The sequence below is a fragment of the Dendrobates tinctorius genome, unplaced genomic scaffold (assembly GCF_039654945.1).
Source record: "Dendrobates tinctorius isolate UK_male_01 unplaced genomic scaffold, ASM3965494v1 ptg000032l, whole genome shotgun sequence".
NCBI lineage: Eukaryota > Metazoa > Chordata > Amphibia > Anura > Dendrobatidae > Dendrobates > Dendrobates tinctorius.
The window spans coordinates 26,541,509-26,613,597 of record NW_027361700.1 but is presented as its reverse complement, the minus strand read 5'-3'; positions in this window follow the sequence as shown (position 1 = coordinate 26,613,597).

Sequence of the window (72,089 nt, the reverse complement as noted above, 5' to 3'; positions counted from 1 at the left end):
ACAGCTGTGCCATCGAGCCTGTCACATAGCGCTCAGATACCAGTGGGCCTCACACAATCCAAAACTGTCCACAAGTGTCTGCAGAAATTCAAAATCTCCCTTATCCTATCGTCACTTTTGTCACAGCTGTGCCATCGAGCCTGTCACATAGCGCTCAGATATCAGTGGGCCTCACACAATCCAAAACTGTCCACAAGTGTCTGCAGAAATTCAAAATCTCCCTTATCCTATCGTCACTTTTGTCACAGCTGTGCCATCGAGCCTGTCACATAGCGCTCAGATATCAGTGGGCCTCACACAATCCAAAACTGTCCACAAGTGTCTGCAGAAATTCAAAATCTCCCCTGTCCTATAGACACCTTGTACCTTGTTTTACATTACTATATAGTTTGTTGGATTTTGTCTACATTTCTACCAAAATTGAGGAAGGCTGGTGGAAGAGGCCGTGGAATTGGGCGGGGGTTGGCAGCTGGTAATGATGGTGTTGGTGGTGGATCTGATGGTAGTGGCAAGAGCAAAATAGGTCCGAATGCAGGAGGTGTTGAGCCTGCGTCATCGTCTGGCTACATAAGGCCTCGAACGCTTAGTTTTCTAGGAGTTGGCAAACCGCTTTTAAAGCCAGAGCATCAGGAAAAAGTTTTGGCTTACATTGCTGACTCAGCCTCCAGCTCTATCGCCTCCTCTTCTTCAGTTGTAAAAAGTAAAAGCACTCGTCATTGGAGGCTCATGTTCATGAACCACACCTTTCCTTGTGTCCTTCACCCCAACCAAGACTGAAGGATGACGCAGGCCATACTACTGATTACTCCATGGAGCTGTTTTCACATACCATGCCTGGATTATCAAGTGAAATGGTGAATTACCCAGGCCAAGATGAATCTGACATGGAGTGCACTGATGCACAGCCGCTGATGGATGATTCTGCTGGTACATTCACTCAGAGCACTACATTGTCCTCGCAGTGTACAGAGCCAGATTCTGACCCTGATGAGACTCAGGTGCCCCTTCCCGCACACTATACCACCATACACGGTGACACAGAGGAAGGTGCACATGACATAGAAGAGGAGGTGATGGATGACCCAGTTGTTGACCCAGATTGGCATCCATTGGGGGAAGAGGGTGCTGCTTCCAATAGCTCAGATGAGGAGCATCCACAGCAGACATCGACATCGCAACAGCTGTTATCTGGCAGGCCCGGAGCACTCCAAAGACAGGTTCCAAACATCAAAAGAGTTGCTGGACAGCTTGTCCAGAGGGTCAAAAGATCACAGCGTGCTAGGCCGCAAAATGTCTGCCAAAGTAGGAAGAGTGCAGTGTGGCACTTTTTTGAACAAAATCCTCATGATCAGGCCAAGGTTATCTGTAAGAAGTGCGCAAAGACCTTTAGCCGAGGGAAAAATCTGAAAAATTTGAATACCAGTTGCATGCTTAGACATTTAACCAGCATGCACTTGCAAGCGTGGACACAACACCAAACCTCAAGTGCCACATGTGCAACTGATCACAACGAAGGTAGTCAGCAACGCTACATTGTTTCCCCCACTGTAAGCCCACCGGTTAGCACAGCAGCAAATGTTGAGGTGTCGTTGCAAGGCCACAGCAGTCAGGGAATCCCACTGTTATATCAACGAAAGACTGATTCTAGGCCATCAGAAAGAACACCAACTCCATCACCATCATCAATCCTCTCTCAGTCCGCCCTGTCCACCGCTACTTCCACCATATGCAGCTCTCAAGTCCAGCTCACCCTCCCAGACACTATGAGTAGGTCAAGAAAGTACTCAGTCTCTCATCCGCGTACACTGGGTTTGAACGCCCACATTGCCAAAATAATCTCGTTTGAGATGATGCCCTTTCGGTTGGTGGAAAGCACAGCTTTCCGCGAACTCATGGCCTATGCAGTACCACGCTATGACCTACCCAGTCGCCACTTCTTCTCTCGCAAAGCCATCCCAGCCCTCCACCATCATGTGAAAGACCGCATTGTCCATGCACTCAAGCAGTCAGTGAGCGGAAAGGTCCACCTCACAACTGATGCATGGTCCAGTCGGCATGGCCAGGGCCGTTACGTGTCCATCACTGCTCCCTGGGTTAATGTGGTGGATGCAGGGTCCACAGGGGACAGCGGTGGTGGGACTGTGCTGCCTAGCCCACGGTATAGGAAACAGTTGGCTGTAGGCGTTCGACCCTCCTCCTCCTACTCCTCCTCCTCCAGAAGCGAAAGCTCGTCCACAGAGCGCAGTCGTACGAGCACTCCATCTGCAGCTGCCACTGTTGCACACGATGTGTCCCTCTATCGAGCAGCTAGTGGAAAGCGTCAGCAGGCTGTGTTGCAGATGATGTGTTTGGGCGACAGACACACCGCCGAGGTGCTGGCCGAGTACTTGAAGCGACAAACTGAGTCATGGCTGGGCAGTGTACATCTTGAGGCAGGCAAGGTAGTTAGTGATAACGGCCGTAATTTTGTGGCAGCCATAGCCCTTTCAAAACTCAGCCACATACCTTGCTTGGCTCACACCTTGAACCTGGTGGTGCAGTGCTTCCTCAAAAATTATCCGGAGTTAACAGCCCTGCTCCAGAAGGTGCGAAGACTGTGCGCGCACATCCGCCGGTCGCCTGTACACTCCGTTCGTATGCAGAAGCTGCAGCGATTGCTCCACCTTCCCAACCACCGCCTCATTATCGACATTGCAACAAGGTGGAACTCCACCCTGCTCATGGTGGAGCGGCTGTGCGAGCAGAGGCAGGCCATAATGCATTTGTGGGAGGATACACGGCCAGGCACTTTGAGAGCAGGCATGGAGTTGACAGGTGTGCAGTGGTCGAAGCTGAAAGACCTCTGTAAAGTCCTTCAGTGTTTTGAGGAATGCACACGGCTGGTAAGCGCAGACGACGCCATCCTAAGCATGAGCATCCCACTTATGCGTCTGCTCATGCAAACTTTGACGCACCTTAAGGAGCAGGCGTCTGCAGCCAATGTTGATGAGGAGGAAGAGGAGGAGGGAATCCTTGATGACATTCAGCCATTGTCTGCTCAGGGACCTCTCCTTGACGAGGTGGAGGAAGAAGAGGAGGAGGATGATGATGGGGATGATTACTTAGGGGAGGAGGATGCATCTCGTGGGGCAAGTGAAAATGTTGGCGTGGCAAGGTCTGGTACAGGGTTTGTGCGTGACTGGAGGGATGTGGATTTGCCAGAAAGTGCTCCTCCACCCAGCACTCGCAGTGCATCATTGACACCGGGAACATTGGCCCACATGTCAGATTATGCCTTGCGGATCCTAAAAAGGGACCCCCGCATTGCCAAAATGATGAACGATGACGACTACTGGTTGGCCAGTATCCTGGATCCACGCTATAAAGGCAAATTACAAAACATCATGCCACAGGAGAACCTTGACCTAATATAGGCTAATAAACAAGCAACTCTGGTAAATCGGTTGCTTGAGGCATTCCCAGCACACAGCAGCGGTGATGGTTCTCACACGAGCCGTACGGGCCGGGGGCAGCTTGGCAGAGGTGTTCGTGGTGCACACAGCAGAAGTGGCGTTGGAGACAGGGGTTTCATGACAATGTTGTGGACTGATTTTTCAAATACCGCTCACACAACTGGTAATACTGCATCGATGGAAAGTGACAGGAGACAGCAGTTGTCAACTATGGTTACAAACTACTTTTCCTCCCATATCGATGTTCTCCCATACAGGTCATTCCCCTTTGACTATTGGGCCGCTAAACTGGACACCTGGCCTGAATTGGCCCAATATGCCTTACAGGAGCTCGCTTGCCCAGCTGCAAGTGTGCTATCGGAAAGAGTCTTCAGTGCAGCTGGATCAATCCTGACAGAAAAAAGGACCCGTCTGTCAACCCAAAATGTGGATGATCTAACCTTCATTAAAATGAACCACGCATGGGTTTCCAAGGATTTTGTCCCACCTTCCCCTGATGACACATAGGGTGACAGAAAAATGGCTTGCTTTGGTCCACCTCTTCCTGGGACTTCACCTATTTCGCCTTTTGCATCAGCTGAATGTCCAACATCAACATATGCCACTTTCTATAACTCCCTAACTGTGCTGCCTCCCCCCCCATGGCCGGGGTCACCACCTAGCGCACGACACCTTGCGAGTGCCGTTGCCCTGGACAGGTGGGTAGGCCGACTCTTGGGCGCGGGCACTGGCACAGGGTCCCTCATAGTGCAATCAAGTGTCTCTGACGGTGGTGGTGCACACCCGCCGTCAGACACACCGCTGTACTATGAGTGGCCCAGTGCCAGTACCGACGCCCACGAGTGGGCCCCCCTTGCTTGGGTAGGGCCCCAGCATTTGCAATCTTTACCTCTCCCTGCTCCTCCGCTGTGTAATCTGGGCCGTCAAATCCATACTGTGCCTGACACCGTCTGAGCCTGCCTCCTGAGACATATATTTTGAATGTGTACGCTATCCATACATGTTATCTGAGGTTACGGTACCCTTTCTAACCTTTGTGCAATCACGTGCAATCCATACTGGGCCTAACACCGTCTGAGCCTGCCTCCTGAGACATATATTTTGAATGTGTACGCTATCCATACATGTTATCTGGGGAAACGGTACCCTTTCTAACCTTTGTGCAGTCACGTGCAATCCATACTGGGCCTGACACCGTCTGAGCCTGCCTCCTGAGACATATTTTTTGAATGTGTACGCTATCCATACATGTTATCTGGGGAAACGGTACCCTTTCTAACCTTTGTGCAATCACGTGCAATCCATACTGGGCCTGACACCGTCTGAGCCTGCCTCCTGAGACATATATTTTGAATGTGTACGCTATCCATACATGTTATCTGGGGATACGGTACCCTTTCTAACCTTTGTGCAATCACGTGCAATCCATACTGGGCCTAACACCGTCTGAGCCTGCCTCCTGAGACATATATTTTGAATGTGTACGCTATCCATACATGTTATCTGGGGATACGGTACCCTTTCTAACCTTTGTGCAATCACGTGCAATCCATACTGGGCCTAACACCGTCTGAGCCTGCCTCCTGAGACATATATTTTGAATGTGTACGCTATCCATACATGTTATCTGGGGAAACGGTACCCTTTCTAACCTTTGTGCAATCACGTGCAATCCATACTGGGCCTAACACCGTCTGAGCCTGCCTCCTGAGACATATATTTTGAATGTGTACGCTATCCATACATGTTATCTGGGGAAACAGTACCCTTTCTAACCTTTGTGCAATCACGTGCAATCCATACTGGGCCTGACACCGTCTGAGCCTGCCTCCGGAGACTTATATTTTGAATGTGTACGCTATCCATACATGTTATCTGGGGATACGGTACCCTTTCTAACCTTTGTGCAATCACGTGCAATCCATACTGAGCCTGACACCGTCTGAGCCTGCCTCCTGAGACATATATTTTGAATGTGTACGCTATCCATACATGTTATCCGGGGAAACGGTACCCTTTCTAACCTTTGTGCAATCACGTGCAATCCATACTGGGCCTAACACCGTCTGAGCCTGCCTCCTGAGACATATATTTTGAATGTGTACGCTATCCATACATGTTATCTGGGGATACGGTACCCTTTCTAACCTTTGTGCAATCACGTGCAATCCATACTGGGCCTAACACCGTCTGAGCCTGCCTCCTGAGACATATATTTTGAATGTGTACGCTATCCATACATGTTATCCGGGGATACGGTACCCTTTCTAACCTTTGTGCAATCACGTGCAATCCATACTGGGCCTAACACCGTCTGAGCCTGCCTCCTGAGACATATATTTTGAATGTGTACGCTATCCATACATGTTATCTGGGGATACGGTACCCTTTCTAACCTTTGTGCAATCACGTGCAATCCATACTGGGCCTAACACCGTCTGAGAATGATAGATGGGGCCCACCATACACTGGAACATTCCAAAGGTGGACATCAGACACTGGAGCAGCATTTACAGGGCCCATTATACACTAGAGCATTAGAAATGGGGCCCATTATGTTTGGAGCATTATTTGGGCCCATAAGACAGTAGAGCTTCATCCATGGGGACCAACATATACTGTAGCATTATGTGGAGCTCATCATATACTGTTTCAAACATTATATGCGACCAATGATTCTGTATGGAGAAATAGATGGGCCTCGTCATGAGATGTAAAAAGTGAGATATTTTTCATTGTACTATACCGCTATTTCTCTGCCGTATCGGAGCATGATGAGTTGTGGTATGTGTTAAAGGGGCGCTCTTTCGCCCAGGGCACATGAAAACCTGGAGCCAGCCCTCCCCCCCCACAGTCTGTAGCCAAATAACCCCCATTTTTCAGTGCGTAACTTGTATTATGAAGTTAATTAAGGTTGACAAGCTTAAGTAAGAAGAATTGATGCTTTTGGCATTCAAACGGGCACTGTTGATGTGTTTCCTGTCCTCCTCTCACTGCCGACTTTTATTCCCCATTGACTTACATTGGGTTTCGTGTTTCGGGACGACCCCGACTTTTCCCTGTAATCGGACGATCTTGCTCGACCCGAGTTTTGGAAAAGTCGGGTTTCACGAAACGAAACGCGACCCTAAAAAACCAAAAGTCGCTCAACTCTAGTCCTGTCCATTGAAAAGTATCCCAGAGGATTTTTTTGAGGATACACGATCTAAAGCCCTATTAGTCTTACATTAGGTGAGTGCATGAAGTTGTGAACCCATCAAAGACTATTATATATTGTGTTTACGCACTTAGGGCGTCGTGTTTTGTCTGTGCTCTCGCAAACAAGATTCTTTTTGTTTTTTTCTGAGTCAATTAGTAATATCTTTAACCAATATGAGTCCAGCGGTCTTCAAGGCATAATTGAGGTGGATTGAAGATATGTGCTATACATTTGGGGAAATATTTCAAAACTGGTCAAATAAGTGGTTCATGACTCATAGCATACGTTTTTGTCATTCACTAAATTAGGACACGTCTCTTGATGAATATTCGAGACGCAATAGCAGATTCCTTTTATCTTTTAAATGACCTTCTCTTGCATATTGTAAAAATTATGTTATGGTGGGGAAAAACCCTGTTACTACTTTTTTCAGGAAATGCAAAACCACTACAATCAGTGAAAAGCATGATCTAGACAGAGGTGACACTGAGGGCTCTTTTAGAAAATTCCAAATTTGTTTTAGGACACCAAATGACCTACATATTTTTTGACGTCCTAAAACTCACTAACATAGTGAGTTATATAGCACCTTTATTTTCACAGCACTTTACAGACATCACCATCACTGTCTGTTGGGGCTCTATATCTAAATTCCCTATCAGAATGGATTGTGGGAGAAAGACCTCTGATACACGAGGAGAACATAGAACAACTTTGCAGATGTTGTACTTGTTTTTCCAAACCAGGATCCAAATGTTGCAAGAACATAGTTGCTAATCACTGAGACACCATTGTTATACTAGGGCTAGATATTACATACATACTGCTCTGAACAAAGCACCCTGTACAAAGACCATTATTACCAATAATACCACTATACTAGGCAGGGGTGGAAACTGACAGCTTGGGGTCCCTGGCAAAAAATGTGTCTGGGCCCCCCTCCTTTTATAGCGACAAAGCTACGTATATACACACATGGTCAAAATTATTGGTTCCCCTCGCTTAATGACAGAAAAACCCACAATGGTCACAGAAATAACTTGAATCTGACAAAAGTAATAATCAGAAATCTATGAAAATGAACAAATGAAAGCCAGACATTGCTTTTCTTTTCAAATAATTTTATTGGTTTTCAGTCATTAAACAGGGTACGGGTAGGAAGGGAGGAAAGGGAATGGGAAGTAAAGAACCTTGTACAGGTACGGAAAAAATGTAAAACTAGAGAACCCACAAATAGGCATTAAATAGCATATAGAAAATAACAACAAAAAAGGAAAAGAAAATCGACAATCCTTATTATGGGGTAACATTCTTGGAAGGAGATGCGACATCCCGGTACTACAACGGCCATGTTTAGGCCTCAAAATATAATACCTCTTAATAGGTGTATTTGATATGGAATTTGTTGTTCCAAGTCTTCCATTTTTTTGTATATTTGTCGATGTGATTGTTGTTAATCGCAAATCTGAGTTCTAAATCACTATGTTAGCCTATTTTATCAAGTATGTCCGAAAACTTAGGAACCTCGACTTTCTTCCACCATTGTGCTAACATGGTCTTAGTCACTAAGAGGATGTGGATGATAATATGTCTTACCGAATCATCAAATTGTTCCATGTCTAATGAAAGAAGTGCTCTTTCAGGCATAATTGTGAAGTCCTTAGCAATGAGGTTAATGTCCTGGGTGACCTGGAACCAGAGGTTTTTGATCTTTGAACAACCCCAAAATATATGGTAGAGGTTCCCTTGATGTCCACAGCCTCTCCAGCACAAGGAAGATAATTCTGTGTTAAAATGTGATAACCTTGTCGGGGTATAGTACCACCTATTTAACAGTTTAAAATAACCCTCGTGAAGACCCATTGATATGTTGGAATTGTAAGTGAATTTGATGGCATTGTTCCAATTCTCGAGACGGATATCAGCACCTAAATCGGACTCCCATCTCTTCATGTATATGTTTTTGTGGCTCGTTAGGTCCTTGACGACAGATCTATACAAATTACGCAGACTCCAGAGGTTTTTATTTTTAAGGTTGCACAACAGTGAAGTTAGCATTTCATAATTTAAAGTCTTCCCTTTTATGATTTTCAAAATTCTGTCTTTCAACATGGTGTAAAAGACCAGCTCAGATGATGGTAGATTATATTTAGCCTTGATCTCACTGAATTTCAAGAACTCCACTCCATTAAAAACATCCCCCACCTTTTAGATTCCAGATTTCCCCCATACCTCCGGCATCGGGAGATCATCCATCAGTGCAAATGAAGATAGGGGTAGTTTTAAGATTTGCTCTGCTTTTTTTATATTTTTAGTCGGCTTAATGAGTTCCCGCCAGGCTGAGATTATCGACCGAAATATAGGATGCGATGAGTTTGCAAGACATTGCTTTTCAACCATGCATTCACAGAATTTAAAAAAATAAAACTCATGAGATATGCCTGGACAGAAATGATGGTACCCCTGAAAATAAAGTGACAAAAGGGCCATGTTAAATCAAGGTGTGTCCACTAATTAGCATCACAGGTGTCTACAATCTTGAAGTCAGTGAGTGGGCCTGTATAGAGGGCTACAGATACTCACTGTGCTGTTTGGTGACATGGTGTGTATGACACTCAACATGGACCAGAGGAAGATAAGGAAAGAGTTGTCTCAGGAGATTGGAAAGAAAATTATAGACAAACATGTTAAAGGTAAGAGTTATAAGTAGAGTTGAGCGATACCATCCGATACTTCAAAGTATCGTATCGGATGGTATCGGCCGATCTTTAAAAAAAGTATCGGTATCGCCGATTCCGATACCGGAAGTCCCATTCAAGTCTATGGGACTTCCGGTATCGGAATAAGAAAAACCCTTACCTGCCCTTGTACAGCCTCTCTGGGGTCTGTACGGGCCTTTCGGGGGGCTGTGCCGGCCTGCCAGGGGGTCTGTGCAGGCTCCGGTGGTCTGTGCCGGCCTGCCGGTGGTCTGTGCAGGCTCCGGGGGGCTGTGCCGGCCTGCCGGGGGGCTGTGCCGGCCTGCCGGGGGGCTGTGCCGGCCTGCCAGGGGGTCTGTGCAGGCTCCGGTGGTCTGTGCCGGCCTGCCGGTGGTCTGTGCAGGCTCCGGGGGGCTGTGCCGGCCTGCCGGGGGGCTGTGCCGGCCTGCCGGGGGGCTGTGCCGGCCTGCCGGTGGTCTGTGCAGGCTCCGGGGGTCTGTGCAGGCATCGTCCGATGGGACTACAAGTCCCATCTGGCGATGCCTGCTACCATGACAGTGATTGACACATTAGCCAATGATGGGACAGTAGTAGTCCCATCATCCGGCTAATGTGTTAAATGTAAAAAAAAAAAAAAAAAAAAAAAATTACATGCTACATTCATACTACATACTACATACATGCTACATTCATACTACATACTACATACATGCTACATTCATACTACATGCAACATACATACTACATATATACTACATACATACAATACATTCATACAATACATACATAGACATACAGTACATATAACATAGAGTAACATACTTACCAATACTTGTCACATTGTTCCCCGAAGCCATTGTCGTCTACGGAATAAATATTAACATAACAAACCACAAAAATACTCACCCACGATCCGAAGCAGTCCACGAGTGTGTCCCACGACGATCTTGGGTAGAGAACTGCAGCATCAGCTGATGCTGCCGTTCTCTACGGGCTGCAGGAATCCAATGACGGAAGGTAGGTATCCTTCCGCACTGTATTCCTCCGCCACTTAAAAAAAAAAAAAGTCCCTAGTCTCACTTTATGCCATTGCTGTGTGGGAATTTCCCACACAGCAATGGCATAAAGTGAGACTAGGGACTTTTTTTTTTTTAAGTGGCGGAGGAATACAGTGCGGAAGGATACCTACCTTCCGTCATTGGATTCCTGCAGCCCGTAGAGAACGGCAGCATCATCTGATGCTGCAGTTCTCTACCCAAGATCGTCGTGGGACACACTCGTGGACTGCTTCGGATCGTGGGTGAGTATTTTTGTGGTTTGTTATGTTAATATTTATTCCGGAAAGACAATGGCTTCGGGGAACAATGTGACAAGTATTGGTAAGTATGTTACTCTATGTTATATGTACTGTATGTCTATGTATGTATTGTATGAATGTATTGTATGTATGTAGTATATATGTGGTATGTATGTAGCATGTAGTATGTATGTAGTATGTATGTAGCATGCATGTAGCATGTAGTATGTATGTAGCATGCATGTAGTATATATGTAGTATGTATGTAGCATGCATGTAGTATATATGTAGTATGTATGTAGTATGTATGTAGCATGTATGTAGTATATATGTAGTATGTATGTAGTATATATGTAGCATGTATGTAGTATATATGTAGTATGTATGTAGTATATATGTAGCATGCATGTAGTATATATGTAGTATGTATGTAGTATATATGTAGCATGCATGTAGTATATATGTAGTATGTATGTAGTATATATGTAGCATGTATGTAGTATGTATGTAGCATGCATGTAGCATGTAGTATGTATGTAGCATGCATGTAGTATATATGTAGTATGTATGTAGCATGCATGTAGTATATATGTAGCATGCATGTAGTATGTATGTGGTATGTATGTAGCATGTAGTATATATGTAGCATGCATGTAGTATGTATGTAGTATGTATGTAGTATGTATGTAGCATGCAGTATGTATGTAGTATGTATGTAGTATATATGTAGTATGTATGTAGCATGCATGTAGTATGTATGTAGTATGTATGTAGTATGTATGTAGTATATATGTAGTATGTATGTAGCATGTAGTATGTATGTAGTATTTTTTTTTTTTTTTTTTTTTTTTTTAACATTTAACACATTAGCCGGATGATGGGACTACTACTGTCCCATCATTGGCTAATGTGTCAATCACTGTCATGGTAGCAGGCATCGCCCGATGGGACTTGTAGTCCCATCGGACGATGCTTGCACAGACCCCCGGACATCAGCACAGCCCCCCGGCAGGCCGGCACAGCCCCCCGGCAGGCCGGTACAGACCCCCACAGGGTGCACAGCCCCCCGGCAGGCCGGCACAGCCCCCCGGCAGGCCGGCAGAGACCCCGGGCAGTCCACACAGCCCCCCGGCAGGCCGGCACAGCCCCCCGGCAGGCCGGCAGAGACCCCCGGAAGGCCCGAAATGACGGCGCATCATGATGCGCACACACCGCGCATCATGATGACGTCAGGCCGTCAATCAACTGAACTTCCGATTCCGATGCCGAATTCCGATATTGAAAAAATATCGGAAGTCGGTATCGGAATTCCGATACAGCAAGTATCGGCCGATACCCGATACTTGCGGTATCGGAATGCTCAACACTAGTTATAAGACCATCGCCAAGCAGCTTGATGTTCCTGTGACTACAGTTGCACATATTATTCAGAAATTTAAAGCTCAATGGGACTGTAGCCAACCTCCGTGGACGTGGTCGCAGAAGGAAAATTGATGACATATCAAAGAGACAGATAATACGAATGGTAACAAATGAGCCCAGAAAACCTTCTAAACAGATTACCTCTGCTGTTATGTTCGGTCAAAAACGACCGATTTTGAACTTTAACCCCTTTCTGACATCCGACGTACTATCCCGTCCATGGGACCTGGGCCCCTATGCCCATGGATGGGATAGTACGTCTACCGCGATCAGCGGCGCCCACGTGGTGAGCGCCGCTGATCGCGGCCGGGTGTCAGCTGATTATCACAGCTGACACCCGGCACAATATGTCAGGGGCGGTCACGGACCTCCCCCGACACGTTAACCCCTTGCACACCGGGAGTTAAAGGGAAGCATCGGCAGGGAGGGGGCTCCCTCCGTGCTTCCCTGAGCCCCCCACGGCAGCGCAATGTGCAGCGCTGCTGCGGTGGGCTCCTTTCCTCCAGGCCTCCGAATCCAAGATGGTGACGGGGGCCTTCGGGGGCCTGCAGGAAGCTGGCTTCCTCAGTGCCTGCAAAGCGCAGGCATGAGGAAGCCTTCTGCACTGCCTGTGACAGATTGCTGATCTGTCACAGTGATCTGTGATGTGACAGATCAGCGATCTGTCACAGGACAGTGATGTCCCACCTGGGACTATTTAATAAAGTTAAAAAAAAAAAAAAAAATGTTAAAATAATTTAAAAAAAATCGCCAAATAAATTAGAAAAAAAAAAAAAAAATTCCCCCAATAAATCCATTTTTTGGAAATAAAAAAACCCCAAAACAATAAAAGTACACATATTAGGTATCGCCGCGTCCGTAACGACCCGCCCTATAAAACTGTCCCATTAGTTAACCCCTTTAGCGAACCCCTTAAAAAATAAAAATAAAAAACGAAGCAAAAAATAATGATTTATTATCATACCGCCAAACAAAAAGTGTAATAACGCGCGATCAAAAAGACGCATATAAATATCCATGGTACCGCTGAAAATGTTATCTTGTCCCACAAAAAACGAGCTACCATACAGCATCATCAGCAAAAAAATAAAAAAGTTATAGCTCGCAGAATAAAGTGATGCAAAAATAATTATTTTTTATATAAAATAGTTTTCATTGCATAAACCCGACAAAACATAAAAAAACGACCTAAATGAGGTATCGCTGTAACCGTACTGACCCTAAGAATAAAACCGCTTTATCAATTTTACCGCACGCGGAACGGTGTAAACGCACCCCCCCAAAAGAAATTCATGAAATGCTGGTTTTTGTTCATTCTGCGTCCCAAAAATCGGAATAAAAAGCGATCAAAAAATGTCATGTGCCCGAAAATGGTACCAATAAAAACGTCAACTCGTCCCACAAAAAATAAGACCTCACATGACTCGGTGTGTCAAAATACGGAAAAATTATAGCTCTCAATATGTGGTGATGCAAAAACTATTTTTACAATAAAAAGCGTCTTTTAGCGTGCGACAGCTGCCAAATATAAAAACCGCCATAAATAGTAAATCAAACCCCCCATTATCACCCCCTTAGTTAGGGAAAAATAATAAAATAAAAAATATGTATTTATTTCCATTTTTCCATTAGGGTTAGGGTTAGGGCTAGGGTTAGGGCTAGGGTTAGGGTTAGGGTAGGGTTAGGGCTAGGGTTAGGGTTAGGGCTAGGGTTAGGGTTAGGGCTAGGGTTAGGGCTAGGGTTAGGGTTAGGGCTGAGATTAGGGTTAGGGGTGTGTTGGGGTTCAGGTTGGAGTTAGAATTGGGGGTTTCCACTGTTTGGGCACATCAGGGGCTCTCCAAATGCAACATGGCATCTGATCTCAATTCCAGCCAATTCTGAGTTGAAAAAGTCAAATGGTGCTCCTTCCCTTCCAAGATCTGCCATGCGCCCAAACAGTGTTTTACCCCCACATATAGGGTATCAGCCTACTCAGGACAAATTGCAAAACAATTTTTGGGGTCCAATTTCTCCTATTACCCTTAGGAAAATAAAAAATTGGGGGCAAAAATATCATTTTTGTGGAAAAAAATGATTTTTTTATTTTCACGTCCGAGTGTTATAAACTTCTGTGAAGCACTTGGGGGTTCAAAGTGCTCACCACACATCTAGATAAGTTCCGTGGGGGGTCTAGTGTCCAAAATGGGGTCACTTGTGGGGAGTTTCAATAGTTTAGGTACATCAGGGGCTTTCCAAACGCACATGACACCCGCAGACCATTCCATCAAAGTCTGCATTCCAAAACGTCACTGCTTCCCTTCCGAGCCCCGACGTGTGTCCATACAGTTGTTTTCTCCCACATATGGGGTGTCAGCGTACTCAGGCCAAATTGGACAACAACTTTTGGGGGTCCAATTTCTCCTGTTACCCTTGGGAAAATGAAAAAATTGGGGACTAATTGATCATGTTTGTGGAAAAAATACGATTTTTTTATTTTCATGCCCGGGCATTATAAACTTCTGTGAAGCCCTTGGGGGTTCAAAGCGCTCACCACACATCTAGAAAAGTTCCTTAGGGGGTCTCGTTTCCAAAATGGGGTCATTTGTGGGGGTTTCCACTGTTTAGGTACATTAGGGGCTCTCCAAAGGCAACATGACACCCGCAGACCATTCCATCAAAGTCTGCATTCCAAAACATCACTACTTCCCTTCCGAGCCCTGACGTGTGTCCATACAGTAGTTTTATCCCACATATGGGGTGTCAGCGTACTCAGGACAAATTGGACAACAACTTTTGGGGTTCAATTTCTCCTGTTACCCTTGGGAAAATAAAAAAATTGGGAACTAATTGATCATGTTTGTGGAAAAAATACAATTTTTTTATTTTCATGCCCTGGCATTATAAACTTCTGTGAAGCCCTTGGGGGTTCAAAGTGCTCACCTCACATCTAGATAAGTTCCTTAGGGGGTCTAGTTTTCAAAATGGGGTCATTTGTGGGGGGTTTCCACTGTTTAGGTACATTAGGGGCTCTCCAAAGGCAACATGACACCCGCAGACCATTCCATCAAAGTCTGCATTCCAAAACGTCACTACTTCCCTTCCGAGCCCCGACGTGTGCCCATACAGTAGTTTTCTCCCACATATGGGGTATCAGCATACTCAGGACAAATTGGACAACAACTTTTGGGGTCCAATTTCTCCTGGTACACTTGGGAAAATAAAAAAATGGTGACTAAAAGATCATGTTTGTGGAAAAAATACAAATTTTTTATTATCACGCCCGGGCGTTATAAACTTCTGTGAAGCACTGGGGGGTTCAAAGTGCTCACCACACATCTAGATAAGTTCCTTGGGTGGTCTAGTTTACAAAATGGTGTCATTTGTGGGGGGTTCCACTGTTTAGGTACATCAGGGGTTTTCCAATCGCGACATGGTGTCCGATCTCAATTCCAGCCAAAAACGTCAAATGGCGCTGCTTCCCTTCCGAGCTCTGCCATGCGCCCAAATAGTGGTTTACCCCCACATGTGGGGTATCAGCGTACTCAGGACAAATTGCACAATAACTTTTAGGGTCCTGTTACCCTTGGAAAAATAAGAATTGAGGGTGAAAAGATCATTTTTGTGGAAAAAATATGATTTTTTAATTGTACGGCTTTATGTTATAAACTTCTGTGAAGCCCATGGGGGTTCAAAGTTCTCACCACACATCTAGATAAGTTCCTTAGGGGGTCTAGTTTCCAAAATGGTGTCATTTGTGGGGGGTTTCCACTGTTTTGGTAAATCAGGAGTTTTCCAAACGCGACATGGTGTCCGATCTCAATTCCAGCCAAAAACGTCTAATGGCACTGCTTCCCTTCCGAGCTCTGCCATGCGCCCAAATAGTGGTTTACCCCCACATGTGGGGTATCAGCGTACTCAGGACAAATTGCACAATAACTTTTAGGGTCCTGTTACCCATGGAAAAATAAGAATTGAGGGTGAAAAGATCATTTTTGTGGAAAAAATATGATTTTTTAATTGTATGGCTTTATGTTATAAACTTCTGTGAAGCCCATGGGGGTTCAAAGTGCTCACCACACATCTAGATAAGTTCCTTAGGGGGTCTAGTTTCCAAAATGGTGTCATTTGTGGGGGGTTTCCACTGTTTTGGTACATCAGGGGTTTTCCAATCGTGACATGATGTCCGATCTCAATTCCAGCCAAAAACGTCAAATGGCGCTGCTTCCCTTCCGAGCTCTGCCATGCACCCAAATAGTAGTTTACCCCCACATGTGGGGTATCAGCGTACTCAGGACAAATTGCACAATAACATATAGGGTCCTGTTACCCTTGGGAAAATAAAAATTGGGGTGAAAAGATCATTTTTGTGGAAAAAATATGATTTTTTAATTGTACCGCTGTACGTTATAAACTTCTGTAAAGCCCTTGTGGGTTCAAAGTCCTCACCACATATCTAGATAAGTTCCTTGGGGGGTCTAGTTTCCAAAATGGGGTCACTTGTAGGGGGTTTCCACTGTTTAGGTACATCAGGGACTCTCCAAACGTGACATGGCGTCCAATCAGAATTCCAGCCAATTTTGCATTGAAAAAGTCAAACGGCGCTCCTTCCATTCTGAGCTCTGCCATGCGCCGAAACAGTCATTCCCCCCCACATATCAGGTATCAGCATACTCAGGACAAATTGCACAATAACTTTTACAGTCCAATTTCTCCTGTTACCCTTGGTAAAATAAAAAAAAATACTTCAGGTTCAATTTTTTATGAAAAAAAGTTAGATGTTCATTTTTTTTAAATATTCAAAAAAATTCCTGTGATGCACCTAAAGGGTTAATAAACTTCTTGAATGTGGTTTTGAGCACCTTAAGGGGTGCAGTTTTTAGAATGGTGTCACTTTTGGGTATTTTCTATCATATAGACCCCTCAAAGTGGCTTCAAATGTGATGTGGTCCTAAAAATAAAATGGTGTTGTAAAAATGAGAAATCGCTGGTCAACTTTTAACCCTTATAACTTCCTAACAAAAAAAAATTTTGGTTCCAAAATTGTGCTGATGTAAAGTAAACATGTGGGAAATGTTAGTTATCAAGTTTTTTGTGTGCCGTATCTCTGTGATTTAAGGGCATAAAAATTCAAAGTTGGAAAATTGCAAAATTTTCAAAATTTTCACCAAATTTCCGTTTTTCTCACAAATAAACGCAAGTTATTTGAATGAAATTTTACCACTAACATGAAGTACAATATGTCACGAGAAAACAATGTCAGAATCACCGGGATCCATGGAAGCGTTCCAGAGTTATGACCTCATAAAGGTTCAGTGGTCAGAAATGTAAATATTGGCCCGGTCATGAACGTGCAAACCATCCTTGGGGGTGAAGGGGCTAATATTTTTTAAAATATTCAAGATGCGGTTCTGAAACTTGTGGTTGATTGACCTTTCCTCATTTGAGGGGTTCTTACTATGGGTACTTTTTTTTTTGTTTACTTTTTGCTCCACAATTTTTTATACACTTGTACTGTTCGATCAAAAATGACCGATAGCCTTTTATAGTGATCTCCAGCCATTTTATGAGTAAAATAAAGGAGCTATAATCTCATTTTGGACTATATATTACATCTACTACTATTTATCAATTTATTTAGGTCCTTTTGATCCATGCATATTTACACATACATACATTTTCTCATTACAATACTGCTGATGGCTTACCTTCCAGTATATTTATGTGCCAAATATTTTTACCCTGCTGTTCATGTAAAATAGTTCAATTCAGTTCTCAACATTTCATATTGTAAATAAACATATTCTCTTTTTTTACTTGTGTTCCCTGATCTAATTTCTGTGAAATGCTGACCTGAAAGAGTACTAATAAATTCTGTCTGAAAAGTGGGTTTGCTTTACTCTGAGCTCTTATCCTAAAGGGTGGGGGGTGTTTTATTTTATCTTATCAGTAGACAATTGCCATAGTTGGCTATCCAGTTTCATTTTCAGTCCAGCTGGAGAGAGCAGAGAGGACATATACAGACAACAGAGTTCTGAAGGATCATCGTTAAATATGCAATATGCATAAATATTCCAATAAAGCCATGTTAAATGTTTTGACAAAAAAAAATAAAAAGTAAGTTTTCTTTCCATGTTTCATTTGTTTATAAACAACCAGGTTCACATACAATACAATACTGCAAAAATTATTCAATTAAAACACTTAAGTTGGCTAAAAATCAAGACTTTATTAGATCCGGTCAAAAATGACCAGAACATAACAAGTGTATAGTGGTAACGAACAGAATAGCAGGGTTAAAGGTGAACTTCAAGCTCAAAGAACATCGGTGTCAGATTGCATCATCCGTTGTTGTATGAGCCAAAGTGGACTTCATGGGAGACAACCAAGGAAGACACCATTGTTGAAAAACAAATCATAAAAAAGCCAGACTGGAATTTGCCAAACTACATGTTGACAAACCACAAATCTTCTGGGAGAATGTACTATGGACAGATGAGACAAAAATGGAACTTTTTGGCAAGGCACTTCAGTGCTATGTTCACAGATGGAAAAATGAAGCATATCAATAAAAGAACACTGTCCCTACTGTGAAACATGGAGGAGGCTCTGTTATGTTCTGGGGCTGGTTTGCTGCATCTGGTATAGGGTGTCTATCAAGAGATTCTAGAGAGAAATGTGCTGCCCAGGGTCAGAAAGCTTGGCCTCAGTTGCAGGTCATGGGTCTTGCAACAGAATAATAACCCAAAACACACAGCTAAATACACCAAAGAATAGCTAAGAGGAAAACATTGGACTATTCTGAAGTGGCCTTCTATGAGCCCTGACCTTAATCCTATTGAGCATCTTTGGAAAGAGCTGAAACATGCCGTATGGAAAAGGCAACCTTCTAACACGAGACAAGTGGAGCAGTTTGCTCTTGAGGAGTGGGCCAAAATACCTGTCGAGAGGTGCAGAAGTCTCATTGACAGTTACAGGAATTGTTTGATTGCAGTGATTGCCTCAAAAGGTTGTGCAACAAAATATTAAGTCAATGGTTCTATGGAAGCATGGTGGAAAAGCAATGTCTGACTTTCACTTGTTCATTTTCATAGATTTTTTTTATTTATTATTACTCTTGTCTAGAGTTGAGCGAAACGGGTCGAAAAAATTCAAAAGTCGCCGACTTTTGGCAAAGTCGGGTTTCATGAAACGAAACCCGACCCTAGGATGAGGTCGGCCACGAGGTCGGCGACTTACGCGCCAAAGTCGCGTTTCAAAAGTTTGTTTTGTGCTCTTTTTCAGCCAATCAGGATCCACGGACACTGTGGGCAACGTGATGACATAGGCACGGGTCACCACCATCTTTCAGAAGGGCATGCAAGTGATTGGCTTGCTTTGGTGGGCGTCACAAGGGGTATAAAAGGGCGTGCACGCCGACCGCCATCTTACTTCTGCCGATCTCAGTATAGGGAGAGGTTGCTGCTGATTCTGTAGGGAGAGCGTTAGGCAGGGAAGAAGACAAAAAAACTGCTTCTGCTGCTAGCGATTTGGCCTGCACAACACACCAGTCACTGTGTGTGCAGTGCAAGGGGAGGCTATATAGTGGTGTATCAGTGGTGTTGGTTGTTGGGCTGCCTTCTAAGGCTTCCTGACATTCCTGCATTGCTGTTTACCCACTGCTCCGCAAACTGCTTTTTTAAAAGCAATCCCAATTTTTTTTTTTGTCCTGCTGAGAAGACAAAAAAACTGCTTCTGCTGCTAGCAATTTGGCCTGCACAACACACCAGTCACTGTGTGTGTTCAGTGCAAGGGGAGGCTATATAGTGGTGTATCAGTGGTGTTGGTTGTTGGGCTGCCTTCTAAGGCTTCCTGACATTCCTGCATTGCTGTTTACCCACTGCTCCGCAAACTGCTTTTTTAAAAGCAATCCAATCTCCCTTATCCTCTAGTCCCTTTTGTCACAGCTGTGCCATCGAGCCTGTCACATAGCGCTCAGATATTCATTGGGCCTCACACAATCCAAAAGTGTCCAGTGTCCAAAAGTGTGTGCAGAGATTCAAAATCTCCCTTATCCTCTAGTCACTTTGGTCACAGCTGTGCCATCGAGCCTGTCACATAGCGCTCAGATATCAGTGGGCCTCACACAATCCAAAAGTGTCCATCCAGTGTCCAAAAGTGTGTGCAGAGATTCAAAATCTCCCTTATCCTCTAGTCACTTTGGTCACAGCTGTGCCATCGAGCCTGTCACATAGCGCTCAGATATCAGTGGGCCTCACACAATCCAAAAGTGTCCAGTGTCCAAAAGTGTGTGCAGAGATTCAAAATCTCCCTTATCCTCTAGTCACTTTGGTCACAGCTGTGCCATCGAGCCTGTCACATAGCGCTCAGATATCAGTGGGCCTCACACAATCCAAAAGTGTCCAGTGTCCAAAAGTGTGTGCAGAGATTCAAAATCTCCCTTATCCTCTAGTCACTTTGGTCACAGCTGTGCCATCGAGCCTGTCACATAGCGCTCAGATATCAGTGGGCCTCACACAATCCAAAAGTGTCCATCCAGTGTCCAAAAGTGTGTGCAGAGATTCAAAATCTCCCTTATCCTCTAGTCACTTTGGTCACAGCTGTGCCATCGAGCCTGTCACATAGCGCTCAGATATCAGTGGGCCTCACACAATCCAAAAGTGTCCAGTGTCCAAAAGTGTGTGCAGAGATTCAAAATCTCCCTTATCCTCTAGTCACTTTGGTCACAGCTGTGCCATCGAGCCTGTCACATAGCGCTCAGATATCAGTGGGCCTCACACAATCCAAAAGTGTCCATCCAGTGTCCAAAAGTGTGTGCAGAGATTCAAAATCTCCCTTATCCTCTAGTCACTTTGGTCACAGCTGTGCCATCGAGCCTGTCACATAGCGCTCAGATATCAGTGGGCCTCACACAATCCAAAAGTGTCCAGTGTCCAAAAGTGTGTGCAGAGATTCAAAATCTCCCTTATCCTCTAGTCACTTTGGTCACAGCTGTGCAATCGAGCCTGTCACATAGCGCTCAGATATCAGTGGGCCTCACACAATCCAAAAGTGTCCATCCAGTGTCCAAAAGTGTGTGCAGAGATTCAAAATCTCCCTTATCCTCTAGTCACTTTGGTCACAGCTGTGCCATCGAGCCTGTCACATAGCGCTCAGATATCAGTGGGCCTCACACAATCCAAAAGTGTCCAGTGTCCAAAAGTGTGTGCAGAGATTCAAAATCTCCCTTATCCTCTAGTCACTTTGGTCACAGCTGTGCCATCGAGCCTGTCACATAGCGCTCAGATATCAGTGGGCCTCACACAATCCAAAAGTGTCCATCCAGTGTCCAAAAGTGTGTGCAGAGATTCAAAATCTCCCTTATCCTCTAGTCACTTTGGTCACAGCTGTGCCATCGAGCCTGTCACATAGCGCTCAGATATCAGTGGGCCTCACACAATCCAAAAGTGTCCAGTGTCCAAAAGTGTGTGCAGAGATTCAAAATCTCTCTTATCCTCTAGTCACTTTGGTCACAGCTGTGCCATCGAGCCTGTCACATAGCGCTCAGATATCAGTGGGCCTCACACAATCCAAAAGTGTCCAGTGTCCAAAAGTGTGTGCAGAGATTCAAAATCTCCCTTATCCTCTAGTCACTTTGGTCACAGCTGTGCCATCGAGCCTGTCACATAGCGCTCAGATATCAGTGGGCCTCACACAATCCAAAAGTGTCCAGTGTCCAAAAGTGTGTGCAGAGATTCAAAATCTCCCTTATCCTCTAGTCACTTTGGTCACAGCTGTGCCATCGAGCCTGTCACATAGCGCTCAGATATCAGTGGGCCTCACACAATCCAAAAGTGTCCAGTGTCCAAAAGTGTGTGCAGAGATTCAAAATCTCCCTTATCCTCTAGTCACTTTGGTCACAGCTGTGCCATCGAGCCTGTCACATAGCGCTCAGATATCAGTGGGCCTCACACAATCCAAAAGTGTCCATCCAGTGTCCAAAAGTGTGTGCAGAGATTCAAAATCTCCCTTATCCTCTAGTCACTTTGGTCACAGCTGTGCCATCGAGCCTGTCACATAGCGCTCAGATATCAGTGGGCCTCACACAATCCAAAAGTGTCCAGTGTCCAAAAGTGTGTGCAGAGATTCAAAATCTCCCTTATCCTCTAGTCACTTTGGTCACAGCTGTGCCATCGAGCCTGTCACATAGCGCTCAGATATCAGTGGGCCTCACACAATCCAAAAGTGTCCAGTGTCCACAAGTGTCTGCAGAAATTCAAAATCTCCCCTGTCCTATAGACACCTTGTACCTTGTTTTACATTACTATATAGATTGTTGGATTTTGTCTACATTTCTACCAAAAATGAGGAAGGCTGGTGGAAGAGGCCGTGGAATTGGGCGGGGGTTGGCAGCTGGTAATGATGGTGTTGGTGGTGGATCTGATGGTAGTGGCAAGAGCAAAATAGGACCGAATGCAGGAGGTGCTGACCCTGCGTCATCGTCTGGCTACATAAGGCCTCGAACGCTTAGTTTTCTAGGAGTTGGCAAACCGCTTTTAAAGCCAGAGCATCAGGAAAAAGTTTTGTCTTACATTGCTGACTCAGCCTCCAGCTCTATCGCCTCCTCTTCTTCAGTTGTAAAAAGTAAAAGCACTGAGTCGTCATTGGAGGCTCATGTTCATGAACCACACCTTTCCTTGTGTCCTTCACCCCAACCAAGATTGAAGGATGACGCAGGCCATACTACTGATTACTCCATGGAGCTGTTTTCACATACCATGCCTGGATTATCAAGTGAAATGGTGAATTACCCAGGCCAAGATGAATCTGACATGGAGTGCACTGATGCACAGCCGCTGATGGATGATTCTGCTGGTACATTCACTCAGAGCACTACATTGTCCTCGCAGTGTACAGAGCCAGATTCTGACCCTGATGAGACTCAGGTGCCCCTTCCCGCACACTATACCACCATACACGGTGACACAGAGGAAGGTGCACATGACATAGAAGAGGAGGTGATGGATGACCCAGTTGTTGACCCAGATTGGCATCCATTGGGGGAAGAGGGTGCTGCTTCCAATAGCTCAGATGAGGAGCATCCACAGCAGACATCGACATCGCAACAGCTGTTATCTGGCAGGCCCGGAGCACTCCAAAGACAGGTTCCAAACATCAAAAGAGTTGCTGGACAGCTTGTCCAGAGGGTCAAAAGATCACAGCGTGCTAGGCCGCAAAATGTCTGCCAAAGTAGGAAGAGTGCAGTGTGGCACTTTTTTGACCAAAATCCTCATGATCAGGCCAAGGTTATCTGTAAGAAGTGCGCAAAGACCTTTAGCCGAGGGAAAAATCTGAAAAATTTGAATACCAGTTGCATGCTTAGACATTTAACCACCATGCACTTGCAAGCGTGGACACAACACCAAACCTCAAGTGCCACATGTGCAACTGATCACAACGAAGGTAGTCAGCAACGCTACATTGTTTCCCCCACTGTAAGCCCACCGGTTAGCACAGCAGCAAATGTTGAGGTGTCGTTGCAAGACCACAGCAGTCAGGGAATCCCACTGTTATATCAACGAAATACTGATTCTAGGCCATCAGAAAGAACACCAACTCCATCACCATCATCAACCCTCTCTCAGTCCGCCCTGTCCACCGCTACTTCCACCATATGCAGCTCTCAAGTCCAGCTCACCCTCCCAGACACTATGAGTAGGTCAAGAAAGTACTCAGTCTCTCATCCGCGTACACTGGGTTTGAACGCCCACATTGCCAAACTAATCTCGTTTGAGATGATGCCCTTTCGGTTGGTGGAAAGCACAGCTTTCCGCGAACTCATGGCCTATGCAGTACCACGCTATGACCTACCCAGTCGCCACTTCTTCTCTCGCAAAGCCATCCCAGCCCTCCACCATCATGTGAAAGACCGCATTGTCCATGCACTCAAGCAGTCAGTGAGCGGAAAGGTCCACCTCACAACTGATGCATGGTCCAGTCGGCATGGCCAGGGCCGTTATGTGTCCATCACTGCGCACTGGGTTAATGTGGTGGATGCAGGGTCCACAGGGGACAGCGGTGGTGGGACAGTGCTGCCTAGCCCACGGTATAGGAAACAGTTGGCTGTATGCGTTCGACCCTCCTCCTCCTCCAGAAGCGAAAGCTCGTCCACAGAGCGTAGTCGTACAAGCACTCCATCTGCAGCTGCCACTGTTGCACACGATGTGTCCCCCTATCGAGCAGCTAGTGGAAAGCGTCAGCAGGCTGTGTTGCAGATGATGTGTTTGGGCGACAGATACACCGCCGAGGTGCTGGCCGAGTACTTGAAGCGACAAACTGAGTCATGGCTGGGCAGTGTACATCTTGAGGCAGGCAAGGTAGTTAGTGATAACGGCCGTAATTTTGTGGCAGCCATAGCCCTTTCAAAACTCAGCCACATACCTTGCTTGGCTCACACCTTGAACCTGGTGGTGCAGTGCTTCCTCAAAAATTATCCGGAGTTAACAGCCCTGCTCCAGAAGGTGCGAAGACTGTGCGCGCACATCCGCCGGTCGCCTGTGCACTCCGTTCGTATGCAGAAGCTGCAGCGATTGCTCCACCTTCCCAACCACTGCCTCATTATCGACATTGCAACAAGGTGGAACTCCACCCTGCACATGGTGGAGCGGCTGTGCGAGCAGAGGCAGGCCATAATGCATTTGTGGGAGGATACACGGCCAGGCACTTTGAGAGCAGACATGGAGTTGACAGGTGTGCAGTGGTCGAAGCTGAAAGACCTTTGTAAAGTCCTTTACAAAGGATGATTACTTAGGGGATGATTACTTAGGGGAGGAGGATGCATCTCGTGGGGCAAGTGAAAGTGTTGGCGTGGCAAGGTCTGGTACAGGGTTTGTGCGTGACTGGAGGGATGTGGATTTGCCAGAAAGTGCTCCTCCACCCAGCACTCGCAGTGCATCATTGACACCGGGAACATTGGCCCACATGTCAGATTATGCCTTACGGATCCTAAAAAGGGACCCCCGCATTGCCAAAATGATGAACGATGACGACTACTGGTTGGCCAGCATCCTGGATCCACGCTATAAAGGCAAATTACAAAACATCATGCCACAGGAGAACCTTGACCTAATATTGGCTAATAAACAAGCAACTCTGGTAAATCGGTTGCTTGAGGCATTCCCAGCACACAGCAGCGGTGATGGTTCTCACACGAGCCGTACGGGCCGGGGGCAGCTTGGCAGAGGTGTTCGTGGTGCACACAGCAGAAGTGGCGTTGGAGACAGGGGTTTCATGACAATGTTGTGGACTGATTTTTCAAATACCGCTCACACAACTGGTAATACTGCATCGATGGAAAGTGACAGGAGACAGCAGTTGTCAACTATGGTTACAAACTACTTTTCCTCCCATATCGATGTTCTCCCACACAGGTCATTCCCCTTTGACTATTGGGCCGCTAAACTGGACACCTGGCCTGAATTGGCCCAATATGCCTTACAGGAGCTCGCTTGCCCAGCTGCAAGTGTGCTATCGGAAAGAGTCTTCAGTGCAGCTGGATCAATCCTGACAGAAAAAAGGACCCGTCTGTCAACCCAAAATGTGGATGATCTAACCTTCATTAAAATGAACCACGCATGGGTTTCCAAGGATTTTGTCCCACCTTCCCCTGATGACACATAGGGTGACAGAAAAATGGCTTGCTTTGGTCCACCTCTTCCTGGTACTTCACCTATTTCGCCTTTTGCATCAGCTGAATGTCCAACATCAACATATGCCACTTTCTAAATCTCCCTAACTGTGCTGCCTCCCCCCCATGGCCGGGGTCACCACCTAGCGCACGACACCGTGCGAGTGCCGTTGCCCTGGACAGGTGGGTAGGCCGACTCTTGGGCGCGGGCACTGGCACAGGGTCCCTCATAGTGCAATCAAGTGTCTCTGACGGTGGTGGTGCACACCCGCCGTCAGACACACCGCTGTACTATGAGGGGCCCAGTGCCAGTACCGACGCCCACGAGTGGGCCCCCCTTGCTTGGGCAGGGCCCCAGCATTTGCAATCTTTACCTCTCCCTGCTCCTCCGCTGTGTAATCTGGGCCGTCAAATCCATACTGTGCCTGACACCGTCTGAGCCTGCCTCCTGATGTATAGACATATATTTTGAATGTGTACGCTATCCATACATGTTATCCGGGGAAACGGTACCCTTTCTAACCTTTGTGCAATCACGTGCAATCCATCCTGGGCCTAACACCGTCTGAGCCTGCCTCCTGAGACATATATTTTGAATATGTACGCTATCCATACATGTTATCTGGGGATACGGTACCCTTTCTAACCTTTATGCAATCACGTGCAATCCATACTGGGCCTAACACCGTCTGAGCCTGCCTCCTGAGACATATATTTTGAATGTGTACGCTATCCATACATGTTATCTGGGGATACGGTACCCTTTCTAACCTTTGTGCAATCACGTGCAATCCATACTGGGCCTAACACCGTCTGAGCCTGCCTCCTGAGACCTATATTTTGAATGTGTACGCTATCCATACATGTTATCCGGGGATACGGTACCCTTTCTAACCTTTGTGCAATCACGTGCAATCCATACTGGGCCTAACACCGTCTGAGCCTGCCTCCTGAGACATATATTTTGAATGTGTGCGCTATCCATACATGTTATCCGGGGATACGGTACCCTTTCTAACCTTTGTGCAATCACGTGTAATCCATACTGGGCGTGAGAACGGCTGGCGAGCTGTTAAGCAAGCTACAGCACCTGTGGTTTGCACACGTAAGTTTTTCATTTTTTCAGGAATGATGGTTAGGCCTAATTCCGGAACTGCGGTTGACCTGCACTTACTGGGAAATCATTGTTCGCGGGTAATAATTGTAATCAGTGATCCCCATCACTAACGTTGTTCAGCGAGTTATCTGCACCTGTAAGCGACAAACGCTGGCCTTTTCAGTGTAGCGCACATGCAGCCACGGACATGTAAGGGCATGACACACCAGTTATTGGCCAATCTCATGTGCCAGAGCCTCACGTGTCCCTCTAGTAAGCCGGACTCGGACCGCGGGGCATGACGGAGTCTCGTTCGTTAACGGAATTAAGCTTGCAATGTGTGCATCTGTTCTGTAGCTGGCATGGTTGAGGTTTCCCAGGTGGAGTCGAATTTAACCGTAGGCTCCACTCCTGGTGGTGCCCTTCTGGACATTCCTTTAAGGTTCAGCTTTGCAACCATACTGCCCAAGTAAAACAAACACTTTGCCTTCATGAACGCTGTTTGGAGGGTCATGACTCGTGGGAATAACACCGCCCAATCAGACTTTTGGTTTTTTAGGGTCGAGTTTCGTTTCGTGAAACCCGACTTTTCCAAAAGTCGAGTCGAGCAAGATCGTCCGATTATAGGGAAAAGTCTGGGTCGTCCCAAAACACGAAACCCAATGTAAGTCAATGGGGAATAAAAGTCGGCAGTGAGAGGAGGACAGGAAACACACCTACAGTGCCCATTTGAATGCCAAAAGCATCAATTCTTCTTACTTAAGCTTGTCAACCTTAATTAACTTCATAATACAAGTTACGCACTGAAAAATGGGGGTTATTTGGCTACAGTTGTGGGGGGGAGGGCTGGCTCCAGGTTTTCATGTGCCCTGGGCGAAAGAGCGCCCCTTTAACATATACCACAACTCATCATGCTCCGAAACGGCAGAGAAATAGCGGTATAGTACAATGAAAAATACTTCACTTTTTACATCTCATGACGAGGCCCATCTATTTCTCCATACAGAATCATTGGTCCCATATAATGTTTGAAACAGTATATGAGGAGCTCCACATAATGCTACAGTATATGTTGGTCCCCATGGATGAAGCTCCACTGTCTTATGGGCCCAAATAATACTCCAAACATAATGGGCCCCATTTCTAATGCTCTAGAGTATAATGGGCCCTGTAAATGCTGCTCCAGTGTCTGATGTCCACCTTTGGAATGTTCCAGTGTATGGTGGGCCCCATCTATCATTCTCCAGAGTATAGTGCTCCCCAAAAATTGCTGTCCCAACATTGAAAACAATCAAATAAGTCTCCTCGCTAGGGAATCCCTGTACTTGTCTGGACTCCTCGTCGTCCCCATCTTCCATCTCACTGCACAGTATTTCAACCTTGCAAGTGCTGTGATCCTGAGCAAGCAGGGGGGCCCACTCGTTGGCGACGGCACTGGCACAGGGCCCCTGATAGTACGGTGGTGTGTCTGATGGCGGGTGGGCCAAACCTGCACTTTCATCTGCAGCTTCCTCTTTGTCACCATGTAAGATGGAACTGTATATGGGAAGGGTAACCTGAGTTTCATCAGAGTCAGATTCAGGCCGTGTAGCGTGCGAGTGGAATGTAGTGGTCTGGGTCAATGTACCAGCAGATTCTTCGAGCAGTGGCTGGGCATCAGTGCACTTGTGTCGCCCCCAGGAGTACGGTCGCCACAGTGGCATTACCTTCCTCCTAGGGAGTGTGATGTCATGCTTGGGAGCAACGAAGGATCTCTCTAGCAGGTTAACTGATTGGGCGGCGTTATTCCCACGAGTCATGACCCTCCAAACAGCGTTCATGAAGGCAAAGTGTTTGTTTTACGTGGGCAGTATGGTTGCAAAGCTGAACCTTAAAGGAATGTCCAGAAGGGCACCACCAGGAGTGGAGCCTACGGTTAAATTCGACTCCACCTGGGAAACCTCAACCATGCCACCTACAGAAAAGATGCACACATTGCAAGCTTAATTCCGTTAACGAACGAGACTCCGTCATGCCCCGCGGTCCGAGTCCGGCTTACTAGAGGGACACGTGAGGCTCTGGCACATGAGATTGGCCAATAACTGGTGTGTCATGCCCTTACATGTCCGTGGCTTCATGTGCGCTACACCGAAAAGGCCAGCGTTTGTCGCTCGCTTACAGGTGCAGATAACCCGCTGAACAACGTTAGTGATGGGGATCACTGATTACAATTATTACCCGCGAACAATGATTTCCCAGTAAGTGCAGGTCAACCGCAGTTCCGGAATTAGGCCTAACCGTCATTCCTGAAAAAATGAAAAACTTACGTGTGCAAACCACAGGTGCTGTAGCTTGCTTAACAGCTCGCCAGCCGTTCTCACGCCCAGTATGGATTACACGTGATTGCACAAAGGTGAGAAAGATTACCGTATCCCCAGATAACATGTATGGATAGCGTACACATTCAAAATATATGTCTATACATCAGGAGGCAGGATCAGACGGTGTTAGGCCCAGTATAGCTTGCACGTGATTGCACAAAGGTGAGAAAGGGTACCGTATCCCCAGATAACATGTATGGATAGCGTACACATTCAAAATATATGTCTATACATCAGGAGGCAGGCTCAGACGGTGTTAGGCCCAGTATAGCTTGCACGTGATTGCACAAAGGTGAGAAAGGGTACCGTATCCCCAGATAACATGTATGTATAGCGTACACATTCAAAATATATGTCTATACATCAGGAGGCAGGCTCAGACGGTGTTAGGCCCAGTATGGCTTGCACGTGATTTCACAACGGTGAGAAAGGGTACCGTATCCCCAGATAACATGTATGGATAGCGTACACATTCAAAATATATGTCTATACATCAGGAGGCAGGATCAGACGGTGTTAGGCCCAGTATAGCTTGCACGTGATTGCACAAAGGTGAGAAAGGGTACCGTATCCCCAGATAACATGTATGGATAGCGTACACATTCAAAATATATGTCTATACATCAGGAGGCAGGCTCAGACGGTGTTAGGCCCAGTATAGCTTGCACGTGATTGCACAAAGGTGAGAAAGGGTACCGTATCCCCAGATAACATGTATGTATAGCGTACACATTCAAAATATATGTCTATACATCAGGAGGCAGGCTCAGACGGTGTCAGGCACAGTATGGATTTGACTACACAGCGGAGGAGCAGGGAGAGGTAAAGATTGCAAATGCTGGGGCCCTGCCCAAGCAAGGGGGGCCCACTCGTGGGCGTCGGTACTGGCACTGGGCCCCTCATAGTACGGCGGTGTGTCTGACGGCGGGTGTGCACCACCACCGTCAGAGACACTTGATTGCACTATGAGGGACCCTGTCCCAGTGCCCGCGCCCAAGAGTCGGCCTACCCACCTGTCCAGGGCAACGGCACTCGCACGGTGTCGTGCACTAGGTGCTGACCACGGCCATGGGGGGGGGAGGCAGCACAGTTGGGGAGTTTTTGAAAGTGGCATATGTTGAGGTTGGACATTCAGCTGATGCAAAAGGCGAAATAGGTCAAGTCCCAGGAAGAGGTGGACCAAAGCAAGCAATTTTCTTTGTCACCCTATGTGTCATCAGGGGAAGGTGGGACAAAATCCTTGGAAACCCATGCATGGTTCATTTTAATGAAGGTTAGATCATCCACATTTTGGGTTGACAGACGGGTCCTTTTTTCTGTCAGGATTGATCCAGCTGCACTGAAGACTCTTTCCGATAGCACACTTGCAGCTGGGCAAGCGAGCTCCTGTAAGGCATATTGTGCCAATTCAGGCCAGGTGTCCAGTTTAGCGGCCCAATAGTCAAAGGGGAATGACCTGTGTGGGAGAACATCGATATGGGAGGAAAAGTAGTTTGTAACCATAGTTGACAACTGCTGTCTCCTATCACTTTCCATCGATGTAGTATTACCAGTTGTGTGAGCGGTACTTGAAAAATCAGTCCACAACATTGTCATGAAACCCCTGTCTCCAACGCGACTTCTGCTGTGTGCACCACGAACACCTCTGCCAAGCTGCCCCCGGCCCGTACGGCTCGTGTGAGAACCATCAACGCTGCTGTGTGCTGGGAATGCCTCAAGCAACCGATTTACCAGAGTTGCTTGTTTATTACCAATATTAGGTCAAGGTTCTCCTGTGGCATGATGTTTTGTAATTTGCCTTTATAGCGTGGATCCAGGATGCTGGCCAACCAGTAGTCGTCATCGTTCATCATTTTGGCAATGAGGGGGTCCCTTTTTAGGATCTGCAAGGCATAATCTGACATGTGGGCCAATGTTCCCGGTGTCAATGATGCACTGCGAGTGCTGGTTGGAGGAGCACTTTCTGGCAAATCCACATCCCTCCAGTCACGCACAAACCGAGTACCAGACCTTGCCACGCCAACATTTTCACTTGCCCCACGAGATGCATCCTCCTCCCCTAAGTAATCATCCCCATCATCCTCCTCCTCCTCCTCCTCTTCTTCCTCCACCTCGTCCAGGAGAGGTCCCTGAGCAGACAATGGCTGAATGTCATCAAGGAATCCCTCCTCCTCTTCCTCCTCATCAACATTGGCTGCAGAAGCCTGCTCCTTAAGGTGCGTCAAAGTTTGCATGAGCAGACGCATAAGTGGGATGCTCATGCTTAGGATGGCGTCGTCTGCGCTTACCAGCCTTGTGCATTCCTCAAAACACTGAAGGACTTTACAGAGGTCTTTCAGCTTCGACCACTGCACACCTGTCAACTCCATGTCTGCTCTCAAAGTGCCTGGCCGTGTATCCTCCCACAAATGCATTATGGCCAGCCTCTGCTCGCACAGCCGCTCCACCATGTGCAGGGTGGAGTTCCACCTTGTTGCAATGTCGATAATGAGGCGGTGGTTGGGAAGGTGGAGCAATCGCTGCAGCTTCTGCATACGAACAGAGTGTACAGGCGACCGGCGGATGTGCGCGCACAGTCTTTGCACCTTCTGGAGCAGGGCTGTTAACTCCGGATAATTTTTGAGGAAGCACTGCACCACCAGGTTCAAGGTGTGAGCCAAGCAAGGTATGTGGCTGAGTTTTGAAAGGGCTATGGCTGCCACAAAATTACGGCCGTTATCACTAACTACCTTGCCTGCCTCAAGATGTACACTGCCCAGCCATGACTCAGTTTTTCGCTTCAAGTACTCGGCCAGCACCTCGGCGGTGTGTCTGTCGCCCAAACACATCATCTGCAACACAGCCTGCTGACGCTTTCCACTAGCTGCTCGATAGGGGGACACCTCGTGTGCAACAGTTGCAGCTGCAGATGGAGTGCTCGTACGACTGCGCTCTGTGGACGAGCTTTCGCTTCTGGAGGAGGAGGAGGAGGAGGGTCGAACGCCTACAGCCAACTGTTTCCTATACCGTGGGATAGGCAGCACTGTCCCACCACCGCTGTCCCCTGTGGACCCTGCATCCACCACATTAACCCAGTGCGCAGTGATGGACACGTGACGGCCCTGGCCATGCCGACTGGACCATGCATCAGTTGTGAGGTGCACCTTTCCGCTCACTGACTGCTTGAGTGCATGGACAATGCGGTCTTTCACATGATGGTGGAGGGCTGGGATGGCTTTGCGAGAGAAGAAGTGGTGACTGGGTAGGTCATAGCGTGGTACTGCATAGGCCATGAGTTCGCGGAAAGCTGCGCTTTCCACCAACCGAAAGGGCATCATCTCAAACGAGATTAGTTTGGCAATGTGGGCGTTCAAACCCAGTGTACGCGGATGAGAGACTGAGTACTTTCTTGACCTACTCATAGTGTCTGGGAGGGTGAGCTGGACTTGAGAGCTGCATATGATGGAAGTAGCGGTGGACAGGGCGGACTGAGAGAGGGTTGATGATGGTGATGGAGTTGTTGTTCTTTCTGATGGCCTAGAATCAGTCTTTCGTTGATATAACAGTGGGATTCCCTGACTGCTGTGGCCTTGCAACGACACCTCAACATTTGCTGCAGTGCTAACCGGTGGGCTTACAGTGGGGGAAACAATGTAGCGTTGCTGACTACCTTCGTTGTGATCAGTTGCACATGTGGCACTTGAGGTTTGGTGTTGTGTCCACGCTTGCAAGTGCATGGTGGTTAAATGTCTAAGCATGCAACTGGTATTCAAATTTTTCAGATTTTTCCCTCGGCTAAAGGTCTTTGCGCACTTCTTACAGATAACCTTGGCCTGATCATGAGGATTTTGTTCAAAAAAGTGCCACACTGCACTCTTCCTACTTTGGCAGACATTTTGCAGCCTAGCACGCTGTGATGTTTTGACCCTCTGGACAAGCTGTCCAGCAACTCTTTTGATTTTTGGAACCTGTCTTTGGAGTGCTCCGGGCCTGCCAGATAACAGCTGTTGCGATGTCGATGTCTGCTGTGGATGCTCCTCATCTGAGCTATTGGAAGCAGCACCCTCTACCCCCAATGGATGCCAATCTGGGTCAACAACTGGGTCATCCATCACCTCCTCTTCAATGTCATGTGCACCTTCCTCTGTGTCACCGTGTATGATGGTATAGTGTGCGGGAAGGGGCACCTGAGTCTCATCAGGGTCAGAATCTGGCTCTGTACACTGCGAGGACAATGTGGTGCTCTGAGTGAATGTACCAGCAGAATCATCTATCAGCGGCTGTGCATCAGTGCACTCCATGTCAGATTCATCTTGGCCTGGGTAATTCACCATTTCACTTGATAATCCAGGCATGGTATGTGAAAACAGCTCCATGGAGTAATCAGTAGTATGGCCTGCGTCATCCTTCAATCTTGGTTGGGGTGAAGGACACAAGGAAAGGTGTGGTTCATGAACATGAGCCTCCAATGACGACTCAGTGCTTTTACTTTTTACAACTGAAGAAGAGGAGGCGATAGAGCTGGAGGCTGAGTCAGCAATGTAAGACAAAACTTTTTCCTGATGTTCTGGCTTTAAAAGCGGTTTGCCAACTCCTAGAAAACTAAGCCTTCGAAGCCTTATGGAGCCAGACGATGACGCAGACTCAACACCTCCTGCATTCGGTCCTATTTTGCTCTTGCCACTACCATCAGATCCACCACCAACACCATCATTACCAGCTGCCAACCCCCGCCCAATTCCACGGCCTCTTCCACCAGCCTTCCTCATTTTTTGTAGAAATGTAGACAAAATCCAACAAACTATATAGTAATGTAAAACAAGGTACAAGGTGTCTATAGGACAGGGGAGATTTTGAATTTCTGCACACACTAGTGGACACTGGACACTTTTGGATTGTGTGAGGCCCACTGAATATCAGAGCGCTATGTCACAGGCTCGATGGCACAGGTGTGAAAAAAGTGACTACAGGATAAGGGAGATTTTGAATTTCTGCAGACACTTGTGGACACTGGACACTTTTGGATTGTGTGAGGCCCACTGAATATTAGAGCGCTATGTCACAGGCTCGATGGCACAGGTGTGAAAAAAGTGACTAGAGGATAAGGGAGATTTTGAATTTCTGCAGACACTTGTGGACACTGGACACTTTTGGATTGTGTGAGGCCCACTTAATATCTGAGCGCTATGTCACAGGCTCGATGGCACAGGTGTGAAAAAAGTGACTAGAGGATAAGGGAGATTTTGAATTTCTGCACACACTTGTGGACACTGGACACTTTTGGATTGTGTGAGGCCCACTTAATATTAGAGCGCTATGTCACAGGCTCGATGGCACAGGTGTGAAAAAAGTGACTAGAGGATAAGGGAGATTTTGAATTTCTGCACACACTTGTGGACACTGGACACTTTGGATTGTGTGAGGCCCACTTAATATCTGAGCGCTATGTCACAGGCTTGATGGCACAGGTGTGAAAAAAGTGACTAGAGGATAAGGGAGATTTTGAATTTCTGCACACACTTGTGGACAATGGACACTTTTGGATTGTGTGAGGCCCACTGAATATCACAGCGCTATGTCACAGGCAGAAATTGGCTAGTGTATCACAAACTACAAGGTGTATGTAGAATTGGGCAGAATAGGAATCTCCCTAGAGTGTAGGTCTGTAAGAACGGAACAAGTCCTCCACTTATCCTTCCACAGTGACACACAGATAGCTTCACTGTGGCCGTAATAACAGCCGTTACACGGTACTGAGAGGAGTGTGCACGTACACGGCTGTCCGGTGTACGTTAAATTGTCAAGCTCCGTGTTTTTTAAGTATACGGACTGACACACGCTGTCTCTCTATAGTTTTGAATGCGATCAAGCAGCAAATATATTTAACTGTTTGGAAGCTAGACAAAACTAGTAGGTGCAGGTCTGTAAGAACGGAACATGTCCTCGACTTGTTCTCACAGAGTGACACACAGATAGCTTCACTGTGGCTGTGATAACAGCCGTTACACGGTACTGTGTGAGGAGCGTACACCGCTGTATGGTGTGAAAAAATGCACGCTCAGTACCTCAGCAGGACAAAAAAAAAAAATTGGGATTGCTTTTAAAAAAGCAGTTTGCAGAGCAGTGGGTAAACAGCAATGCAGCTGTCAGGAAGCCTTAGAAGGCAGCCTAACAACCAACACCACTGATACACCACAATATAGCCTCCCCTTGCACTGCACACACAGTGACTGGTAGAGTTGAGCGAAACGGGTCGAAACATTTCAAAAGTCGCCGACTTTTGGCAAAGTTGGGTTTCATGAAACGAAACCCGACCCTAGAATGAGGTCGGCCACGAGGTCGGCGACTTACGCGCCAAAGTCACGTTTCAAAAGTTTGTTTTGCGCTCTTTTTCAGCCAATCAGGATCCACGGACACTGTGGGCAACGTGATGACATAGGCACGGGTCACCACCATCTTTCAGAAGGGCATGCAAGTGATTGGCTTGCTTTGGTGGGCGTCACAGGGGGTATAAAAGGGCGTGCACGCCGACCGCCATCTTACTTCTGCCGATCTTAGCATAGGGAGAGGTTGCTGCTGATTCTGTAGGGAGAGCGTTAGGCAGGGAAGAAGAAAAAAAAACTGCTTCTGCTGCTAGCGATTTTGCCTGTACAACACACCAGTCACTGTGTGTGCAGTGCAAGGGGAGGCTATATTGTGGTGTATCAGTGGTGTTGGTTGTTGGGCTGCCTTCTAAGGCTTCCTGACAGCTGAATTGCTGTTTACCCACTGCTCTGCAAACTGCTTTTTTAAAAGCAATCCCAAATTTTTTTTTTGTCCTGCTGAGATACTGAGCGTGCATTTTTTCACACCATACAGCAGTGTACGCTCCTCACACAGTACCGTGTAACGGCTGTTATCACAGCCACAGTGAAGCTATCTGTGTGTCACTCTGTGAGAATAAGTCGAGGACATGTTCCGTTCTTACAGACCTGCACTCTAGGGAGATTCCTATTCTGCCCAATTCTACATATACCTTGTAGTTTGAGATACACTAGTCAATTTCTGCCTGTGACATAGTGCTGTGATTTTCAGTGGGCCTCACACAATCCAAAAGTGTCCAGTGTCCACAAGTTTCTGCAGAAATTCAAAATCTCCCTTATCCTCTAGTCACTTTTGTCACAGCTGTGCCATCGAGCCTGTGACATAGCGCTCAGATATTCAGTGGGCCTCACACAATCCAAAAGTGTCCAGTGTCCACAAGTGTCTGCAGAAATTCAAATTCTCCCTTATCCTCTAGTCACTTTTGTCACAGCTGTGCCATCGAGCCTGTGACATAGCTCTCAGATATTCAGTGGGCCTCACACAATCCAAAAGTGTCCAGTGTCCACAAGTGTCTGCAGAAATTCAAAATCTCCCTTATCCTCTAGTCACTTTTGTCACAGCTGTGCCATCGAGCCTGTGACATAGCGCTCAGATATTCAGTGGGCCTCACACAATCCAAAAGTGTCCAGTGTCCGCAAGTGTCTGCAGAAATTCAAAATCTCCCTTATCCTCTAGTCACTTTTGTCACAGCTGTGCCATCGAGCCTGTGACATAGCGCTCAGATATTCAGTGGGCCTCACACAATCCAAAAGTGTCCAGTGTCCACAAGTGTCTGCAGAATTTCAAAATCTCCCTTATCCTCTAGTCACTTTTGCCACAGCTGTGCCATCGAGCCTGTGACATAGCGCTCAGATATTCAGTGGGCCTCACACAATCCAAAAGTGTCCAGTGTCCACAAGTGTCTGCAGAAATTCAAAATCTCCCTTATCCTCTAGTCACTTTTGTCACAGCTGTGCCATCGAGCCTGTGACATAGAGCTCAGATATTAAGTGGGCCTCACACAATCCAAAAGTGTCCAGTGTCCACAAGTGTCTGCAGAAATTCAAAATCTCCCCTGTCCTATAGACACCTTGTACCTTGTTTTACATTACTATATAGTTTGTTGGATTTTGTCTACATTTCTACAAAAAATGAGGAAGGCTGGTGGAAGAGGCCGTGGAATTGGGCGGGGGTTGGCAGCTGGTAATGATGGTGTTGGTGGTGGATCTGATGGTAGTGCCAAGAGCAAAATAGTACCGAATGCAGGAGGTGTTGAGCCTGCGTCATCGTCTGGCTCCATAAGGCTTCGAAGGCTTAGTTTTCTAGGAGTTGGCAAACCGCTTTTAAAGCCAGAGCATCAGGAAAAAGTTTTGTCTTACATTGCTGACTCAGCCTCCAGCTCTATCGCCTCCTCTTCTTCAGTTGTAAAAAGTAAAAGCACTGAGTCGTCATTGGAGGCTCATGTTCATGAACCACACCTTTCCTTGTGTCCTTCACCCCAACCAAGATTGAAGGATGATGCAGGCCATACTACTGATTACTCCATGGAGCTGTTTTCACATACCATGCCTGGATTATCAAGTGAAATGGTGAATTACCCAGGCCAAGATGAATCTGACATGGAGTGCACTGATGCACAGCCGCTGATAGATGATTCTGCTGGTACATTCACTCAGAGCACCACATTGTCCTCGCAGTGTACAGAGCCAGATTCTGACCCTGATGAGACTCAGGTGCCCCTTCCCGCACACTATACCACCATACACGGTGACACAGAGGAAGGTGCACATGACATTGAAGAGGAGGTGATGGATGACCCAGTTGTTGACCCAGATTGGCATCCATTGGGGGAAGAGGGTGCTGCTTCCAATAGCTCAGATGAGGAGCATCCACAGCAGACATCGACATCGCAACAGCTGTTATCTGGCAGGCCCGGAGCACTCCAAAGACAGGTTCCAAAAATCAAAAGAGTTGCTGGACAGCTTGTCCAGAGGCTCAAAAGATCACAGCGTGCTAGGCCGCAAAATGTCTGCCAAAGTAGGAAGAGTGCAGTGTGGCACTTTTTTGACCAAAATCCTCATGATCAGGCCAAGTTTATCTGTAAGAAGTGCGCAAAGACCTTTAGCCGAGGGAAAAATCTGAAAAATTTGAATACCAGTTGCATGCTTAGACATTTAACCACCATGCACTTGCAAGCGTGGACACAACACCAAACCTCAAGTGCCACATGTGCAACTGATCATAACGAAGGTAGTCAGCAATGCTACATTGTTTCCCCCACTGTAACCCCACCGGTTAGCACAGCAGCAAATGTTGAGGTGTCGTTGCAAGACCACAGCAGTCAGGGAATCCCACTGTTATATCAACGAAAGACTGATTCTAGGCCATCAGAAAGAACACCAACTCCATCACCATCATCAACCCTCTCTCAGTCCGCCGTGTCCACCGCTACTTCCACCATATGCAGCTCTCAAGTCCAGCTCAACCTCCCAGACACTATGAGTAGGTCAAGAAAGTACTCAGTCTCTCATCCGCGTACACTGGGTTTGAACGCCCACATTGCCAAACTAATCTCGTTTGAGATGATGCCCTTTCGGTTGGTGGAAAGCACAGCTTTCCGCGAACTCATGGCCTATGCAGTACCACGCTATGACCTACCCAGTCGCCACTTCTTCTCTCGCAAAGCCATCCCAGCCCTCCACCATCATGTGAAAGACCGCATTGTCCATGCACTCAAGCAGTCAGTGAGCGGAAAGGTGCACCTCACAACTGATGCATGGTCCAGTCGGCATGGCCAGGGCCATTACGTTTCCATCACTGCGCACTGGGTTAATGTGGTGGATGCAGGGTCCACAGGGGACAGCGGTGGTGGGACAGTTCTTCCTATCCCACGGTATAGGAAACAGTTGGCTGTAGGCATTCGACCCTCCTCCTCCTCCTCCTCCAGAAGCGAAAGCTCGTCCACAGAGCGCAGTCGTACGAGCACTCCATCTGCAGCTGCCACTGTTGCACACGAGGTGTCCCCCTATCGAGCAGCTAGTGGAAAGCGTCAGCAGGCTGTGTTGCAGATGATGTGTTTGGGCGACAGACACACCGCCGAGGTGCTGGCCGAGTTCTTGAAGTGACAAACTGAGTCATGGCTGGGCAGTGTACATCTTGAGGCAGGCAAGGTAGTTAGTGATAACGGCCGTAATTTTGTGGCAGCCATAGCCCTTTCAAAACTCAGCCACATACCTTGCTTGGCTCACACCTTGAACCTGGTGGTGCAGTGCTTCCTCAAAAATTATCCGGAGTTAACAGCCCTGCTCCAGAAGGTGCGAAGACTGTGCGCGCACATCCGCCGGTCGCCTGTACACTCCATTCGTATGCAGAAGCTGCAGCGATTGCTCCACCTTCCCAACCACCGCCTCATTATCGACATTGCAACAAGGTGGAACTCCACCCTGCACATGGTGCAGAGGCAGGCCATAATGCATTTGTGGGAGGATACACGGTCAGGCACTTTGAGAGCAGACATGGAGTTGACAGGTGTGCAGTGGTCGAAGCTGAAAGACCTCTGTAAAGTCCTTCAGTGTTTTGAGGAATGCACACGGCTGGTAAGCGCAGACGACGCCATCCTAATCATGAGCTTCCCACTTATGCGTCTGCTCATGCAAACTTTGACGCACCTTAAGGAGCAGGCTTCTGCAGCCAATGTTGATGAGGAGGAAGAGGAGGAGGGAATCCTTGATGACATTCAGCCATTGTCTGCTCAGGGACCTCTCCTGGACGAGGTGGAGGAAGAAGAGGAGGAGGAGGAGGAGGATGATGGGGATGATTACTTAGGGGAGGAGGATGCATCTCGTGGGGCAAGTGAAAATGTTGGCGTGGCAAGGTCTGGTACAGGGTTTGTGCGTGACTGGAGGGATGTGGATTTGCCAGAAAGTGCTCCTTCAACCAGCCCTCGCAGTGCATCATTGACACCGGGAACATTGGCCCACATGTCAGATTATGCCTTGCAGATCCTAAAAAGGGACCCCCGCATTGCCAAAATGATGAACGATGACGACTACTGGTTGGCCAGCATCCTGGATCCACGCTATAAAGGCAAATTACAAAACATCATGCCACAGGAGAACCTTGACCTAATATTGGCTAATAAACAAGCAACTCTGGTAAATCGGTTGCTTGAGGCATTCCCAGCACACAGCAGCGGTGATGGTTCTCACACGAGCCGTACGGGCCGGGGGCAGCTTGGCAGAGGTGTTCGTGGTGCACACAGCAGAAGTGGCGTTGGAGACAGGGGTTTCATGACCATGTTGTGGACTGATTTTTCAAGTACCGCTCACACAACTGGTAATACTGCATCGATGGAAAGTGACAGGAGACAGCAGTTGTCAACTATGGTTACAAACTACTTTTCCTCCCATATCGATGTTCTCCCACACAGGTCATTCCCCTTTGACTATTGGGCCGCTAAACTGGACACCTGGCCTGAATTGGCACAATATGCCTTACAGGAGCTCGCTTGCCCAGCTGCAAGTGTGCTATCGGAAAGAGTCTTCAGTGCAGCTGGATCAATCCTGACAGAAAAAAGGACCCGTCTGTCAACCCAAAATGTGGATGATCTAACCTTCATTAAAATGAACCATGCATGGGTTTCCAAGGATTTGTCCCACCTTCCCCTGATGACTCATAGGGTGACAGAAAAATGGCTTGCTTTGGTCGACCTCTTCCTGGGACTTGACCTATTTCGCCTTTTGCATCAGCTGAATGTCCAACATCAACATATGCCACTTTCAAAAACTCCCTAACTGTGCTGCCCCCCCCCATGGCCGTGGTCACCACCTAGCGCACGACACCGTGCGAGTGCCGTTGCCCTGGACAGGTGGGTAGGTCGACTGTTGGGCGCGGGCACTGGCACAGGGTCCCTCACAGTGCAGTCAAGTGTCTCTGACGGTGGTGGTGCACACCCGCCGTCAGACACACCGCCATACTATGAGGGGCCCAGTGCCAGTACCGACGCCCACGAGTGGGCCCCCCTTGCTTGGGCAGGGCCCCAGCATTTGCAATCTTTACCTCTCCCTGCTCCTCCGCTGTGTAGTCTGGGCCGTCAAATCCATACTGTGCCTGACACCGTCTGAGCCTGCATCCTGATGTATAGATATATATTTTGAATGTGTACGCTATCCATGCATGTTATCTGGGGATACGGTACCCTTTCTCACCTTTGTGCAATCACGTGCAAGCCATACTGGGCCTAACACCGTCTGAGCCTCCCTCCTGATGTATAGACATATATTTTGAATGTGTACGCTATCCATACATGTTATCTGGGGATACGGTACCCTTTCTCACCTTTGTGCAATCACGTGCAAGCCATACTGGGCCTAACAACGTCTGAGCCTCCCTCCTGATGTATAGACATATATTTTGAATGTGTACGCTATCCATACATGTTATCTGGGGATACGGTACCCTTTCTCACCTTTGTGCAATCTCGTGTAATCCATACTGGGCGTGAGAACGGCTGGCGAGCTGTTAAGCAAGATACAGCACCTGTGGTTTGCACACGGAAGTTTTTCATTTTTTCAGGAATGACGGTTAGGCCTAATTCCTGAACTGCGGTTGACCTGCACTTACTGTGAAATCATTTTTCGCGGGTAATAATTGTAATCAGTGATCCCCATCACTAACGTTGTTCAGCGGGTTATCTGCACCTGTAAGCGACAAACGCTGGCCTTTTCAGTGTAGCGCACATGCAGCCACGGACATGTAAGGGCATGACACAACAGTTATTCACCAATCTCATGTGCCAGAGCCTCACGTGTCCCTCTAGTAAGCCGGACTCGGACCGCGGGGCATGACGGAGTCTCGTTCGTTAACGGAATTAAGCTTGCAATGTGTGCATCTTTTCTGTAGCTGGCATGGTTGAGGTTTCCCAGGTGGAGTCGAATTTAACCATAGGCTCCACTCCTGGTGGTGCCCTTCTGGACATTCCTTTAAGGTTCAGCTTTGCAACCATACTGCCCACGTAAAACAAACACTTTGCCTTCATGAACGCTGTTTGGAGGGTCATGACTCGTGGGAATAACGCCGCCCAATCAGTTAACCTGCTAGAGAGATCCTTCGTTGCTCCCAAGCATGACATCACACTCCCTAGGAGGAAGGTAATGCCACTGTGGCGACCGTACTCCTGGGGGCGACACAAGTGCACTGATGCCCAGCCACTGCTCTATGAATCTGCTGGTACATTGACCCAGACCACTACATTCCCCTCGCACGCTACATGGCCTGAATCTGACCCTGATGAAACTCAGGTTACCCTTCCCATATACAGTTCCATCTTACACGGTGACAAAGAGGAAGCTGCAGATGAAAGTGCAGGTTCGGCCCACCCGCCATCAGACACACCACCGTACTATCAGGGGCCCTGTGCCAGTGCCGTCGCCAACGAGTGGGCCCCCCCTGCTTGCTCGGGATCACAGCACTTGCAAGGTTGAAATACTGTGCAGTGAGATGGAAGATGGGAACGACGAGGAGTCCAGACTAGTACAGGGATTCCCTAGCGAGGAGACTTATTTCATTGTTTTCAATGTTGGGACAGCAATTTTTGGGGAGCACTATACTCTGGAGAATGATAGATGGGGCCCACCATACACTGGAACATTCCAAAGGTGGACATCAGACACTGGAGCAGCATTTACAGGGCCCATTATACACTAGAGCATTAGAAATGGGGCCCATTATGTTTGGAGCATTATTTGGGCCCATAAGACAGTGGAGCTTCATCCATGGGGACCAACATATACTGTAGCATTATGTGGAGCTCATCATATACTGTTTCAAACATTATATGGGACCAATGATTCTGTATGGAGAAATAGATGGGCCTTGTCATGAGATGTAAAAAGTGAAGTATTTTTCATTGTACTATACCGCTATTTCTCTGCCGTATCGGAGCATGATGAGTTGTGGTATGTTTTAAAGGGGCGCTCTTTCGCCCAGGGTACATGAAAACTTGGAGCCAGCCCTACCCCCCCACAACTTTAGCCAAATAACCCCCATTTTTCAGTGCGTAACTTGTATTATGAAGTTAATTAAGGTTGACAAGCTTAAGTAAGAAGAATTGATGCTTTTGGCATTCAAATGGGCACTGTAGGTATGTTTCCTGTCCTCCTCTCACTGCCGACTTTTATTCCCCATTGACTTACATTGGGTTTCGTGTTTCGGGACGACCCCGACTTTTCCCATTAGCCGGCCGATCTTGCTCTACCCGACTTTTGGAAAAGTCGGGTTTCACGAAACGAAACTCGACCCTAAAAAACCAAAAGTCGCTCAACTCTACTACTGACTACCCCTTCCAGTAATATTGCCCCCTTAGTTCCCTCTTTAATAATATCCCATGAGTAGCCTTCCAGTAATAATAACCCTTTACTACTCCCCTCAGCTCAGTAAAAATGCCCCCACCGAACACCCTAACACCCTACAATAATAATGCCCCCAAAGTGCCTCTCCAGTAATAATGTCCCAAAGAGCCCTGTCCAGTAATAATGTCCCTGACTACCCTCTCCAGTAGCAATGTCTCCAGAGTGCCCCCTACAGTAATAATTAGTCTAGAGAGCCCCTGAAGTATTAATATTCCCAAAGTACTCACTCATAATAATAAGCCCAGAGTGCCTTCTGCAGTAATAATGTCCCCAGATTGAATTCTACAGTAATAATGAGCTTTTAATGCTACTTTCTTCAGTAATAATGTCCTGAATTCGCCTTCAGTAGTAATACCCCGTATAACATCCTTCTGTAATAATATTCACGTACTACCGCCTTCTGTAATAATGCCCCACAACCTGAGTTTCTCATTAGATACTGCTTAACAAGGTCTTCTCTTTTTTTTTCTTAACCATGACATAGAATTTACCTCTAGGTTACCTGCTAATGTCCTCTAAACCTTGTCATGGGTGGTCCTTCACTATGTTCTGTAGTTGCTCCTTTCATTACATACAATCTCAATTTTTATGATTGAGAAGCGCTGAAATAAATATACTATAGTGTTTAACTCCCCGTAATTAGAGCAACTAGAAAGGAGACTGACGCTTCTTTTTCCCATCATATTGCCTGACCATTGTTACAACATCTTCACATTTAGCACTAACCTATGTTAAGCCATTTTATTAGTAGGTCATGGTACATTATGGACATTTCCTGTATTTGTAATGGTTGAGGTTTCCACTCTTAGTATGCTATTTTCACTTTTTGTGACCACATGCATTTGTTGACCTTATTTCTGCATGACAGCTACTTAGCATAAATATGAATAGACCCTCAAACATGAGTATGTCCTGCCCTTGAGGGCTACATCCTGGATTTCTGAAGAACGAGGAGTTTCATCATACTTCATACACAAAACATCTCATGCAAAACCCTGTGGGAGGACTTAATATTAGGTGTTTGACAAGAATCTTCTACGCTTTCCAAAAGAGGCTTTGCAGCAGTTTGGTTGTGTATTATAAATTCTAATGCTGCTCTAGTATGTACAATTATATACTGTAGAATAGATTTGTTTTTTCTTATAGAACATGAACTCCCTTCTTAACTTGCAGTATCTCCTTGGAGGCTTTTAAAAACATCTTAGTGATGTCTAGAAACTTCTTTAAGGGGCTCTCTCAGGATGAACTACCCTTGTCAATTTGTAGTTTTAGCATCTCCCTCTGAAAGATAAAAGTAGACCAAGATTAAATCTCTCCTCACAATAACACCTGATGTATTATTAAAAATATTATAAATAAATGGATCTTTTAAAATTACAAGTCACTGACTTTGATAAATTTTCCCCCAAAATTTGATTTGCTGTGAATAATTTTGCTCAAATCGCATAATTAAAATACCAAGAATTGCCTGGAAAATATGTGAGTTTCCTTTGGGGTCAATTGAAAATGTTTTGATCTCTGTAATTTAAACACATCCTTAAAATTGTACTAATGATTTCAACCTATTTGGCAAGAGGAAAATGGAAAGTAACCAGAGGTAACCAACAGCATATTTAACACACTGTAGTAATATTTTCAGCCTACAATAATTGCGTAAATGATCTAAAAATGATCAATTTTGGTGGGAGATGCATGCATTGCTGTTCTTAATAGGCAGGTGGTGCAAACAGAAGAAGTCCGAAAGTTATCCCTTTGATTATGGCCAAAAAACAGGTGTACTACACTATTTTGAATATGGAGACATAATGGCCTTTCAACTAGGAGTGAAAAAAATTATCTTTTTTTGGGTTATGCAAATGGTTGTTAATCATAAAATGATTAGACTATTACATAGGCTTTTTTATCAAGCCTTCCTAAAATTATTCCCATTTTTATGGCGACAAAACAAGAGTGCTGTTGTTTTGAATGTGAAGAAATTATAACATGTTGTCGCCAAGCCTTTTCAAAAGTTTGCTCCATTTTGTGAGCTGTTTCTTGAGGGTACAAAAACATGAGAGTATATTTCTCAGCATCAGTAGTACTCACTATCTCTATAAAACACAGTGGACATTCACGTTAAGTCATTATTGTCCTCTACTCCTCTTTGGTCAGACCTCATCTGGAATACTGTGTCCAGTTTTGGGCGCCACATTTAAAAAAAGACATGAACAAACTGGAGCAAGTTCAGAAAAGAGCGACCAGAATGGTGACCGGTCTGCAAACCCTGTCTTATGAGGAAAGGTTGCAGGATTTTGGAATGATTAGCTTGCAGAAGAGAAGACTGTTCTTTGGCTCCACGTCATCTCCTCTTCCTCTCGCTGGTACCTCAGGGCTCAGTCCTTGGCCCCCTTCTCTTCTCTCTCTACACAGCCCCAATTGGACAGACTATCAGCAGATTTGGCTTTCAGTACCATCTTTATGCTGATGACACACAACTATATACGTCATACCCCGACCTTACCGCCGCTGTACTACAGAACGCCAGTGACTCTCTGTCCGCAGTCTCCAACATCATGTCTGCTCTCTATCTGAAACTCAACCTCTCCAAAACTGAGCTTCTTCTGCTCCCGCCATCTACTAACCTCCATAAATCTGACATTTCTCTCTCCGTGGGTGGCACTATAATAACACCCCGTCAGAAGGCGCACAGTCTGGGTGTTATGTTTGACACCAATCTCTCCTTCACATCCCATATACAATCTCTTGCCCGCTCTTGCCGCCTACACCTAAAGAACATCTCTAGAATCCGCCCTTTTCTCACCATGGAAACAACAAAAACCCTCACTGTAGCATTGATCCACTCCCGCCTGGATTACTGCAGCGCTCTATTAATTAGCCTCCCCGTTACTCAACGATCCCCTCTCCAGTCCATACTTAATGCAGCAGCCAGGGTCATCTATCTGGCTAATCGGTACTCGGACGCGTCTGCTCTTCGCCAGTCCTTACATTGGCTGCCCATTCATTATAGGGTCCAATTCAATGTACTTGTTCTCACCCACAAAGCTCTCCACAGTGCAGCACCCCCTACATCTCCTCCCTCATTTCTGTCTATCGGCGTAACCGACTGCTGCGCTCTGCAAATGACTTTCGACTAACCTCTGCACTAATCCGTACCTCCCACTCCCGACACCAAGACTTTTCCCGCGCTGCGTCAATCCTCTGGAATGCTCTACCCCAAGAAATTAGGACTATCCACAATTTGCATAGTTTCAGGTGCTCCCTCAAAACACATTTGTTCGGAGTGGCCTATCACGTTCACTAATCAAAATCATTCTATGTGTAAGTGTGCATGTGTAGCCCATTCACTGTCTCCAACTATCCCTCACTCCCTCAAGATGGCTGGACCATCATTGTAAATACACACATGTACTTTGTATCTCCCCCACCTCATTGTAGATTGTAAGCTCTCACAAGCAGGGTTGGCTTATTTTACTTTAATTATTGTATTGTTAACGTTGTTACTTATGACTTATGTTTGGAACTGTTAAACTGTAAAGCGCTGCGGAATATGTTGGCGCTATATAAATAAAGATTATTATTATTATTATTATTATTAAGACTGAGGGGAGACTTAATGGCTGTCTACAAATATCTCAAGGGCTGTCACATTGTAGAAGGATCAACTTTATTCTCATTTGCACAAGGAAAGACTAGAAACAAAGGGATGAAACTGAATGGGAGGAGAGACAGATTAGATATTAGAAAAAACTTTTTGACAGCTAGAGTGATCAATGAATGGAACAGGCTGCCACGAGAGGTGGTGAGTTCTCCTTCAATAGTAGTCTTCAAACAGAGGCTGGACAGACATCTGTCTGGGATGATGTTTCCATGAGCAAATAAGAATAATGATGATCCCTCTACACTGTGACATCCCTTCAGATATTTGTTGACAGCTATTAAGTCTCCTCTTAGCCTTCTTTTTTGCAAGCTAAACATTCCCAGATTCTTTAACAGCTCTTCGTAGGACATACTTTGCAGTCTGCTCACCATCCTGGTAGTTCGGCTCTGAACTTGCTCCAGTTTTTCAATGTCTTTTTTAAAATATGGTGCCCAGAACTGGACATAGTATTCCAGAGGAGGCCCGACCTAGGAAGAGTATAGGCGGGTAATTACTTCTCGTGATCTGAACTCTATGCTTCTCCTAATACATTTTAGAACTGTGTTTGCCTTTTTTTGCTGCTGCATCACACTGTTGACTCATGTGCAGTCTGTGATCAATTAGTATACCATAGTGTTTTTCACATGTGCTGTTGCTTAGCTCTATCCCTCCCATTCTATAGATGTAATTTTCATTTTTCTTGCCCAGATGTCGACTCTTGCATTTCTCCCTGTTAAATTCCATTCTATTAGTCGCTGCCCATTGTTCAAGCTTATCTAAACGCTTCTAAATCCTTTCTCTGTCTTCTCTAGTTTTAGCTATCCCTCCTAGCTTTGCATCATATGCAAATGTGACTAGGTTCCTTCACTTCCCTTATCTAGATCTTAATAAAAATGTTGAACAACACTGGGGCCAGGACAGAGCCTTGTGGTCAGCACAACTGAGGACCACAGTGTTTTGTTGTTATCCCACTATGACAGTCATAATTTTTGCTTTGACAATCTGCCTCGCCCCCTGCCTGTATCCAGTCTATGGGTACCGTTACACTTAGCGATCCATATCATTGTTGGGATCGCGGGTGCATCGCTAAGTGGTCGCTAGTGAGCTGCCAAACAGGCAGATCTCACCAGCGACATAGCAGCGGTCGGGGGTCGCTACTTACCTGTCAGACGCGGCGATCCTGACGCCCTCCTGCCCGCATCCACGCGTCACTCATTGGCACCACAGGAAGCCCAGCAGGAAGCGCCCGACGAGAAATGGTCCAGGACGGTCTCGCACGATCAGCGATAATCAGCGGGGGAGCCGGTCGGAGGTAAGTATCACATGTAGCGATATCGCTAGCAATATCGCTGCTACGTCACAAAATCAGTGACGTTACAGCGATATTGCTAGCGATATCGCTATGTGTAACGGGCCCTTATGTCTTCCTCCACTTCTACCTGCTGTTATGATCTTCTTCCTCTTCCTCCTCGAAATCCTGCAGCAAATGACATTGACCTTCAGGGTACAAAAAGATACAGTGCAGCACTGATCAGATGCAAATGTATGTTCTTTATCCATCCCCAATTGCATGCTGCTGAGAGTTTTTTCCAGGCTAAATAAAGCGTGATTACATTGCTGATTCCACACGTGTCCCTACTGAAAAATGTTGGTGCCTCAAAGGGTTTCAGTAAGTGACATGCATCCTTCATTAACTGCCAATGTTAGAACTCGAAGTAACCCACACTCCAGTTTGACTGCTACATTATATAGCTCGTTATCTGCATTTATATAGATCGTTTTTATGCTGTTTGTACAAAAGCCACAGCACTTTTTTTTTTGTTTCCAAAGCCACATAATACCTATTGAAGTGCACTGACACTTTTCTGCCCACAGCTACCACCTTTTTCAAGCATGTACAGTGGGGAAAAAAAGTATTTAGTCAGTCAGCAATAGTGCAAGTTCCACCACTTAAAAAGATGAGAGGCGTCTGTAATTTACATCATAGGTAGACCTCAACTATGGGAGACAAACTGAGAAAAAAAAATCCAGAAAATCACATTGTCTGTTTTTTTTTCATTTTATTTGCATATTATGGTGGAAAATAAGTATTTGGTCAGAAACAAGCAATCAAGATTTCTGGCTCTCACAGACCTGTAACTTCTTCTTCAAGAGTCTCCTCTTTCCTCCACTCATTACCTGTAGTAATGGCACCTGTTTAAACTTGTTATCAGTATAAAAAGACACCTGTGCACACCCTCAAACAGTCTGACTCCAAACTCCACTATGGTGAAGACCAAAGAGCTGTCAAAGGACACCAGAAACAAAATTGTAGCCCTGCACCAGGCTGGGAAGACTGAATCTGCAATAGCCAACCAGCTTGGAGTGAAGAAATCAACTGTGGGAGCAATAATTAGAAAATGGAAGACATACAAGACCACTGATAATCTTCCTCGATCTGGTGCTCCACGCAAAATCCCACCCCGTGGGGTCAGAATGATCACAAGAACGGTGAGCAAAAATCCCAGAACCACGCGGGGGGACCTAGTGAATGAACTGCAGAGAGCTGGGACCAATGTAACAAGGCCTACCATAAGTAACACACTACGCCACCATGGACTCAGATCCTGCAGTGCCAGACGTGTCCCACTGCTTAAGCCTGTACATGTCCGGGCCCGTCTGAAGTTTTCTAGAGAGCATTTGGATGATCCAGAGGAGTTTTGGGAGAATGTCCTATGGTCTGATGAAACCAAACTGGAACTGTTTGGTAGAAACACAACTTGTCGTGTTTGGAGGAAAAAGAATACTGAGTTGCATCCATCAAACACCATACCTACTGTAAAGCATGGTGGTGGAAACATCATGCTTTGGGGCTGTTTCTCTGCAAAGGGGCCAGGACGACTGATCCGGGTACATGAAAGAATGAATGGGGCCATGTATCGGGAGATTTTGAGTGCAAACCTCCTTCCATCAGCAAGGGCATTGAAGATGAAACGTGGCTGGGTCTTTCAACATGACAATGATCCAAAGCACACCGCCAGGGCAACGAAGGAGTGGCTTCGTAAGAAGCATTTCAAGGTCCTGGAGTGGCCTAGCCAGTCTCCAGATCTCAACCCTATAGAAAACCTTTGGAGGGAGTTGAAAGTCCGTGTTGCCAAGCGAAAAGCCAAAAACATCACTGCTCTAGAGGAGATCTGCATGGAGGAATGGGCCAACATACCAACAACAGTGTGTGGCAACCTTGTGAAGACTTACAGAAAACGTTTGACCTCTGTCATTGCCAACAAAGGATATATCACAAAGTATTGAGATGAAATTTTGTTTCTGACCAAATACTTATTTTCCACCATAATATGCAAATAAAATGAAAAAAAAACAGACAATGTGATTTTTTGGACTTTTTTTTCTCAGTTTGTCTCCCATAGTTGAGGTCTACCTATGATGTAAATTACAGACGCCTCTCATCTTTTTAAGTGGTGGAACTTGCACTATTGCTGACTGACTAAATACTTTTTTTCCCCACTGTATATCAGCAAAAAAAAATCTTGCACTCTTAAATTCAAGACGTGGGTCATGCATGGAGCATGATTTATTTTTGCTTACTGACGATGACAAGTTGCTGTCCTCCGGGAGCCAGCCAGCTTCTTGATGTACAGCAGAAACTCTTCCACTGTGTGACTTTTTTCCCCCAGGCCCTCAAGCTGTAAAACTGCTTGGTATGAGTTAAAATAATGGCTTCTTCGTCCACTCCTGCATGATGTCCCTTCTTACATTAAAGGTACTAATGAATTTTTAAATGTAATACAGAACTTCACATGGCAAACAGGGTTCTTTTTAGTCTCAATAGAAGTTGAGAGCCTATGTACCAGAATTCCACAGGATAAAGGAGTAAGGGCGATTAGAGAGCTATTATGCACCATAATATGACGAAGGAGCTTTCCGAAACGCACGTCGGGGCACGTTCTATTGGCATACCGCTTCTCCCACCGCTTTTTATTTGAGCCAGACTTCCAGGTATTGTGCCTTACATTATGGATTTTTTGCTCATGTCTTTTTAGTAGTGCACATTATTGCACCTTGTGGCTTTGATTTTTTGGCCCATGTTGTTTAAGCAGCGCACTTTTTTCAACATTTTGAGACCCTTTGGCACATTTAAGTAAATTTATTTGGGCCAGACTTCTAGGTATTGTGCCTTACATTATGATTTTCTGGCCCATGTCCTCATAGCAGTACATACTATTGCACTTTGTGATTCTAATTTTTGGCCCATGTGTTCTAAGTAGTGCACATTTTTTTCATCATTTTGGATTTTTTTGGCACATTTTCAGGGAATTTTATTGTGCACATTCTTTCACTTAGTGATTTCAATTTTGCACTTTCTGCTTTTTGGTCCACATATTTTTTTCTGTGATTGACATTTCACATAATTTGAATTATTATTTTTGTATTTTATTTATTATTTTTTATTTTTGCACTTATTCACTTTACTTCACATATTTCTCTGCACCTTTATTGCATTTAATTTCGCTGCCATTATAATGTTTCCTAACATGGGCTGATTCTTTCTACCTTTTGTGATGTGTTCAGGTGGTAGGGAGATTACTATTATAATTATTGTTTGGATTTATTCCATATATTGCTATATCTATTACAGTAATTATAGCATTTTTTTTGCCTCTAGTACTAATTTTAATCATTTACATTTGTATGTTGTTTGGCCAAATTTAATATAATAATAAAGTCCTTTTTTATTGAAGCAATATATTGCCTTTTATTTCTTTTGACACACACGTTTACTACCAGGTGTTTTTTCACCATCATCAGTTAGTCTGTTCATTCTCCATAAATAGAGATCTTAATTTTGTCAATTTTGTTTGTGAAGGTATTAATTTTGTATTGACACAATGCCTTCATGTTTTTAGACACTTGGTTTTTACAGAATGTTGGAACTGCGATGGGAACTGCGGTAGCTTGTATATTTGCTAACTTATATTTGGGGGGTATTCGATGAAAAATATGTCTATTCTTCTGATAATTTGCATTTAAAGCATATCAAATTTGCCACCCCCTGACGAAGGCAAGCGCCGAAACGCACGTCGGGGTGGATGCATCCAGGGCCGCACCTATAATGAGGCCATTTGAGCATGTGGCTCAGGCGGCAGACAGCTGCTGTGCACAGGGGTGGCATTATGCGCTCTGCTACCAGCAGCACCTACAATTTAGCCTGCACGCTGTTGCTGCTGATAGCGTGCAAAGGCTTGTAACTGATGAGGTGACAGGAGGGCCTCATCACAGGTCCTCTGCTGTGCGCATCAGCCCTCAGTCTATTGATCATCTCTGTCCCTGCTCTGCCACTATGTTCTATCCTCTGCCACAGGACCTGTGATGAGGTCACAGGAGGGGAGGAGTCGAGGTCACATGATCAGGGGCCTCAGTGTATGCAAGACTGCTGTGCTGGTTGTCATCCTGCTGAATGAGGAAAGTTTTTTTTTGTATATATTCTTTATTTAGAAAAATGAGGCAAGTTTCTGTGTGGGGTCAGGAGGGGTTTACAGGGTGAATGTAGCAGAGCCGCATGTGTGCAAGGTGTATGGAGCGGAGCCATGTGTGTGAGGTGTACGGAGCAGAGCCATGTGTGTGCGAGGTGTACGGAGCAGAGCTGTGTGTGTGCGAGGTGTACGGAGCAGAGCCATGTGTGTGCGAGGTATACAGAGCAGAGCCATGTGTGTGCGAGGTATACGGAGTGGAGCCGCACGTGTGCAAGGTGTATGGAGCGGAGCTGTGTGTGAGGTGTACGGAGCAGAGCCATGTGTGTGCGAGGTGTATGGAGCAGAGCCGTGTTTGCGCAAGGTGTATAGAGCAGAGCCATGTGTGTGCAAGGTGTACGGAGTGGAGCCATGCGTGTGCGAGGTGTATGAAGCAGACCCATGTGTACAAGTTGTTCGGAACGGAGCCACACTTGTGCGAGGTGTACGGAGCGGAGCCGCGCGTGTGCGAGGTGTATGGAGCGGAGCCATGCGTGTGCGAGGTGTACGGAGCAGAGCCATGTGTGTGCGAGGTATACGGAGCAGAGCCATGTGTGTGTGAGGTGTACGGAGCAGAGCCATGTGTGTACGAGGTGTACGGAGCAGAACCATGTGTGTGCGAGGTGTACGGAGCAGAGCCATGTGTGTGCAAGGTATACGGAGCAGAGCCATGCGTGTGCGAGGTGTACGGAGCGGAGTCGCACGTGTGCAAGGTGTATGGAGCGGAGCCATGTGTGTGAGGTGTATGGAGCATAGCCATGTGTGTGAGAGGTGTACGGAGCAGAGCTGTGTGTGTGCGAGGTGTACGGAGCAGAGCCATGTGTGTGCAAGGTGTACGGAGTGGAGCCATGCGTGTGCGAGGTGTACGGAGCAGACCCATGTGTACAAGTTGTTCGGAGCGGAGCCGCACTTGTGCGAGGTGTACGGAACGGAGCCGCGTGCGTGCGAGGTGTACGGAGTGGAGCCGTGCGTGTGCAAGGTGTACGGAGCGGAGCCGTGCGTGTACGGGTTGTATGGAGTGGAGCTGTGTGTGTATGGGGCGTACAAATTGGAGCCCTGTGTGTACGGAGCTGAGCCGTGTGTGTATGGAGCGGAGCAGAGCCGTGTGTGTACGGAGTGGAGTCGCGTGTGTATGGAGCGGAGCCGCGTGTGTGCGAAGTGTACGGAGCAAAGCCGCATGTGTACAAGGTTTAGTGAGTGGAGCCATGTGTGTACAAGGTGTACAGAGCGTCGCCACGTGTGTAAAAGGTGTATGGAGCAGAGCCACATGTGTACGAGGTTTATGGAGTGGAGCCATGTGTGTACTGAGTGGAGCTGTGTGTGTGGGAGGTGTACAGAGCAGAGCCGTGTCTGTACAGAGCGGAGCAGTGTGTGTATGGGGTGTACGGAGCGTGTGTTCTGAGCGGAGCCGCGTGTGTATGGAGAGGAGCCGCATGTGTGCGAGGTGTATGGAGCAAAGCCGCATGTATACAAGGTTTACGGAGCAGAGCCGTGTGTGTACAAGGAGTACAGAGTGTGGCCACATGTGTAAAAGGTGTACAGAGCAGAGCCGCATGTGTACGAGGTTTACGGAGTGGAGCCATATGTGTACTGAGTGGAGCCGTGTGTGTGCAAGGTGTACAGAGTGGAGCCGTGTGTGTATGAGGTGTACGGAGCGGAGCTGCGTGTGTACGGGGTGTACGGAGCGGAGTCGCATGTGTATGGGGTGTACGGAGTGGAGCCGCGTGTGTAAGGGTTGTACGAAGTGGAGCTGTATGTGTATGGGGCATACAAAATGGAGCCCTGTGTGTACGAAGTGTACGGAGCTGAGCCGTGTGTGTGCGGAGCAGAGCCGTGTGTGTATTGAGCGGAGCAGAGCCATGTGTGTTATGAATTCACTTTCTGGCCTACCTCTGGTTGCTGGTGAAGGTAGTGGAGATGGTTGTATTGACAGAGGGGTCGCTAGTTCTCTTTCCGGGCTCCCTCTGGTGGTTACAGGAGGTAATGGAGCTGATCTAATTAACAGAGGCCTGCCACCTGATAATGAGGAGGACAATTGGACATTGGGAGTTTCTGACTGGATTTAAGACAGCCGACTCCCTCTATCCCTGCTGGTGATTTTTTCCTACCTCCTGAGGTCTTAGTTTCCAGCTCAGTCCCTGCATGCTCAAGCTAAGTGTCCTTTTGCTATTGTTCACATTTGATTTGGTTTTGTCTATTTCAGTTTTGTGTGGTCAGCCAGCCCCGGCTGAGGCTGTGCTGAATTTCCATCCTTATGTTATTGTTTGTGCCAGTTTGTTTTTGTCCCTTATTAGATTGGACTCTCTTTGCTCTGTTTTCAGAATATACCAGAGTGCTGATATAGTGGGTGAAGTCTAGTGACAGTATTTTTTCTATCAGACGTGTTGGGCATTTTTTGCAGGGTTTTTGCGTGATTGCAGACAGTGTCTTTCCTTTCCTGTCCTATCTAGTTAGTTTGGGCCCCATCGTTTGCTCAGCCTATTTTCCTACCTGCGTTTGTGTTTTCATCTTGTCTCACCAACAATATATGTTTGGGGGCTATCTATTCCTTTGGGGTCTGCTCTGGGGCAGTTTAGATTTCCCCTTTCTTGCTTTAGGCTTATTTAGTTCTCCGGCTGTGTCGAGGCGTCTAGAATCATCGTAGGTATGCTCCACGGGTACTGCTAGCTGTGTGGATAGGATCAGGGGTCTGCAATCTGCTTAGTTACCAACCTCTCTGGTTTTCTGTGGCTTAGCTTGTCTTGCTTTCCTCCTTGGTGACCCAATCATAATACATATGTGTACGGAGTGGAGCCACGTGTGTATGAAGTGGAACCGCGTGTGTGCGAGGTGTATGGAGCAAAGCCGCATGTGTACAAGTTTTACAGAGTGGAGCCGTGTGTGTGCGAGGCATAAAACGCGGAACCGTGTGTGTATGAGGTGTGCGGAGCCATATGTGTACAAGGTATATGGAGGGGAGCATCCCTACCTCCCAGCGGGACAGTCCCGATTTTGAGAAAGAGTCTGCCCCGGCTGGGAGGTTGCTTTTCCCGCGGACACAGGAGTACACGGTGGAGCCGTGAGGAGCACTTTAAAATTCACACATGACGTTCCACCGGAAGTGACGTGCTAGAAGCTGACCGGAGATGAGGTTATTTCGGGAGGACATTGTGATGGAACCATGGAGGCACTTCAGGGAATGCTTCAGATCCATCACCATATCCTCCGACAGCGCGGACAGTGGGATCACCTTGGACTCGGGGATGCCGGCCATGTGAGCGGATCATGATATGTCCTGCATCGGGAGGCTCAGGTGGGCACTACAATGGGAGCTGGGATGCTATAGTATCTTTATAGAATCTCTTTCTTTCTCTCTCTGTTCTTTCTCTCTCTAATCTTTCTTTTTTCTTTCTCTCTCTGTTCTTTCTTTCCTCTTTCTCTCTCTTCTTACTTTCTCTCTGTTCTTTCTTTCCCCTCTTCCTTTATCTCTCTCCCTGTTCTTTTTTTCCTTCCCCTCTTTCTTTCTCTAATCTTTCTTTCTTTTTCTCTCTGCTTTTTCTTTCTCTCTCTGTTCTTTCTTTCTTTCTTTCTTTCTCTCTCTCTGTTCTTCCTTTCTCTCTGTCTGTTCTTCCTCTCTCTCTCTGTTCTTTCTTTCTCTCTCTGTTCTTTTTCTTTCCCCTCATTCTTTCTTTCTTTCTTTCTCTCTGTTCTTTCTTTCTTTCCTCTCTTTCTCTGTTCTTTTTCCCTCTATTCTTTCTCTCTCTCTGTTCTCTTTCTTTCCCATCTTTCTTTCTCTTTCTCTGTTTGTTCTTTCTTTCTTTTCTCTATTTCTTTCTCTCTCTCTGTGTTCTTTCTTTCCCCTCTTTCTTTCTCTTTCTGCTTTTTTTATTTCCCCCCCTTTCTCTCTCCCTCTCGGTTCTTTCTTTCTCCTCTTTCTTTTTTTCTCTCTTTCTGTTCTTTTTTTCTGTCCACTCTCTTTCTCTCTCTGTTCTTTTTCTTTGTTTTTCTTTCTCTCTCTTCTTTCCCCTCTTTCTTTCTTTCGCTCTCTCTGTTCTTTCTTTCCCCTCTTTCTCTGTTCTTTCTTTCGCTCTGTTCTTTCTTTCTCTTTCTTTCGCCTCTTTCTTTCTCTCTGTAATCTTTCTTTCTTTCTCTCTCTAATCTTTCTTCCTCTCTCTGTTCTCTCTCTTTCTCTGTTCTTCCTTTCTTTCTCTCTGTTCTTTCTTTCTCTGTTCTCTTTCTTTCCCCTCTTTCTTTCTATCTTTCTCTCTCTCTGTTCTTTCTCTCTCTCTGTTCTTTCTTTCTCTGTTCTTTCTTGCCCCTCTTTCTTTCTCTCTCTGTTCTTTCTTCCCCTCTTTCTTTCTCTCTCCCTCTCTGTTCTTTCTTTCCCCTCTTTTTTTTCTCTCTGTTTTTTTTCTGTCCCCTCTTTCTTTGTCTCTGTTCTTTCTTTCTTTCTTTCTCTCTCTGTTGTTTCTTTCTTTCCCTCTTTCATTCTTTCTCTCTCTGTTCTTTCTTTCCCCTTTCTTTCCCCTCTTTTTTTCTTTCTCTCTCTGTTCTTTCTTTCTTTCCCCTCTTTCTTTCTCTCTCCCTCGCTGTTCTTTCTTTCCCCTTTTTCTTTTTCTCTCTCTCTCTGTTCCTTTTTTCTGTCCTCTCTTCCTTTCTCTTTCTCTGTTCTTTCTCTCTGTTCTCTTTCTTTCTTTCTCTGTTCTCTTTCTTTCCCCTTTCTTTCTTTCTTTCTTTCTATTCTTTCTCTCGCTCTGTGATCTTTTTTCTTTCTCTGTTCTTTCTTGCCCCTCTTTTTTCTCTCTGTTCTTTCTTCCCCTCTTTCTTTCTCTCTCTCTCCCTCTCTGTTCTTTCTTTCCCCTTTCTTTTTTTCTCTGTTTTTTTCTTTCCCCTCTTTCATTCTCTCTCTGTTCTTTCTTTCCCCTCTTTTTTTTCTTTCTCTCTCTGTTCTTTCTTTCCCCTCTTTCTTTCTCTCTCCCTCGCTGTTCTTTCTTTCTCCTTTTTCTTTTTTTCTCTCTCTCTGTTCCTTTTTTCTGTCCCCTCTTTCTTTCTCTCTCTGTTCTTTCTTTCTTCCTTTCCCCTGCTTTCTTTCTCTCTCTGTTGTTTCTTTCTTTCCCCTCTTTCATTCTTTCTTTCTCTCTCTGTTCTTTCTTTCCCCTTTCTTTCTTTCCCCTCTTTCATTCTTTCTGTTCTTTCTTTCCATTTTCTTTCTTTCCCCTTTCTTTCTCTCTCTGTTCTTTCTTTCTTTTCCCTCTTTCTTTCTCTCTCCCTCACTGTTCTTTCTTTCCCCTCTTTCTTTTTTTCTCTCTCTCTGTTTTTTTTCAGTCCCCTCTTTCTTTCTCTGTTCTTTCTTTCTTTCCCCTTTCTTTCTTTATCTCTCTGTTGTTTCTTTCTTTCCCCTCTTTCATTCTTTCTCTCTCTGTTCTTTCTTTCCCCTCTTTCTTTTTCTTTCTCTCTCTGTTCTTTCTTTCCCCACTTTCTTTCTCTCTCCCTCACTGTTCTTTCTTTCCCCTCTTTCTTTTTTCTCTCTCTCTGTTCTTTTTTTCTGTCCCCTCTTTTATTCTCTCTCTGTTCTTTCTTTCTCTCTGTTTCTTTCTTTCTCTCTCTGTTCTTTCTTTCTTTCTTTCAGCTCTTTCTTTCTCTCTCTCTTCTTTCTTTCTCTCTCTGTTTTCTTTTTTCTCTCTCTGCTCTTTCTTTCTTTTCCTCAGTACCAGTCAGTGTGCCCACAGTATCGGTAGAATAAGAGGGGTAGGAAACTAGGTGGCACTGATCACATTGAGCCTTTCATACTTTTTACTGGTATATAATCATATGCCCTGAGCACCCCCATAAAGTGGGCCAGCCCCAGACAACAGGGTGCAAACAAATCACTATTACTATCAGTCCAAGTGGACAATTATATACGTAAAGTTAATGATGTCCCTGTGCCAAGCAGTGCGGAGGATCAGAATACACTGAGGAGACCAGAGCAGCAGGGTATAGTGAGAAAAATTATATGGGGCCCATTATGCTGTATGAAGTAATATATGGTGCCCATTATACTGTATGAAGTAATATATGGGGCCCATTATGCTGTATGAAGTAATATATGGTGCCCATTATACTGTATGAAGTAATATATGGGGCCCATTATACTGTATGCAGTAATATATGGGGCACATAATACTGTATGGAGCATTATGTGGGGATAGGGGATGACTTTCTGTTTGTTGTGGATCTGACCGCTGGGACCCCCATGATCCTGGGAAAGGTAGCTTTGAAGAGCACCATGTAAATGGAGCTGTGGTCAATCATATGCACTGTGGTGCCATTCACATGTGGCTCTTCAAATAACTTCTTTAAGAGAGTGATGAGGGGACGACAAAGTATAGCAAAAATTCACTGATCGGGGTGATGAGTGCTATAGTTTGTGGGCTGGTGGGATTTGTGTGGCAGGGCTGCATTTTTGTCCCAGTCCGGCAGTCCGGCCTCTGTGCCAGGCATATTATTGCCATTAATGACCCTTGTTCTGGATACTTCTGTGTTGTTCTAGTATGTGTGTGTGATGGCGCTGACATCCTTGTGTTTGGACACCTTTTTTTCTATTTATCTAAATCAAAATGTCCACTCTTGTACTCAGTTTTACAATATAGATATAAAAATTTACTTTGTGTGCGGGGGGGCGTCATTTTGCTGTTCGCCTCAGGCTGCAGAGAGGCTAGGTTCACCCCTGGACGCATCCCTGGGACAGCTCGTGAGACATCTTGATCACCACCTTTACAGTAGACAGTACACCACCTTTACAGTAGTACACCTTTACTCTTTGTCTGCACATGTCACTTTTTTTATATATACTGCCTTTTCATTTTGCACCAGCGTTGAATACTATTGGCAGCACTATATATATTCTTTTTGGCACTTTAGATATATGATATCAAATACTATTGTCAGTATCTTATTTGCATTGGCACGTTAGATGTATGATATCAATTTTTGGTGGTTACACATTGATAAATTAGTCATTTTTGCATTTTTTACCATTGTTTATTATTATTTTTTATAATCAATTTATTTATTAGGGGATTCCTTTTGCACTGCCACTTTATTTATTTATTCCCTCATTGCTTTTTTATATAATAATTTATCAATTTTTGCATGAAGACCCACTTATTATTATTATTATCATCATTATATGTACCTCTTATACAGCATATTTCCTCATTGCCAGTCATTTATGAATATATTTCTCTGCTGTAATTGGTCATTTTTTTTGTCTGTTCCTATCATGTTGCGTCTTTTCTTGTCCCCTGAGCAGTTGCTTTTTCCCTACCCCACCCCCACTTTTTGTTTCAATAAAGATATATTTCTTACAATTTTTTGAGTTGCAAATTCAGTATTTTTCTTCGTCTATTATTCATTTTCGCCGATATGTTCTTCATCATTTCCATGTTGCACCTTAGATAATATTAATTAAGCATTGTATTATAATATATCAAATATACCCTATTTATAGTGTGCACGGTTTTTGAGTTTTTAATTAAAGCATATCAAATTGTATAATAGATATATGGATGATATTTTCATGGTGTGGGACGGTACCCAGGAATCATTCAACAATTTTGTTGACAATCTCAACAGATCCAACACCATAAATAATATGTCCTTCACATCCAAATATGGTGGATCATCACTAGAATTTTTGGATGTTTTTGTGGAAGTAAAAAATGATTCTATTTATATCACAGTTTAAAGAAAACCTTCTTCCATCAACTACATGAAAAATTTTGACAGTTATCCATTTTATACCAAGCAATCCTTACCTTATACCCAATTTCTCAGATTAAAAAGAATTAACAATACCAGGGAAGGGTTTACAAGACAATCGACTGAGCTACATAAATTATTGAAAACAACAATAGATAGAACTAAAGGTGACTCATTGGGTATTAACTAGCATGAGAAAAAGAAAAATAACAAAAAAGATTAGTTTTTTGCTTGTTTCCAGTATGGCCCTATAGACAATTTTATCCATTCTACTATCAGAAAAAACTGGCATATTTTAGAATGTGATAGGGAACTCACAGAAATTGTTTCTAGAGGTCCATTAATTTCATGCAGATGTAGCACTAGTTTAATAGAGATTATAGTGCACAATCACATTAGAAAAGAGCATAAGGATTGGTTGGGTTTGAAAGTCCCAGAAGGTAACCATAAGTGTGGTCAGTGTTCGTTCTGTAGATACCATATTACAGGTCGCTGTCTGCAAATTGGGGCTATTTCGCACTGCATTTTTTATTTTATTTCATGTAAAACTGATTTTGTCGTTTATGTAATTTTCTGCCCATGCAGGTACTTCTATATAGGGAATATGTTCGTTATACATTAGATTTAGGGAGCATTTCAAATCCATTACTTCAGGCAAGGGAGTACCCCAATTAATCAGTCATGTAAGGGAATTACATGGGGGAGACCCTAAGGTGTTGTCTTTTGCGGGTTGGGAGATGGCTGACTTACCCCCACAAGGGGGAGATTTACATAAGGTCCTCCTCAGGAGAGAAGCCAGGTGGATCATGCGTACTCGGGCAGTAGAATCCACCGGCTTTAATGATAAGGTTGATATGTCTATTTTCCTCTAATTTCACACTCTAGCTCAGATCAATTGTTTTTAAAATGAAAATGTTTTTGCTTTTTAAATGGTGCACATTGATTTTTTGTATTGCATTTCTTGTCATTATAGTGTCTGGGGAGTTTTGGGGGAGGAGTGTACCTGCACACAGGTATTTCATCTCTCGTCATTTCCTCTGACCTGTTGACCTGTAGAAGCGCAATAACGCGGAGCGGCCGTCGTCGCTCGTACACTCCATATCCCATACTCCCGGTGAGTATGTTTTACCGCTTTCAATAAAGAATGGATATAAAGACCGGTGAGTGCCACCTACTTTTTCTTCGCACAAGGACTATCAGGTTTGTTGTTTTTCTTGGTGAAGCACCTGAAAGTCCAGGTTTCATATGCCTGCAACATAATTGCATACTTGCGAAATCTGTACACACCCTGGAAGGAATAGTGCAGCAATAGTACCGGCAGTGTGGGTCACTTTTCTGCTTGTGTGGACATCAATGGATTATTTTCCTCTTGCAGAGTCTGCACAGTGGCAAAGGATCATCTGGCGGCAATGTATGAAAGAACTCCAACACATGAGAAACTCGCACTTACAACTACACACAGTGGACAGTTTAGGCACTGTGGATCCTCCTCCTCCAACCATACATGTGGCATTATCTCAACAACTTCCTTCTCTGAATACCTCAACTTCTCACCACCCCTGTCTGGTCCCCAGATTTTGTTTATGATTCGGCTGACACAAGCCACTGTGTAAAATTGTCAGCGCTCCTTGCTCACTCCCCACCCCTGCCTATTTCCCACAACGAGGTTGTGCAGTATGTTCCTTAGCCCCTAGTTCCTTTGGCCTGTTGCCCATGTCATGTTTGGGTTTAGCATTAGTGATGAGCGAGCGTGCTGAGATAACATCTTTTCCGAGCATGCTCGGGTGTTATTCGAGTATCTTGGGCGTGCTCGTATATTATGTTCAAGTCTCCGTGGCTGCATGATTTGTGGCTATTAGACAGATACAACACATGCAGGGATTTCCTGTTTGTTAGGGAATCCCCACATGTATTGAGGCTTTCTAACAGCCGCAAATCATGTAGCCATGGGGACTCGAACATAATATACGAACAAGTCCAAGATACTCAGATAACACCTGAGAATGCTCAGGTAAAACGATATCCAAGCACATTTGTTCATCATTATTTAGCATATATTTTTGATAAAAGTATAAAGTTTAATTTGTTTAAAAACTTTAACAACAATAACAATATTTTTGTTTTAAAATTCTCCCACCCTTGACAAAAAAGCTTACCCTAAATAAAGAGGTCACTACGTAATTACATGCATATGTGGCACCCTGCGTCTTTACCGCCACAAAAGGGTTAAATATGTACTGTTTTGTATGTGTTTTGTGAGCAATGGGAGTTATGCTTTCTCTGCTAGAGACCACAGCACACACACACAATTCACCGCACTCCCTTACTTGACTGAAGCTTAGAGCTTTGCATACATACCCTAACTGGGAGGGGGAGGAGTCGTGAGTTGTTGTTTCAGTGAAGAAGAATGGAGAAATGCTCTTGGAAGCCATGATGACATGTGCTCTATCCAGGAGTACAGCTAAAGAAGCATCAGGGAACCAGCCCCTAGACCATCCATGCTTTCAGAGCAGGGTGGTAAGCTGAGAGACTGCGTGGGATTATACAACCAGCAGTAAAGTGTTTTCCCTTGGAAATACTGCAACAACCTAGGATCAGTGAAGAATAGTGCAAGTGGGAACTTGAGCTGCTTCGCAAAGGATTCAGACTGCAAGTTGCCGGAGGTGAAATACACAGTGAGTAGAGGCAATATTGTAAGTTCTAAACTCCGGGAAGCCATGATCCCAGAAGGGATTTGAATAGCCGTTAGCTTACACTGAGTCACAGCAGAGAGGATAACTCCCATTCTCCAGAGCAGACTGTAAGCTGGTGAGAGTTGTAATATCTCCTCTGAACTGCACCTTAACTACAGTAAATGATAAAGTGACTTTCCTTGTCTCGTGCATTATTACTCCATGCCTTCTACTTCCATCACAATCTCTGGGGGTCTGCCCTGGTTGGAGAGGGTTTAACATCTGCACTGCCATCACCATCTACTCCCCCAGGGATCATCTGCAGTGCCAGCTATACTACAGTCGAACACTCCAACTGGCGTCACGAATCACTACATAAACTTTATTCCCATTCAATTCTGCCCCTTTTGCATGACCGCCTGGGGCCACGGACCAGGTCACCGCTACTGTGACACATCCCTTTAAGACAACCGGCACGGTACCGAGTATCCCACGGCCCCTGGGGCGTGTCATTTTGGCATCACGAGCAGGATTCCGTGCGTGCCTAAAGTCCTACAGGAGCAACGACCAGCAGCAACTAAAGCGGTGAGTAGCACCACTGCAAGGGTTAACTAGGGGGGTAAGATGTCTAATCCCGGCAACGCTCAGGGTGCAGCAGCTGCAACTCCCATATTGCCTCTCACCATGCCTTATATACCGGGTGCGACATGGCTGCCACAGTACAATGGCGAATCGCACACCTTAAGAGACTTCAAAGAGAAGCTGCGCAACATGTTTGAAATTTACCCTATGTCAGAGGAGCAGAAAGTCAGTATACTTACAAGTCAGCTCAGTGGCGCTGCTCAGAGAGAAGTTAAATATTGGCCAGCTACTGATAAAAAGACTGTAAAAGACATTTTTGCTAAGCTAAAGGATACTTTTGACACCCGTACTGCGATTTTTCAGCTGCAGACAGAAATCACAGGACACTATTAGAGACTATGCTCTTAACCTGCAGGAGGCGCTGCAGGCCATTAAACAAATTGATCCAGACAGTGTAAGAGATGAGAACAAAATGCTGAAAGAGCAGTTCATCGAAGGTCTTTCATCTGATTCCAGTAAGGCTCAACTGCGCATGATGTCATTGCAGTACCCTGACATGGACTTTGTTCAGTTTAAGGACAGATCCATCCGTATCTTAATTGAATCTACCTATGTCTTCACTGAGCCAGTTAAAAATCCAGCAACTACGTACCACCAGGGGGCAGTATCCTCACCCCAGGTGCCTTCAGTACAGCATGTGCAGATTCCAATTGATGACTCTACTGCAGATTTACGGCTGCAAGTGCAGGAACTGACTAAAAATATGGCTGCTCTATGTAAAACTGTTCAGACTCTCCAGACTTGTTCTCCCACAGAGAGGATCCAACTAGCATCAAGCCCGGATGATCTGCCATGGCGACGACCAAAGAGGATGCCGCAACATCAGCGACAACTGACTCGCACCGGCAGGAGAACAACACACAGATTTGACTCTTCTGGGAGACCCATCTGCAGACAGTGCCATAAGGTTGATCATATTGAAAGGGAATGTCCTTTAAATGGGCGACCCCTGGGGCCAAGGACCACCACCCCCCAGGAGTAAGACAATCTGGTCCAACTAACTGGAGGAACAGGTATGTTGGAGGTCGTCCACTTATACCCGTGGTAGTGGATATTATCCCCTTCATCGCCCTCATGGACACTGGATCACAGGTAACCACAATGCCTCACACACTGTACCAAAGATATTGGACTGATGCTGATTTCACCCAACTTCCTGATAGTAACTTGTCTTTAGTAGCAAGTAATAGTCAACCTCTGACACAGGTCGGGTGCAAAGAGGTTGTCATTAAAGTTGGGAATGTGGAGCTCAAAGCTCAAGGTCTTGTGGTGGTAGATCTGGAAAGAGGAGAGTGTCCACCTATCATAACATTGGGCACAAATGTGATTGAAAATTGTTTAAGTGAGGTCATAACCATTTTGAAAGACATAGCCGAGTCGGCCCCGCACAAAGAACAGCATGCCCTCAATAAAGATATCAAGGCCCTTGTGCAGCAACAGCACGTGGTGTTAACTGGTGGAGAAATTGGTAGTGTAAGGGTGAGTGATCCCCACTCCATTATGCTTCCCCCTAGGAGTGAGACTCTCATCTGGTGATGAGCAGCCATATGCATCAGAGGACAGGACTACCAAGCTCTCCTTGAACCAGTCTACTGTGCTGACGGCCAGGGGAATTGTGGATGTTAAAAGGGGCAGGGTTCCGGTACGTGTTCTGAACTGTGGAGAGGAGGAAGCTTGCTTGCCCCGTTATGCAACCATAGCCAAACTATTCACAGTCAGCAACAATGATATTCAGGCTGCAGAACCCTTGGGTCCGTCAGAAGCGACGGAAGGCAATGGCTCTTCTGTTGAGACGGAGGAATGGTTCCAAAAGATACATATTGGCACCGACTCCACTCATGTACATCAGAAAAATGGAGTGCAGCGAGTGGTACAAGAATACGAGAGGGTTTTCAGTAAGCATCCCTTGGATTTTGGGCAGGTAAAAGGGTTTCAACATAACATCCCCACAGGAGATCACCCACCTATCAAAGAAAAGTATCGTCCTGTACCTCCAGCTCATTATCAGTGTGCAAAAGGTATGCTAAGAGAAATGAAACAAGCAGGGGTAATCAGGGATAGATACAGTCATTGGGCAGCTCCCCTGGTGTTAGTCAAAAAGAAAGATGATACAATGCGCATGTGTGTAGATTACAGACAACTTAATTAAATTACAAAGATGCATACCCCTTACCGCGCATAGAGGAGTCTCTAGCAGCGTTAAAATCAGCTAGGTACTTCTCCACTTTGGACTTAACCAGCGGGTACTGGCAGGTTCCTGTTGCTGAGGCAAAGAAAAAACTGTGTTCACTACTCCTATGGGGCTATGTGAATTTAATTACATGCCATTCGGATTGAACAGTACTCCTGGGACCTTTCAGAGAATTATGGAATGTTGCCTGGGACATATGAACTTTGACACTGTGCTATTGTACTTGGATGATGTGATTGTATATTCCAGGACCTATGAGGAACATTTGCAACACCTGGCAGAGGTCTTGGAGGTGTTGTCCAACTTCGGCTTAAAGGTAAAACCATCTAAGTGTCATCTCCTAAAGCCCAATGTGCAATATTTAGGCTATGTCGTGAGTTCAGAAGGAGTAGCACCCAACCCAGACAAAGTGACTGTCATCAGAGACTGGCAAGTACCCACCAACATCCAAGAGGTCAGACAATTCCTAGGCTTAGTGGGATACTACAGATGCTTTATCAAAGATTTTACTAAATTGGCAGCCCCTCTTCAAGATCTCCTAGTTGGCCAACCCAAAAAGGCCAGAGGCAAGAGTCCGCTGATAGAGTGGAATGCTAGGTTATATGAGTCATTCAACAGCCTTAAGCAAGCACTTACTGGAGAAGAGTTCTTAGCGCATCCAGACTATGATCAGCCGTTTATCCTGCACACCGATGCCAGTAATTTTGGGTTAGATGCTGTCCTATCTCGAGTGCAGCAGGGTAGGGAGAAAGTCATTGCTTATGCTAGTCGGAAGATTTGTCCTACTGAGAGGAACCCTACCAACTATAGCTCCTTCAAGCTAGAATTCTTGGCTATCGTTTGGGCAGTGACCGAGAGGTTCAAGCACTATTTGGCCTCATCCAAATTTACCATCTATACAGACAACAATCCACTAACCCTTCTGGAGACCGCCAGAGTCGGCACCTTGGAACAAAGATGGATGGCTCGTTTGTCCAATTATGAGTTTGTCATCAAATACAGAGCTGGCACTAAAAGCGCCAATGCTGATGCTTTGTCCCTTATGCCTAATGCTCCTGATCCTGCAGAAGATCAAGAAGACCTGGAAGAAATAGAGATGCCTGCATTCCATCTCCACAGTGTCTCCCAAGACTCTAACCACATCACGAAACAATCACTGACCTCAGGGAGACCAGTCAAAGAAAACACTGCAGCAGCCGACAAAGGCGCTCAATCAGTGAAATCCTAGGTGAAATGCTACATGGGAAATACGAAAATGCAAATAAAGTCAGTGGAGCCTCATTTAAGAGTCTCAAACACGGGACTAGCCAGATCGTCCTCCAGGGAAGGACCCAGCCAAGGGGTGGCTCCTTTCGGAAACCACCATTACCACCATATTAAGTGGCCCTTTAAGTCAATATCCAGCTCTTTACGAGTTTACAGATATGACAAGGGAAATACCAAGGCCAGGTGTTATGAATGAGTCACCGTAGGAGGCAAAAACAGAAATACTAGCTAAGTCCAGAAAACCAGAGAAGTTGGCAGCTATCGAATTGCAGACCCCTGAACCTATCAACAACAGTTAGCAGTAGCCGTGGAGGGTTCCTACTTTGCCCTAGACCCCTCGATCACAGCCGGAGAACTAAATAGCCTAAAGACAGAAAGGGAAATCTAAACTGCCCCAGAGCAGACCCCAAAGCAATAGGCAGCCCCCAACATATAATGACGGTGAAGCAAGATGAAAAAACACTCACACAGATAGAAAGATAGGCTGAGCAAATGATGGGGCCCAAGCTAACTAAATAGGACAGGATAGAAAAGCTGCTGTCTGCAATCTGCCAAAACCCTATCAAAACAAGAGCCAACAGACTGATAGGGAAAAAAGCCCTGAAGACGCTAGGCTTCAAAAGACTATATCAGTACTCAGGTATTTTATGAAGACAGAGCAAAAAGGAATTCAGCTCACCCCAGCAGGGAATGGCAGAAATCCAGAAAACACAAGGCAAAACAAAACCAAAACACAAATGCAAAAAGCAGAGCAGAAAACTTAGCTTTTGAGGAGCAGGAATCAGACTGGTCTCCTAGAATCCCTCTGAGAAATCACCAGCAAGGCAGAAGGGCGTCGGCTGCCTTATATCCAGTCAGCAATTCCAGTCACCCAGTCATCATCATCCTGCTCAGGTGCTTGGTAATCAGCCTCACTACCTTCCTTCAACAGAAGAGGGAGCTCATCAGACCTCAATGGTGAAGGGGAAAATGAACTCACAACAGTCACCGAACCCTCATCCACGCCACCTGGGCGATCAGGGGGAGCCCGATGAAAGGCACGCACCAATCTTTTGGCATGAATATCAGAGGATGAGACTCAGGAATTATCCTCCTGACCATACCCCTTCCACTTAACCAAAAACTGGAGTCTCCGTCTAGCCAGACGGGAATCCAGTATCTTCTCTACCTCATATTTCATGTTACCTTCAACCAATACAGGGTCCGGAGGTGCCACCCCAGGAACAACTGGTTCAACAAACCTCTTCAGCAAGGACTTATGAAACACATTATGGATTTTAAATGTGACAGGAAGAGCCAAACGAAAAGAGACCGGATTAATAGTCTCCAAAATCTTGTAAGGTCCAATAAATCTAGGCTTAAACTTAGGAGAAGCCACCGTCATAGCGATATTTTTTGATGATAACCAAACCATGTCACCAATCTTAAACTGGGGACCAATGGTCCTATGTCGGTTGGAAAACCGCTGGGCCTTTTCCTGGGAGAGAGATAACTTATCCACCACTTGGTCCCAGATCTGGTGCATTCTCTCCACCACAGTGTCAACACCTGGGCAGGCAGAAGGCTCCACCTGCCCTGAAGAAAATCAAGGATGAAACCCAATGTTACAAAAAAAGGTAACATCAAAGTGGCAGAACTAGCTCTATTATTTAAAGCAAATTCGGCCAAGGGCAAAAATGAAACCCAATCATCCTGATCAGCGGAAATAAAATATCTCAAATACGACTCCAAGGTCTGGTTTGTTCTCTCCGTCTGCCCATTGGTCTGAGGGTGAAAAGCAGAGGAGAAGGACAACTGAATTCCCAGCTTGGAACAGAAAGTCCTCCAAAATCTAGACACAAACTGAACTCCTCTGTCAGATACAATGTTCTCAGGAATCCCGTGCAAGCGAACCACCTGTTGCAAAAACAGGGGCACCAACTCAGAGGAAGATGGCAACTTAGGGAGTGGTACAAGATGAACCATCTTAGAGAACCTATCACAAATCACCCAAATAACAGTCATTCTCTGAGAGACAGGCATATCAGAGATGAAATCCATTGAAATATGGGTCCATGGCCTCCTGGGGACCGGCAAAGGCATCAACAACCCACTAGAGCGAGAACAAGGTTTAGACCGGGAGCAAGTCCCACAGGACTGCACAAATTTCCTGACATCACGAGACAAGGCAGGCCACGAAAAACACCGACTCACCAGATCTCTAGTACCAAAAATACCTGGATGACCAGCCAATGCAGAGCAATGAACTTCAGACATCACTCTCTTCTTCCACTGGTCAGGAACATACAACTTTCCACTGGGACAACACTCAGGTTTGTTCTCCTGGAACTCCTCCAGAGCACGTCTCAAATCAGGCGAGATGGCAGAAAGAACTACCCCTTCGCCTAAGATGGTAGCAGGCTAGGAGAATCAGCAAAGAAGCTCCTAGAGAGAGCGTCAGCCTTGACATTCTTAGTGCCAGGAAGAAAAGAGACCACAAAATCAAAACGTGTAAAAAACAAGGCCCACCTAGCCTGTCTAGGGTTCAAGCGTTTGGCCGACTCCAGGTAAATCAAATTCTTGTGGTCAGTGAGGACCACGACTTGATGTTTAGCTCCCTCCAACCAATGTCTCCACTCCTCAAATGCCCATTTCATGGCGAACAGTTCCAGATTCCCCACATCATAGTTACGTTCAGATGGAGAGAACTTTCGGGAAAAGAAAGCACAGGGATTCATTTTAGATGTTACAGGATCCTTTTGGGACAAAACAGCTCCTGCACCAATCTCAGAAGCGTCCACCTCTACCTGGAACGGGAGTGAGACATCAGGTTGCCGCAAAACCGGGACAGAAGTGAATCTTCGCTTCAGCTCCTGAAAGGAAGAAACAGCCTCCGGAGACCAATTCAACACATCAGCACCCTTCTTAGTCAGATCAGTCAATGGCTTGGCAATACTAGAAAATTTTGCTATAAATTTCCAATAAAAATTAGCAAAACCCAAAAACTTCTGGAGGGCCTTCAAAGAAGTGGGCTGAACCCAATCATAAATGGCCTGTACCTTGGCTGGGTCCATTTCAATAGTTGACGGAGACAAAATAAATCCCAAAAATGAAATCCTCTGTACCCCAAAAAGGCATTTCGATCCTTTGACATACAGGGAATTCTCCCTCAAGATCCGGAACACAGTCCGAACATGTTCCACATGAGAATCCCAATCCTTGGAGAAGATCAAAATATCATCCAGATAGATAATCAAAAATTTATCCACAAAGTCCTGGAAAATGTCGTTCATGAAGCACTGGAAGACAGAAGGGGCATTAGTGAGCACAAAAGGCATCACCAGGTACTCAAAATGTCCCTCCGGAGTATTAAACGCCGTCTTCCATTCATCCCCATGCTTAATGCGGATAAGATTATATGCCCCCCTGAGGTCAAGCTTGGTAAACCAGCAAGCACCTTTAACTTGGGAGAATAGATCAGAAATCAGGGGTAACGGATACTGATATTTAATAGTAATTTTGTTGAGGGCACGATAATCAATACAAGGCCTTAATGAACCATCCTTTTTGGCCACGAAAAAAAAACCGGCACCTAAGGGTGAAGAGGATGGTCTAATATGACCCTTCTCCAATGCCTCCTTAATATAGGATCACATAGCCTCGTGCTCGGGTACAGATAAATTGAAGAGCCGACCCTTGGGAAATTTACACCCTGGGCTCAGTTCAATTGCACAGTCATAACTCCTATGAGGAAGCAAAGACGCAGACTCATTCTCACTAAATACATCATAAAAGTCCGCCAAATAGTCAGGAACATCATGCGACTGGGGAGAGGTGGAGAAAACAGGAGCGTCACTAAGAGCACACCGACAACCCCAACTCACCACAGACACAGATTTCCAATACAAAACTGGATTATGGATTTGCAACCAGGGAAACCCCAAAACAATCGTATCATGCAAATTATGCAACACCAAAAATCTGCAATTTTCTTGATGGTCTGGGGTGACCCGCATTACCACCTGGGTCCAAAACTGAGGTTTATTTTTCGCCAAAGGAGTAGCATCAATCCCCCTCAAAGGGATAGGCGTCCACAGAGGTGTCATCGGAAATCCACAATGTTTAGCAAAATCCAAGTCCATTAGGTTCAGGGCTGCTCCCGAATCCACAAAATCCTTGGCGGAAAATGTGGACAGGGAGCAGATCAGAGTAATTGCCAGAAGAAACTTAGGTTGAACACCACCCACAGAAAACGTGTGTGCAAAACGTTTCTCTCGTTTAGGACAGACAGAAATAATATGCGAGGCATCTCCACAAAAAAAACACAGCTTATTACGCCTTCTGAACTCCTGACATTGCTCCCTGGACAAAACTCTATCACATTGCATAGGTTCAGACACTTGTTCAACAGGTGGTAACACCTTTCGTGCAGTCCTGCGTTCACGTAAATGCCGATCAACCTCAATGGCTAATGACATAGAATAGTCAAGACCAGAGGGAACAGGAAATCCCACCATAGTATCTTTTACGGCTTCTGACAAACCCTTCCGAAAGAGAGCTGCCAAGGCATTATCATTCCAGGTAGTAAGGACCGCCCACTTTCGGAATTTTTGACAGTACAATTCTGCAGAATCTCGATCCTGGCTCAATGCCAACAGGGTCTTTTCAGCCTGATCAATAGCATTAAGTTCGTCATACAACAACCCCAAGGCTTGAAAAAATGCGTTCACATTAGTCAGAATAGGATCATCTGGTTTCAAAGAAAACGCCCAATCCTGGGGATCGCCACGCAGCAAAGAGATGACAATTTTAACCCGCTGCGCGGAGCTCCCTAACGAGTTAGGCTTTAAGGCAAAAAATAATTTACAATTATTTTTGAAATTCAAAAATTTAGACCGATCCCCAAAAAACACATCAGGAGTAGGGATCTTTGGTTCAGCAGCATGTGAATGAGCAAGGTAGGCGGAAATTCCCCGCACTTCCGCAGCGAGCTGCTCCACACAATCAGATAATTGCTTTATCTCCATTGAGAGAAAAAAAATTCCCCCTACGGCCTCAGAGATATAGAGGAAAAAATATAC